At 43.9% G+C, this 72,089-nt stretch overlaps 1 protein-coding gene across 5 annotated transcripts; it reads left to right on the top strand.

Annotated features, from left to right (window-relative positions):
• Positions 1-27,248: 27,248 nt before the first annotated feature.
• On the top strand, positions 27,249-49,508 carry LOC103654547 (disease resistance protein RPM1). 5 transcript variants are annotated; one of them, XM_020552825.2, is made up of 6 exons: positions 27,250-27,619; positions 27,707-27,810; positions 27,905-28,076; positions 28,689-29,889; positions 30,340-30,987; positions 47,077-49,508. In XM_020552825.2, exons 4-6 carry the CDS (start codon positions 28,828-28,830, stop codon positions 48,916-48,918), a joined length of 3,552 nt encoding a protein of 1,183 aa, XP_020408414.1. In that variant the 5' UTR covers positions 27,250-27,619; positions 27,707-27,810; positions 27,905-28,076; positions 28,689-28,827; the 3' UTR covers positions 48,919-49,508. The 5 variants fall into 5 exon arrangements, with proteins under 5 accessions (XP_008679614.1, XP_020408414.1, XP_035823003.1 ...); XM_035967109.1 differs by having other exon boundaries at positions 27,254-27,619; positions 27,715-27,810; XM_008681392.3 differs by lacking the exon at positions 27,707-27,810 and having other exon boundaries at positions 27,249-27,619.
• Positions 49,509-72,089: the final 22,581 nt, after the last annotated feature.

Below are 72,089 nucleotides of genomic sequence, written 5' to 3'. Positions count from 1 at the left end.
CTTGCTTCTCTAAGATTCTATCCTTTTCATTTAAGGCATCAATCAACTCATTAATCTTTGCTATCTTAGTTCTATCCAATCCCTTGAATAAACTAGAGTAATCAATTTCATCCTCACTAGATTCATCATCACTAGAAGAATTATAAGTATTAGCATTACGAGTGATTACCTTCTTTTCCTTTGCCATGAGGCAAGTGTGATGCTCGTTGGGGAAGAGAGCCGATTTGTTGAAGGCAGTGGCGGCGAGTCCTTCGTCGGAGTCGGACGAAGAGCAATCCGAATCCCACTCCTTTCCAAGGTGTGCTTCGCCTTTGGCCTTCTTGTACACCTTCTTGTTCTCTCTCTTCCCATTTTTCCCTTGCTCCTGGTCACTATCATTTTCGGGACAGTTAGCAATAAAATGACCAAGCTTACCGCATTTGAAGCATGATCGCTTTCCCTTGGTCTTGGCCTTGCTTGGCTGTCCCTTTCGACCTTTTAGCGCCGTCTTGAATCTCTTGATGATGAGAGTCATCTCTTCATCATTGAGCCCGGCAGCCTCAACTTGCGCCACCTTGCTAGGTAGCGACTCCTTGCTCCTTGTTGCCTTTAGAGCAATGGGTTGAGGCTCGTGGAGTGGACCGTTCAACGCGTCGTCGACGTATCTTGCCTCCTTGATCATCATCCGCCCGCTCACGAATTTTCCAAGTACTTCCTCGGGCGTCATCATCGTGTACCTGGGATTCTCACGAATATTGTTCACGAGATGAGGATCAAGAACGGTAAATGACCTGAGCATTAGGCGGACGACGTCGTGATCCGTCCAACGCATGCTTCCGTAGCTCCTTATTTTGTTGATAAGGGTCTTGAGCCGGTTGTAAGTTTGAGTTGGCTCCTCTCCCCTTATCATGGCGAATCGTCCAAGCTCGCCTTCCACCAACTCCATCTTGGTGAGCATGGTGATGTTGTTCCCCTCGTGAGAGATCTTGAGGGTGTCCCATATCTGCTTGGCATTGTCCAAGCCGCTCACCTTATTGTATTCTTCCCTGCACAAAGATGCTAAGAGAACAGTAGTAGCTTGTGCATTTCTATGAATTTGTTCATTTATAAGCATAGGGCTATCCGAGCTATCAAATTTCATTCCATTCTCCACAATCTCCCATATGCTTGGATGGAGAGAGAATAAGTGACTACGCATTTTGTGACTCCAAAATCCGTAGTCCTCCCCATCAAAGTGTGGGGGTTTGCCAAGAGGAATGGAAAGCAAATGCGAATTCGAACTATGTTGAATACGAGAATAATCAAATGAAAAGTTCGAATTGACCGTCTTTTTGTAGTCGTTGTCATCGTCCTTTTGGGAAGAAGTAGATTCATCACTATCGTCGTAGTAGATGATCTCCTTGATGCGCCTTGTTTTCTTCTTCTTCCCTTCCTTCCGCCTTTGCCCCGAGCCGGAGTCGGTAGGCTTGTCGTCCTTCGGCTCGTTGACGAAGGATTCCTTCTCTTTGTCGTTGATCACGATTCCCTTCCCCTTAGGATCCATCTCTTCGGGCGGTAAGTCCCTTTGTGAAGAGAACGGCTCCGATACCAATTGAGAGCACCTAGAGGGGAGGGGTGAATAGGTGATCCTGTAAAAACTTAACTTATAGCCACAAAAACTTGTTAGAGGTTAGCACAGTAATTGCCAAGTGGCTAAAGAGAAGATCTTGCACAATATGACAATCACAGAGAATTCAACACAGAGGAGACACGGTGATTTATCCCGTGGTTCGGCCAAGTACAAAACTTGCCTACTCCACGTTGTGGCGTCCCAACGGACGAGGGTTGCAATCAACCCCTCTCAAGCGGTCCAAAGACCCACTTGAATACCACAGTATTTTGCCTTGCTTATCTTTATCCCACTTGCGAGGAATCTCCACAAATTGGAGTCTCTCGCCCTTACACTTAAGATTCACAAAGAAGCACGGAGTAAGGGAGGGAAGCAACACACACAAATCCACAGCGAAACGCGCACACACACGGCCAAGATTCGAGCTCAAAGACTATCTCACAGTTTCTCACAAGAACAGAGCTCGAATCACTTAGAATCACAAACGGATGCGCAAAGACTGAGTGTGGATGATCAAGAATGCTCAAGAGTTGCTTGGTTTCCTCCTCCATGCGCCTAGGGGTCCCTTTTATAGCCCCAAGGCAGCTAGGAGCCGTTGAGAGCAATTCTGGAAGGCCATCTTTGCCTTCTGTCGTCGGGCGCACCGGACAGTCCGGTGCACACCGGACACTGTCCGGTGCCCGATTTATTTCCATAAACAGCGCAGCCGACCGTTGCCAACAGTTGCAGATCTGGCGCACCGGACAGTCCGGTGCCTCCTTCCGACCGTTGGCCAGCCCACGTGTCGCGCTGATCGCGCGGCCGACCGTTGGCCCTGACCGACCGTTGGCTCACCGGACAGTCCGGTGCACACCGGACAGTCCGGTGAATTTTAGCCGAAGTCGCCGGAGAAAAACCCGAGAGCGGCTGGTTTGCTCCGCGCTGGTCTGGCGCACCGGACACTGTCCGGTGCACACCGGACAGTCCGGTGCCCCAGCCCGAAGCAGCCCTCCACTCCTCTTCTTCTTCCTGTTTCTAACACTTAGACAAGAATATTAGTACACAAACCAATGTACTAAGGCTTAGAAACATACCTTAACTTGTGATTTGCACTTTGTTCATCCATGGGCATATTTTCACATTTAAGCACTTGTGTTTGCACTCAATCACCAAAATACTTAGAAATGGCCCAAAGGCACATTTCCCTTTCAACTGTCCGGTGTGCACCGGACATGTCCGGTGCTCCAAGGAAGGGCGGCCCCAGGAACTCGCCAGCCTCGGGTTTTCATTCCAGCCGCTCCGCTATAATTCACCGGACTGTCCGGTGTGCACCGGACTGTCCGGTGCATCTGCGGAGCAACGGCTACCTGCAGCGCATTTATTACGCGCCAGCGCGCGCAGAGGTCAGGCACGCCCATGCTGGCGCACCAGACACTCTACAGTACATGTCCAGTGCGCCACCGGACATCAAGGCGGGCCCAGAAGTCAGAACTCCAACGGTCGATTTCCAACGGCACTGGTGACGTGGCGAGGGCACCGGACATGTCCGGTGTGCACCGGACTGTCCGGTGCGCCATCGAACAGACAGCCCAGCCAACGGTCAAGTTTGGTGGTTGGGGCTATAAATACCCCAACCACCCCACCATTCATTGTATCCAAGTTCTCTACTTCCCAACTACTACAAGAGCTCTAGCATTCAATTCTAGACACACCAAAGAGATCAAATCCTCTCCATATTCCACACAACGCCCTAGTGACTAGAGAGAGACATTTGCTTGTGTTCTTTCGAGCTCTTGCGCTTGGATTGCTTCCTTCTTTCTTGATTCTTTCTTGTGATCAAACACTCACTTGTAATTGAGGCAAGAGGCACCAATTGTGTGGTGGCCCTTGCGGGAAGTTTGATTCCCAAGTGATTTGAGAAGAGAAGCTCACTCGGTCCGAGGGACCGATTGAGAGAGGGAAGGGTTGAAAGAGACCCGGCCTTTGTGGCCTCCTCAACGGGGAGTAGGTTTGCAAGAACCGAACCTCGGTAAAACAAATCCGCGTGTCACACTCTTCATTTGCTTGCGATTTGTTTTGCTCCCTCTCTCGCGGACTCGTTTATATTTCTAACGCTAACCCGACTTGTAGTTGTGATTATTTTTGAGAATTTCAGTTTCGCCCTATTCACCCCCCCCCCATCTAGGCAACTTTCAATTGGTATCAGAGCCCGGTGCTTCATTAGAGCCTAACCGCTCGAAGTGATGTCGGGAGATCACGCCAAGAAGGAGATGGAGACCGGCGAAAAGCCCACTACAAGCCACGGGAGCACTTCATCGGAAGAGTCCCGCACCAAGAGGAAGGAGAAGAAGAAGATCTCCTCCAACAAAGGGAAGGAGAAGAAATCTTCTTCTCACCACAAAGAGAAGAAGGAAAAATCTTCTTCCCACAAGCCGCGTCGGAGTGGGGACAAGCAAAAGAGGATGAGGAAGGTGGTCTACTACGAGACCGACACTTCATCAACATCAACCTCCGACTCCGATGCACCCTCCGTAACTTCTAAACGCCAAGAGCGTAAGAAGTTTAGTAAGATCCCCCTACACTATCCTCGCATTTCTAAACATGCACCTTTACTTTCCGTCCCATTAGGCAAACCACCAACTTTTGATGGTGAAGATTATGCTAGGTGGAGTGATTTAATGCGATTTCATCTAACCTCACTCCACAAAAGTATATGGGATGTTGTTGAGTTTGGTGCACAGGTACCATCCGTAGGGGACAAGAATTATGATGAGGATGAGGTGGCCCAAATCGAGCACTTCAACTCTCAAGCGACAACAATACTCCTCGCCTCTTTAAGTAGAGAGGAGTATAACAAAGTTCAAGGGTTGAAGAGCGCCAAGGAGGTTTGGGATGTGCTCAAAACCGCGCACGAAGGAGATGAGCTCACCAAGATCACCAAGCGGGAAACGATCGAGGGGGAGCTCGGTCGGTTCCGGCTTCGCAAAGGGGAGGAGCCACAACACATGTACAACCGGCTCAAGACTTTGGTGAACCAAGTGCGCAACCTCGGGAGCGTCAAGTGGGACGACCACGAAATGGTTAAGGTTATTCTAAGATCTCTCATTTTCCTTAACCCCACTCAAGTTCAATTAATTCGTGGTAATCCTAGATATACTAAAATGACCCCCGAGGAAGTTATCGGGCATTTTGTAAGTTTTGAGTGCATGATCGAAGGCTCGAGGAAGATCAACGAGCTTGATGATCCATCTACATCCGAAGCTCAACCCGTCGCATTCAAGGCGACGGAAGAAAAGAAGGAGGAGTCTACACCAAGTAGACAACCAATCGACGCCTACAAGCTTGACAATGAGGAGATGGCGCTCGTCATCAAGAGCTTCCGCCAAATCCTCAAACAAAGGAGGGGGAAAGACTACAAGTCCCGCTCCAAGAAGGTTTGCTACAAATGTGGTAAGCCCGGTCATTTTATTGCTAAATGTCCTATATCAAGTGACAGTGACCGAGGCGACGACAAGAAGGGGAGAAGAAAGGAGAAAAAGAAGTACTACAAGAAGAAGGGCGGCGATGCCCATGTTTGTCGGGAGTGGGATTCCGACGAAAGCTCAAGCGACTCCTCCGACGACGAGGACGCCGCCAACATCGCCGTCACCAAGGGACTTCTCTTCCCCAACGTCGGCCACAAGTGCCTCATGGCAAAGGACGGCAAACGGAAGAAGGTTAAATCTAACTCCTCCACTAAATATGAGTCTTCTAGTGATGATAATAATAGTGATGAGGAGGATAATCTGCGTGTCCTCTTTGCCAATCTTAACATGGAGCAAAAAGAAAAATTAAATGAGTTGATTAGTGCTATTCATGAAAAGGATGACCTTTTGGACTCCCAAGAGGATTGTCTAATTAAAGAAAACAAGAAACATGTTAAGGTTAAAAAGGCTTATGCTCTAGAAGTAGAAAAATGTGAAAAATTATCTAGTGAGCTAAGCACTTGCCGTGAAATGATTGACAACCTTAGGAATGAAAATGCTAGTTTAAATGCTAAGGTTGATTCTCATGTTTGCATTGTTTCAACTTCCAATCCTAAAGATAATAATGATGATTTGCTTGCTAGGATTGAAGAATTGAATATTTCTCTTGCTAGCCTTAGAGTAGAAAATAAAAATTTAATTGCTAAGGCTAAAGATTATGATGTTTGCAAAGTTACAATTTCCGATCTTAGAGATAAAAATGATATTCTTCATGCTAAGATTGTTGAACTTAATTCTTGCAAACCCTCTACATCTATTGTTGAGCATGTATCTATTTGTACTAGATGTAGAGATGTTGATGTTAATGCTATTCATGATCATATGGCTTTAATTAAACAACAAAATGATCATATAGCAAAACTAGATGCTAAAATTGCCGAGCACAACTTAGAAAATGAGAAATTTAAATTTGCTCGTAGCATGCTTTATAATGGGAGACGCCCGGGCATCAAGGATGGCATTGGCTTCCAAAGGGGAGACAATGTCAAAATTAGTGCCCCTCCTAAAAGATTGTCTAATTTTGTTAAGGGCAAGGCTCCCATGCCTCAGGATAACGAGGGTTACATTTTATACCCTGCCGGTTATCCCGAGAGCAAAATTAGGAGAATTCATTCTAGGAAGTCTCACTCTGGCCCTAATCATGCTTTTATGCATAAGGGTGAGACATCTAGCTCTAGGCAACCAACCCATGCTAAGTTGCCTAGAAAGAAAACTCCTAGTGCATCAAATGATCATAATATTTCATTTAAAACTTTTGATGCATCTTATGTTTTGACTAACAAATCCGGCAAGATAGTTGCCAAATATGTTGGGGGCAAGCACAAGGGCTCCAAGACTTGTGTTTGGGTACCCAAAGTTCTTGTGTCTAATGCCAAAGGACCCAAAACCATTTGGGTACCTAAAGTCAAGAACTAAACTTGTTTTGTAGGTTTATGCATCCGGGGGCTCAAGTTGGATACTCGACAGCGGGTGCACAAACCACATGACAGGGGAGAAGAAGATGTTCTCCTCCTTCGAGAAAAACCAAGATCCCCAACGAGCTATCACATTCGGGGATGGTGAAAGGGAAATAGGCTTGAAACCTTTTCCTAAATGATTTTGGTGGTTGAATGTCCAACACAAATAATTGGACTAACTAGTTTGCTCTAGATTGCATGTTCTACAGGTGTCAAAGATTCAACAAAAACCAATAGAAAGAACAAGACAGGGTTCAAAACAAAGGAGCAAAAAGAAACCGAAGTGCTCCCTGGTCTGGCACACCGGACTGTCCGGTGTGGCACCGGACAGTGTCCGGTGCACCACCGGACAATGTCCGGTGCACCAGGGAGGATTGCCTTCGAACTCTTCACCTTCGGGTTTCTCAGGCGCAGCCCACTATAATTCACCGGACTGTCCGGTGCACCACCGGACAGTGTCCGGTGCTCCAGAGTGAAGCGGCTCTGAACTGGCCAGCTTCGGGAAAATGGAAGGCCGCTCCGCTAAAATTCACCAGACTGTCCGGTGTACACCGGACTGTCCGGTGCGCCAGCAGAGCAACGGCTACTTCGCGCCAACGGTCGACTCTGACAGTGTACAGTACACGCAGCAGGAGTCAGAGCAGAGGATCAGAGGGGCACCGGACTGTCCGGTGCCGCACCGGACTGTCCGGTGCCACATGAGGACAAAGCCTCCAACGGTCGACCAGCTCCAACCCCAACGGATAGGATGACGTGGCTGGCGCACCGGACACTGTCCGGTGTGCACCGGACTGTCCGGTGCGCCCATCGCCAGCAGCTTCTCCAACGGCTACAAAATTGGATGGTGGCTATAAATACCACCCCAACCGGCCACTTCAAGGTGTGGGAGCCCAAGCAACATTCCAAGTCATCTAGTTGACATACTCAAGCCCTCCCAACCACATATATTCATTGATCCATCCTATACACAAGATTTAGACCACTACAACCAACACAAGTGCCACAAAAGAGAGAGCAAGCAAAAGAGAGCTACTCATTTGAGTTTAGCACTAGTGCCTTGTGAGATTCATCGAGAGACAGTGTGTGCTTCTTCTTTGTGTTCATTTGCACGTGGAGTTTTGACTCCCATTGAACTTCCTCCAAAGTTTTGGAGGCTTGTAAAAGCTAGCAAGAGACACCAAAGATTGTGGTGGTCCTTGTGGGATCGAGAGTGATCCTTAAGAAGAAGAAGAGCTCACCGATCCTTGTGAGATCGGGGGAGAGAGGGAAAGGGTTGAAAAAGACCCGTCCTTAAGTGGACTCCTCAACGGGGACTAGGCCTTCGAAGGCCGAACCTCGGTAAAACAAATCACCCGTGTCCATTGTGTTTATTGCTTGTGATTTGTTTGTTTTCCCTTACTCTAAGTTTTCTTGCACCTTTATTTGCTAATATCATTTGGTGTTGCTTCAAGTTAAATTCCCATTTAGTGAAGCAACACATTGCAAGAAAGAACTTGTCCTAGTGGTCTTCTCATCTAAGGCTTCTTGCTTTGTTATTCTATAACTTACTAGTTGAATTAATTTATCACTCCCGCATTATTTAGCAATACCCCTTTTCAAGCAAGAACTTAGTTTCTATTCTCCGATATTTATATATCTTGTTCTAACCACTAATCAAGGGATCTAGTTGGGGGATAAAGTCTTAATTTTCAGGTTTCGCCTATTCACCCCCCTCTAGGCGACTTTCAATTGGTATCAGAGCTAGGCACTTCATCTTGAGTCTAACAACTCGAAGTGATGGCTCGTAGAAGATCCCAAAAGAACAAGAAGACTCCTCCATCGAACGTAACTCAAAAAGAGGTAACTCTTGAAATATTATTTGATGATTGTTCCAATTATGACTCATGGTCTACTAGTGTGATAAATGATTTTAGAACCATAGATCCACGATTAGAACAAATTATAGACAAGAGTATTTTTTCCTCTAATTTCAATGGAAAAATTAATTCCGAGGAGGATCAAAGATGTTATCGCTTAAACTATCTAGCTTTTGACATCTTAACTAATTCTATTAGCAAAGAAGATTATCGTGCCTTCATATCAAATTATAACGAATCAATCCATGATGCGCATGATATTTGGACTAGAATTAAAAGCAAATTTAATAAGTCCAAACATAATAGTTCATTTTGTGCTTCTACTTCCTTTAGTATTTGTGATACTAACCCTTGCAAGGAAGAAGAAGAAAATGAACGGTGGAGACCAAATGATGAATCCACCTCTCCAAAAGGTTTGTCTTCCCATTTCGATTCCCACATGTGTTGTGTGGCTAATGCAAATGATAGCGGAAGCACAAATGAGGATGAGGAGGAAGAAAGAAGCTTTGTGCAACTCTACGCTCGCCTAAGCCAAGAAGATAAGGCGGTCATGCTCAAGCTTCTAGAAAGAGCGAGAGAGCAAGGCGAAGCTCGTCAGAGGTTAGAAAGTATTCTCTCCATGAAGATGCAATGCTTTGACGAGTTGACTAAAGAACATGAGGAGCTAAAGTGCTCTCATGATGATTTGGTCCAAAGGTATGAAACTATTTCAATTGAGCAAGATAACGCTTTACATTGTATCGCTCAATTAGTAAATAAGAATACCTTGCTTAAGGACCAAGTGGAAAAGCTAAAATTTGAAAATCTAGCTTTTCAAGAAAAATATGATATGCTCCTATGCTCTCATGAAAATCTTAGAGATGATCATATCATATTAAACATTGCTCATGAGGTTGTGATAGAAAATTTAAAATCCCAACAACCTCACTCATGCACATGTATTCAAATTGATACTATATTACCATGTGCTAATGCTTGTTGTCCGTCGACAAGCAAATCTTCCTTTGAGCTAGAATTTGCAGGAACAAACGATGATTCATATCAAAAGCTCAAGGAAGAAAATGAGAGGCTGAAGATGAGCTTGACACAACTAAAAGGGGAGTGCATTGCTCAACCTTCTCAAGATAACCGTGACCACATGGTGAAGAAGCTTGAGACGGGAACAACCGTGGCATGCACTAAAACCCTTGAGGAAAATGACAAGGATTTAAGGATTGCCAAGAGGAAGAAGCAAAAGATGAAATTCAATACATCCTCCAAAAGCCTCAATCACGCCTCTACAAAAGGTAACATCCAAGGTAATGATCAAGCCACACTTCACATTAAGAGGTGTAGTGAATGCTTTGAAAAGGGGCACTTGATTAGGTCATGTCCCTACATTAAAAATGGCTTGATTATTAACAAGGATGATAGACTTTGTTTTAAATGCTCTAAGAAGGGACACTTGCTTAGATCTTGTCCCCATTTAAAACAAAAAGGCATAGGGTTAGAAAAGAAAGTTTTTACTAACCATGTAGCAAGCAACAAACAAGGAAAGAAGAAAACTTCAAAACTTGAAAAACGCCTATGCTACACATGCCGAAAGAAGGGACATCAATGCAAGGATTGTCCCATTGGTAACAATTCCACTCCTAGCTTGTCAATTAATTCTCATGTAACTAGGCAATCCAAAATTACAACTTGTGCTAGAAAGGTAATAAGTTTACCTAGTGCTAACACAAAGAACTTTTGGGTTACTAGATCTTTGTTGACTAACCGTGATGGACCCATCAAGCGATGGGTACCAAAATATGCTTGACAAGCTTTGCAGGAAGAAGGAGATGATATGAAGTCTTTGGGGTGCTTGAGAGAGTTCATTCAATTCTTATCAACTCAAGCCATCAATCTTCAATGATCTATATACATGATTGACCCAAGGTTATTTTTCAAATTGCTGTGTCTTAAACTCATATCATCTCGAGGAAGATATTATATGTTGTAAGAAGTGAACAGATATCATATGCGAAAAATCAAGGCCTACAGCATGGAGGAAAGCCAAAGGATGGTAACACTTATCTTTTAAGTATTTAAAATATCATTTCTTATGTGTCTTGTGTAGTCACATAGAAAAATTGAAGCACTTCAAATGTCTTTAAATTGATATTACCATTCTTTGAAGAATTTCCTCTCATATGGTAGTTTGCACATTCATCATTTCCATACTATGGCAATCTACATGCTTTAATTTATTGCTAATATGTCACGGCATATCCTTCCTCTAATTATCTTGTTATTGCCATGATTCTAGATATAGAGAGATATTTCATGTTCTTAAAAGAATAAGGTGTCATGTAAGGAATTCAAATCCTTAGGACACTTGTAAAAGGAAAACTCTCTCTATAACTAGAATAGTGAGACTAATGATTTCTATCTAAGTAACCCAAGTAGTCTCACTTGTAGAGAATAAGTTTCTCTTTGGAAGCATGTAATCTAACATGAAAAGAAAAATCAATCCAATGTTTTATGATGTATTTCTACTTGCTCAAATTGGATATGATTCTTTCACATTTATCGCTTTCCAAATCATGAATTAAATTTATTCCTATAATCTCAAAGGATTATTTATGCTTGTTTTATGAGTTAAAATTGAGCATAACATCATCTAAGGATAATCTGAGTTCATGCTATGGAGTCTCCATGTTTGGTAATCTAGCTTCTCATTCCTTATCAAAATGATTACAAAAAAAAGGAAACTAGTGCTTGTGTTGCTACTAACATTTCTCTTGAGTTCAATTATGAAAATCTACAAGAGAGAAAGTGCACAAGCCTCATGGGTTGAGCTTCACCCAAAGGAAGAAAGGTAAAAGCAAAGGTATGGGAACTCATCTTCTTAAGTTTGGTTCCCATCTCAATGGGTATTTAATCTAAATTATCATATTCTACCCTTGTGAGGAATAGATTCTTTATTGGACCGAAATTAACTAAGTATGCATTCAATATCATTTTCATAAATGCGCTTGTCCATTAGAATCTAATTCATGCCTTTGCTATATCCATTTTCATATTGATGCGCTTCTAAGTCATGATAATAAATTCCTTTGATTGATCAAAAATGATTAAAAGGGTGCTCATTCCTCTTTTCTGTTAATATGCTCTAACGTTAAGAAATTTACTTCATGTCTATGTGACTCATGGATGATGAATTATGCTTATTTCCTATCTAAAAGAAATCATCCATCACTATATACTCCCTTGTATTACTAACATTCTTCTTGAGTATTTTCAATAAAGTTTGAAAGGAAAAAGAAGCCACTGCAAAGGGAGTACTCTCAAATGAAAAAGGAGAACATCAAGAACAACACCACCTACTTCCATGAAACAATCAATGGTGTGGTTGTGAGTATTCTAAATCTTTCATAATGAAAATACTAGGCTCAAGTTGTTTATTACAAATTTAATGAGCCTTGACCAAGATGTATAATGGTTCTCCCTATTTGTCGTCCTAGTAAATACATCCATTCAATTCATTCAAATTCTTGATGCATATCTTTAGAGGGAGCCTCCTTCTATATCTTGATTATGTTGAGACTATTACTTTATCTTAGTAATTTCATATAGTCTCTTTCATGAGAATAAGTTTCTCATATAGTATGCTACTCCACATCAATCCAACTTGTTAAAATAATGTCGCCTTTATCAAGGATTGTTGCTTTCATTGCTAAAGTAGCATGCTTATTGGATTCTCCCATTTTAAGCTTAATTCATATTCCAATATGTTACTCTCTTGATCACATCCATTGTTTGTTTGATCATAGAATAACATCAAATGACACTTAGTGCCTCATACTCTTTCAAATCGATATCTCTCTTGATATGCACTAGGTTAAAAGGAGAATTCATGATTCATTTATGCAATTTGTGATCCACTTGATATATGTTAACCATGTCTTAGAAAAAGGATCACTAGTTGTAAGAACTCTCTCTTGTGCAAAATATTTTCACACACTGTCATTAAGCATAGGTCTTAAGCAAACAAGACCAAGGACATAAGCACAATGGAGAGAGCGTCTACAAGTAAAGGTACAAAAAGGGTAAAACTAATTCCTATCATTTACATATGTACCTAAATCTTCCTCTTATATACACTCTTTGCATATCTTGTATAAAAGGAAGAGAAAGCATGTCCGTTGCATTTATCCCTGCTTCATACCTAGTTTAACCTCTTAAAATTTCTCTCATGCATTATTGCATCTTTGCTAAAACTAGATGAAGTGGTTCTATTGTCAAAGAGCTTAAAGCTTAACCTTGTAACGAGGATAAGCTACCTTTGTTCCAAAGGTGGATGGTCCTTAAGTCTCTTTGAAATCTTTAAAGGAAAATGCTTAAAATGTTTGCAACATGCTTTCATAAGTGCATAAACTGTCTTGAGCATCACACATATACTATGACACAATGCACTTCACTTTCTCTATGATATAGACTTGTTCTCATTAACCTAATTATGTGCACTTGGCATTTAAGGCCAAAATATGTATTCCTCTCAAGGCACATATTTAGGGGGAGCAATCTATGTTATATAGAATTATGATCATGCTTAATTTGACATATCCATTTGATCATATCTCTTTTATGTCTATGACTAATGTGTTTTCAAGTATATTCTCATGCTTAGTCATAGGATTGAAAGGGAAATGGAGTATTCGGCAAAGACGACGCTTCCACTCGACTCCTTCGGTATTATCCACTCTTTGTCGGTATTCCGCATAGTTCTCCTCTATGGTACAATCTTCACTCATATATTATTTGCCAAAGGGGAAGTGAAAGTAACAAGGGCTTATATCTCATTCTCAGTATCCGTTTTTGGCGATTCATGCCAAAGGGGGAGAAAGTATTAGCCCAAAGCAAAAGGACCGCACGACCGCACCACCCTCCTAATTTCAAAACTAATGATTTTCAATTGAAAAATTTCAAATTGGTATCTTATTGTGTTCAAAAGGGGGAAAAAGTAGTATTTTCAAAATTGATATCTTAAAACTCTCTTGAACACTAAGAGGAGGATTTCATTGAGGGGGAGTTTTGTTTAGTCAAAGGAAAAGCATTTGAAACAGGGGGAGAAAATTTCAAAATCTTGTAAAAGCTTCTCAAAAATCTTATTCATCTGCCTTTAACTATCTGCAAAATGTCTTTGAAAAGAATTTCCAAAAGAATTGCAAAAACAAATCTCATGGTGCAAGCGTGGTCCAAAATGTTATATTTGAAGAAAGCATCCATGCCTATCTTATGAAATGCATACTGGTTTAATTCCAAGCAATCTTTGCACTTACCTTAGGCAAACTAGTTCAATTATGCTCTTATATATTTGCTTTGGTTTGTGTTGGCATCAATCACCAAAAAGGGGGAGATTGAAAGGGAAATAGGCTTGAAACCTTTTCCTAAATGATTTTGGTGGTTGAATGTCCAACACAAATAATTGGACTAACTAGTTTGCTCTAGATTGCATGTTCTACAGGTGTCAAAGATTCAACAAAAACCAATAGAAAGAACAAGACAGGGTTCAAAACAAAGGAGCAAAAAGAAACCGAAGTGCTCCCTGGTCTGGCACACCGGACTGTCCGGTGTGGCACCGGACAGTGTCCGGTGCACCACCGGACAATGTCCGGTGCACCAGGGAGGATTGCCTTCGAACTCTTCACCTTCGGGTTTCTCAGGCGCAGCCCACTATAATTCACCGGACTGTCCGGTGCACCACCGGACAGTGTCCGGTGCTCCAGAGTGAAGCGGCTCTGAACTGGCCAGCTTCGGGAAAATGGAAGGCCGCTCCGCTAAAATTCACCAGACTGTCCGGTGTACACCGGACTGTCCGGTGCGCCAGCAGAGCAACGGCTACTTCGCGCCAACGGTCGACTCTGACAGTGTACAGTACACGCAGCAGGAGTCAGAGCAGAGGATCAGAGGGGCACCGGACTGTCCGGTGCCGCACCGGACTGTCCGGTGCCACATGAGGACAAAGCCTCCAACGGTCGACCAGCTCCAACCCCAACGGATAGGATGACGTGGCTGGCGCACCGGACACTGTCCGGTGTGCACCGGACTGTCCGGTGCGCCCATCGCCAGCAGCTTCTCCAACGGCTACAAAATTGGATGGTGGCTATAAATACCACCCCAACCGGCCACTTCAAGGTGTGGGAGCCCAAGCAACATTCCAAGTCATCTAGTTGACATACTCAAGCCCTCCCAACCACATATATTCATTTATCCATCCTATACACAAGATTTAGACCACTACAACCAACACAAGTGCCACAAAAGAGAGAGCAAGCAAAAGAGAGCTACTCATTTGAGTTTAGCACTAGTGCCTTGTGAGATTCATCGAGAGACAGTGTGTGCTTCTTCTTTGTGTTCATTTGCACGTGGAGTTTTGACTCCCATTGAACTTCCTCCAAAGTTTTGGAGGCTTGTAAAAGCTAGCAAGAGACACCAAAGATTGTGGTGGTCCTTGTGGGATCGAGAGTGATCCTTAAGAAGAAGAAGAGCTCACCGATCCTTGTGAGATCGGGGGAGAGAGGGAAAGGGTTGAAAAAGACCCGTCCTTAAGTGGACTCCTCAACGGGGACTAGGCCTTCGAAGGCCGAACCTCGGTAAAACAAATCACCCGTGTCCATTGTGTTTATTGCTTGTGATTTGTTTGTTTTCCCTTACTCTAAGTTTTCTTGCACCTTTATTTGCTAATATCATTTGGTGTTGCTTCAAGTTAAATTCCCATTTAGTGAAGCAACACATTGCAAGAAAGAACTTGTCCTAGTGGTCTTCTCATCTAAGGCTTCTTGCTTTGTTATTCTATAACTTACTAGTTGAATTAATTTATCACTCCCGCATTATTTAGCAATACCCCTTTTCAAGCAAGAACTTAGTTTCTATTCTCCGATATTTATATATCTTGTTCTAACCACTAATCAAGGGATCTAGTTGGGGGATAAAGTCTTAATTTTCAGGTTTCGCCTATTCACCCCCCTCTAGGCGACTTTCAGATGGAAAACAAGGTTTGGTCAAAGGTCTTGGTAAAATTGCTATATCTCCTGACCATTCCATTTCAAATGTTTTTCTTGTAGATTCTTTAGATTACAATTTGCTTTCCGTATCCCAATTATGTCAAATGGGCTACAACTGTCTCTTTACTGATGTAGGTGTCACTGTCTTTAGAAGAAGTGATGATTCAATAGCATTTAAGGGTGTGTTAGAGGGTCAGCTATACTTGGTAGATTTTGATAGAGCTGAACTCGACACTTGCTTAATTGCTAAGACTAACATGGGTTGGCTCTGGCACCACCGACTAGCCCATGTTGGGATGAAGAATCTTCATAAGCTTCTAAAGGGAGAGCACATTTTAGGATTAACAAATGTTCATTTTGAGAAAGACAGGATTTGTAGCGCATGCCAAGCAGGGAAGCAAGTTGGTACCCATCATCCACACAAAAACATCATGACGACCGACAGGCCACTGGAGCTCCTACACATGGACCTATTCGGCCCGATTGCTTACATAAGCATCGGCGGGAGTAAGTACTGTCTAGTTATTGTGGATGATTATTCTCGCTTCACTTGGGTATTCTTTTTGCAGGACAAATCTCATACCCAAGAGACCTTAAAGGGATTCTTGAGACGGGCTCAAAATGAGTTCGGCTTAAGGATCAAGAAAATTAGAAGCGACAATGGGACGGAGTTCAAGAACTCACAAATAGAAGGTTTCCTTGAGGAGGAGGGCATCAAGCATGAGTTCTCTTCTCCCTACACGCCACAACAAAATGGTGTAGTGGAGAGGAAGAATCGAACTCTTTTGGACATGGCTAGAACCATGCTTGATGAGTACAAGACACCGGATCGGTTTTGGGCCGAGGCGGTCAACACCGCTTGCTACGCCATCAACCGGTTATATCTACACCGAATCCTCAAGAAGACATCCTATGAACTCCTAACCGGTAAAAAGCCCAACATTTCCTATTTTAGAGTTTTTGGTAGCAAATGCTTTATTCTTGTTAAAAGAGGTAGAAAATCTAAATTTGCTCCTAAAACTGTAGAAGGCTTTTTACTAGGATATGACTCAAACACAAGGGCATATAGAGTCTTTAACAAGTCTTCAGGACTTGTTGAAGTTTCTTGTGACGTTGTGTTTGATGAAACTAACGGCTCTCAAGTAGAGCAAGTTGATCTTGATGAGATAGGTGAAGAACAGGCTCCGTGCATCGCGCTAAGGAACATGTCCATTGGGGATGTGTGCCCTAAGGAATTCGAAGAGCCTCCAAATACACAAGATCAACCATCCTCCTCCACGCAAGCATCTCCACCAACCCATGATGAGGACGAGGCTCAAGTTGATGAAGGAGAGGATCAAAAGGATGAGCCACCTCAAGATGACGGCAACGATCAAGGGGGAGATGCAAATGATGAAGACAAGGAGGACGAACAACCAAGGCCGCCACACCCAAGAGTCCACCAAGCAATCCAACGAGATCACCCCGTCGACACCATTCTCGGCGACATTCATAAGGGGGTAACCACTCGATCTCGTGTTGCACATTTTTGTGAGCATTACTCTTTTGTTTCCTCTATTGAGCCACAAAGGGTAGAGGAAGCACTCCAAGATGCGGATTGGGTGATGGCGATGCAAGAGGAGCTCAACAATTTCACAAGGAACGAGGTATGGCGCTTAGTTCCACGTCCTAACCAAAATGTTGTAGGAACCAAATGGGTCTTCCGCAACAAGCAAAATGAGCATGGTGTGGTGACAAGGAACAAAGCTCGACTTGTGGCCAAAGGATACTCCCAAGTCGAAGGTTTGGATTTCGGTGAAACCTATGCACCCGTAGCTAGGCTTGAATCAATTCGCATATTATTAGCTTATGCTACTTACCATGGCTTCAAGCTTTATCAAATGGACGTGAAGAGTGCCTTCCTCAACGGACCAATCAAGGAAGAGGTCTATGTTGAGCAACCTCCCGGCTTTGAAGACAGTGAGTATCCTAACCATGTCTATAAGCTCTCTAAGGCGCTTTACGGGCTAAAGCAAGCCCCAAGAGCATGGTATGAATGCCTTAGAGATTTCCTTATTGCAAATGGCTTCAAAGTCGGCAAGGCCGATCCTACTCTATTCACTAAAACTCTTGACAATGATTTGTTTGTATGCCAAATTTATGTTGATGATATCATATTTGGGTCTACTAACGAATCTACTTGTGAGGAATTTAGTAGGATCATGACACAGAAATTCGAGATGTCTATGATGGGGGAATTGAAGTACTTCTTAGGATTTCAAGTGAAGCAACTCCAAGAGGGCACCTTCCTTAGCCAAACGAAGTATACTCAAGATATTCTAAGCAAGTTTGGGATGAAGGATGCCAAGCCCATCAAGACATCCATGGGAACCAATGGGCATCTCGACCTCGACACGGGAGGTAAGTCCGTGGATCAAAAGGTATACCGGTCGATGATAGGTTCCTTACTCTATTTATGTGCTTCTCGACCGGACATTATGCTTTCCGTTTGCATGTGTGCAAGATTCCAATCCGACCCTAAGGAATCCCACCTTACGGCCGTAAAACGAATCTTGAGATATTTGGCTTATACTCCTAAGTTTGGGCTTTGGTACCCTCGGGGATCCACATTTGATTTGATTGGTTATTCGGATGCCGATTGGGCGGGGTGTAAGATTAACAGGAAGAGCACATCAGGGACTTGCCAGTTCTTGGGGAGATCCTTGGTGTCTTGGGCTTCAAAGAAGCAAAATTCGGTCGCTCTTTCAACCGCCGAAGCCGAGTACATTGCCGCAGGTCATTGTTGCGCGCAATTACTTTGGATGAGGCAAACCCTGCGGGACTACGGTTACAAATTAACCAAAGTTCCTTTGCTATGTGATAATGAGAGTGCAATCAAAATGGCCAACAATCCCGTCGAGCATAGCCGCACTAAGCACATAGCCATTCGGTATCATTTTCTTAGGGATCACCAACAAAAGGGGGATATCGAGATTTCTTACAATAACACTAAAGATCAATTAGCCGATATCTTTACCAAGCCTCTTGATGAACAAACTTTTACCAAACTTAGGCATGAGCTCAATATTCTTGATTCCCGCAACTTCTTTTGTTAGATTGCACACATAGCTCATTTATATACTTTTGATCATATCTCTTTTGTATGCTATGACTAATGTGTTTCCAAGTCTATTTCAAATCAAGTCATAGGTATATTGAAAGGGAATTGGAGTTTTAGGCGAAGACAAAGGCTTCCACTCCGCAACCCATCCTTCGCCGTCGCTCCAAGCCACTCTCCATCTTTGGGGGAGAGAACAAAAGGACTTCATCTTTGGTATAATCTTAACTCATTTGTTTATGACCAAAGAGGAAGACATTACTTCGAGGGCTCTAATAATTCCGTTTTTGGCGATTCATGCCAAAGGGGGAGAGAGTATGAGCCCAAAGCAAAAGGACCGCACCACCACCAATTTCAAAAACTTAGTGTTTTCCAAGAGTATTTATCAATTGGTATCCTATTGTGTTCAAAAGAGGGAGAAAGTAGTATTTCAAAAATGATATATCAAAACCCTCTTGAACACTAAGAGGAGGATCTCCTTTAGGGGGAGTTTTGTTTAGTCAAAGAAAAAGCATTTGAAACAGGGAGAGATAATTTCAAATCTTGAAAATGCTGTGCAAAATCCTATTCATTTACCTTTGACCATTTGCAAAAGAACTTTGAAAAGGATTTACAAAAGAGTTTGCAAAAACAAAACATATGGTGCAAGCGTGGTCCAAAATGTTAAATAAGAAAGAAACAATCCATGCATATCTTGTAAGTAGTTATATTGGCTCAATTCCAAGCAACCTTTACACTTATATTATGCAAACTAGTTCAATTATGCACTTCTATATTTGCTTTGGTTTGTGTTGGCATCAATCACCAAAAAGGGGGAGATTGAAAGGGAATTAGGCTTACACCTAGTTCCTAAATATTTTTGGTGGTTGAATTGCCCAACACAAATCTTTGGACTAACTAGTTTGCTCTAGTGTATAAGTTATACAGGTGTCAAAGGTTCACACTTAGCCAATAAAAAGACCAAGTGTTGGGTTCAACAAAAATGCAAAGGAGCAACCGAAGGCTCCTCTGGTCTGGCGCACCGGACTGTCCGGTGTGCCACCGGACATGTCCGGTGCACCAGAGGACTCAGGTTTCAAACTCGTCACCTTCGGGAATTTCCAGAGGCCACTCCGCTATAATTCACCGGACTGTCCGGTGTGCACCGGACATGTCCGGTGCTCCAAGGAAGGGCGGCCCCAGGAACTCGCAAGCCTCGGGTTTTCATTCCAGCCGCTCCGCTATAATTCACCGGACTGTCCGGTGTGCACCGGACTGTCAGGTGCATCTGCGGAGCAACGACTACTTCAGGCGCCAACGGCTACCTGCAGCGCATTTATTACGCGCCAGCGCGCGCAGAGGTCAGGCACGCCCATGCTGGCGCACCGGACACTCTACAGTACATGTCCGGTGCGCCACCGGACATCAAGGCGGACCCAGAAGTCAGAACTCCAACGATCGATTTCCAACGGCACTGGTGACGTGGCGGGGGCACCGGACATGTCCGGTGTGCACCGGACTGTCCGGTGCGCCATCGAACAGACAACCCAGCCAACGGTCAAGTTTGGTGGTTGGGGCTATAAATACCCCAACCACCCCACCATTCATTGTATCCAAGTTCTCTACTTCCCAACTACTACAAGAGCTCTAGCATTCAATTCTAGACACACCAAAGAGATCAAATCCTCTCCATATTCCACACAACGCCCTAGTGACTAGAGAGAGACATTTGCTTGTGTTCTTTCGAGCTCTTGCGCTTGGATTGCTTCCTTCTTTCTTGATTCTTTCTTGTGATCAAACACTCACTTGTAATTGAGGCAAGAGGCACCAATTGTGTGGTGGCCCTTGCGGGAAGTTTGATTCCCAAGTGATTTGAGAAGAGAAGCTCACTCGGTCTGAGGGACCGATTGAGAGAGGGAAGGGTTGAAAGAGACCCGGCCTTTGTGGCCTCCTCAACGGGGAGTAGGTTTGCAAGAACCGAACCTCGGTAAAACAAATTCGCGTGTCACACTCTTCATTTGCTTGCGATTTGTTTTGCTCCCTCTCTCGCGGACTCGTTTATATTTCTAACGCTAACCCGGCTTGTAGTTGTGATTATTTTTGAGAATTTCAGTTTCGCCCTATTCACCCCCCCTCTAGGCAACTTTCAATATGCAAGATCAGAACACTAATTTAGTAACATACCGGAGTATAAAATTCTGATAAGTCGCCATCATCAAAATCATAGTAGCGGAGGAAGTTTGCGACAAAAAAACCACAATCATTTGACCCTGGTGTCATGGTTGGACAATTGGGAAGAAGCCCAATCTTGTAGTTGCCAAACTTTGGTACAGTTGACTCAGGTCGAGCTTCATGTAAGGCAATGCTAAGTCTTCTCATTATTAATCTGGACCAAGGTATCTTCGTTCCATTTATCATCATTTGATCATTATGGATTTGTTTCCAGGTAGTGCCTCCAAGCAATGTACCATAAGGATTTGAATCTAAGATGTCTATTCGACGACGTTCAAAGTTGATTGCATAAAGGGTCTAGTGGCTACGGCGTAGCATAGGAACCAGGATCTGTTAAATATATATGTAAGTTTATGAATGATTAATACTATGCATATGAAAAATTAAAGCTAATACAACATAAAACTAATGACCAAAAGAACATTATAACATTATTACAAATGAAACTGATTGGGGCTCACCAATTTAATTTGGTTCAGAACTTCATCTGAAGGAAGCGTCGGTTCAAGTTGTTCTTTAAGAAGTGATGTTGAGAAGGGCTGTGGATTTGAACTGTGCTGTTCGAACTCCTCGATATTCAAAACGGTCTGGACAAAAAAAATAAATTGATTAGTATTATATATTTATACAGTAAGTGTTGCAATAAGATACAAAGTTGTGGAGAAAAATTACCCCAACATTGTCATTCAGTATTAGAGTGTTGATTACAGAATCTGGATTGTATAATACATCATCCTCACGAATACAGTCGATAAATCCCTGCATGAAAGTATTCTCAAGACATTTATTAGGACCAAACGACTGGACAACATCGAGGACAGAACCTCCAAATCCTCCAAAATTAATGATAGACCTGGGAAAAAAATAAAACTTTATTTACAATTCATCTAATTATACTTAATTAGAATTTGAATAACTAATACATACATGCTCGGATCTAGTTTTCCTGACAAAATGAACTTAAGTAGGTTGCGAGCACAGTCTTCACGTGACACGTGGGGAGGTTCAGCGACTGCAGCTTTAGAGGAACTATCCTTTGCAACAAGGTCAGTAGTTGCCTAATATATGAATATATGTTAGTAAACAATTGCATAAATATGTATGTCTTAGTGTATATATAGGAAAAATATGAGAATATAAAACAACATGTCTTACATCTATTAGTGGGGTTTTATCGAACTGAGGTGCACCAGATACAGGAGTATCATGTGTAACAGATTTTTGTCCTTCCTGTAACCAATAAAATTATTAATATAAACGTAATGAAACATAGGTTATAATTAATATTAGCATAATATGATGAAGGTGTAAATACTTACACTATTTATATCTGGTGTTAACTTAGGAGCAGCAGGCTTGTCTGTTGTGGGAGCCTGGTGAATTAAAAAAATAAAGCATGCATATATATTAATGTTACTTGCATACATTGTAAATGAAATAATAATAATTGTGATATAAGGAAGTCAAACATTTGATTTTGGAGTCTTGTCAAATATAGGGGCATCCATAACTTCATCTTTTTTGCAGACGTTCCCACTGACAATCTGTAATGGAAACAACTGAGATTTGAGTAAACAGTAACTTGTATGCAAAATATAATATATGCATTGTATATATAGTTTGTATGAGAAAACTTACATCATCTGATACTTTGATATGATCAGTAGGAACATGGATTTCCTGATCATGTTGCTGTTTATCAGGTGTTGGAACAGGTGGTGAGGATACTGGAGCATTTGTTGGAGGCATTGAGGTAGTGGGGGGTTATCTACATTTGGAACATATAATAATATAGTAGTTGTTACTGAAATATAACTTCAATATAAATGTATCGTTATAAAAAAATAGTTAAACATACACATTTGCAAACTACATCAATATACTATCAGGATGCATAAATAAAATACAGTTTTCAAAAATGAAATCAACTGAAAAATATGTTGCTGCTTGTATGAGTATAAATTAATGCATAAGTTGTATATACAAAACTGCATATAATAAATTATTTGAGATCGTATAACTATATATAATTTTCCAGGCAATAATTCGTGAACTTGATCAGTTTAAAAAAATAAACATAAATACTAAAACCTTCTTGCTGTGAACCGCGCTGCGTTGCAGCTCTCAGTACTTCATCGATCATTTCACCAAATGTTTCAGAGAGTTCAATCTGCTTCGAAACAATCATCTGATGGCTCAGCTGAAGGGAATCACAGTACTTATCCACCTCTTTGTCATGAGCATCAAACATTGATTGAAACATTGGCCGATGCTGGGAGGGCAAACATTGCAACTTGTTGCCAATCAAATGCTTGATACGTGGCACATATATGTTGAAAACAGCAGAAACAGGCCGTTCTGGAGCAATGACGTAACACGTTTCTGAACGGCTACGAAACTGTATAAAGTCAGATAGAACAGTTAGTAGTAATAATATTTTAACATCTGCATAACAGGACAAAAATTGTTTATGTCTAACCTCTGCATATCCGAATGGTTCACCAGTTTTTAGGGGGGGGGCGTCTGTCACCCCTAGCCAACTCTCTTATGGTCTCATTATCAAAAAACTTAATGCGTGGAGTACCATATTTGTTATCAGGAGATGCAGGGTGATGTAGGTGATCAAGATAGTAAATCTGAAAAAAAGGAATGCACAAATATATAAAATTAGTACATAACAAATATTTGCATATCATATATATGCACAGTAAACAAAAAAATTTCTTACTAGAACAATGAGTGAGCATCCATATATTGTTGCTGTGATGTTTGTTTTGTTCCTTTGATGCCAACGTGCGGCAGCATCACACAAATCCGTGTAAACTAGTTGACACCAGTCAATATCAGCCATTCGGGTCATGTTTGAAGTCATGAGTACCTCATTATTTGTAATGCCCCAAGAAGCAGAAGGAAAAAGAAGTCGATTGAATAGAATCAGAAAAAAGCATCTAATTGATAACTCATCATCATTGCCAAGCACTATCTTGTCTTAAAGCTTGACAACATCAAATTCTTCTTTACCAACATTGAGATCACGTCTCAGTTTTGCAGCAGCATCCACTTCACCGTACCAATCAGTAAACTCCCTGCCTCCTCCAGCACATGGCAAACCCAAAATCAGATGAACCATATCTTTTGTTATCTTCAGTTCCTTGCCAGCCCCTGGGCGTATGGTCATGTCATGTGGATCCAATTTATCCACCAACCACCTGATGAGTGATCTGCTCTCTAAGGCATCAGTTCGCAAATCAAATATACTAGAAAATCCCAACCTAGCGACAGCATCGCGCTGCCGATCGCTCATTATCCAAGATGATACAATAACATCATAGGGAATGCAGCGGATATTCAATTTCTGGAAGCATAAATGAATATGCATTAATACACAAAGTATATATATAGTTAGAACTAATGATACTATATTTACATACAAGGGATATTTATTACAGGCTTGTAAATAACTAGTCTACAACACTAAAAAAAGTAAACACCATATTTTTTGATAATAATATACATAAATTTAAAGTGGGGGTAAAATACAAAATTGATTGGGCACCAAAATTAACACATGAATAAACATAAATATATACATATTACCTGTGATTTTCTAGGAGTCTTCTGTTTAGGAGAGTTTTTTTTGTAATGATATTAGAGTTTGGACTTCTTTTCACGCTCGGAACTTGAGGAGAAGGTACTTTTAACTTCTTTGCACTGATTTGTTCTGAAGGAGAAGGTGAGGCAGATCTGAATTGGCGCTTCAACGATGGAGCATCCATGAAATCGTCGTCGGACAGTGTAGATGGAGCAGGAGGTTTTCTTTTTAAACGACAAGCTAAAGCCTTTTTGCGAAAACGATGGATTGGGGCTGGCTGTGGCTCATTCTGCTCCTGATTTTGTGGAATATCATCTTGGTGAGCTGAGCTGCTGGATCTTGTACGTCTGGAAATGTCAATTGAAAAAACCTCCTGACTGGTTCAATGGTTAATCTTTTTGGATTACTGGGCGGGTGATCAACAGACTTCATGATTAAATACTGAATAAATCTGTAGAAAAAGAAGTTGTTTTTAATTACATTGATTTATGCATGAATATATGCCAAAAAAGAACTAACTTTTACTATAACTATCTGAAATGCATACTATATAATGCTAAATGGAATTACATAACTTAAACTACCTTTTACATTTATGCGAGAGCATTTAATGAACAATGATTATATATAAACATAAAGATTGATTTAATATTTCATATAATTGTAAATGGATCATGATAAAATAAGAGCCTTTTGCATCAACTAACTATACAACATATTTTAATAACTGGTTCATAGTAATAAAAACATTTAGCTCATATTCAAACATGAATATTTAAATAACTTTTGCTTAAATAACAGTATTTGTATGTATTTATATATAATGAACAGGAGTGTAAACTAATTATTCAAGTAAATAGAACAATGCAACTACTGCTTATTATATTGCGAAATGTTCATAAACTTGTGTATGAATGAGCATACACATTACTGCCAATATGCATATATATCAAACCCAATGAGTATATTTTATATATAATAAAACAGATGTGTACACAAATGATTTAAGTGAATGGGCATAAAAAGTACTGAGGATATGCATATATATGAAATACAATAAGCATATTAGATAATAAAATAGATGTGAAAACAAATCATTAGAGTAAATGTGCATAAAGAATACTGACTATATGCATATATAATAAAACAAATGTGTAAACAAATGACTCAAGTGAATGTGCATAAACAGTACTGAAGATATGCATATATATTAAATACAAAAAACATATATGTGTTACTTGGGTTGTGTAAGAGTACTCTCTGCTAACTCATTAGTAAATACCTAATTCACAACCTTTGTCTAGATCTATGAATGTCGGGCGATAGTGGGGATCTAGAATAAATACATATGCTCTAATATCGGGGCTCCTGAACAAAAAAGAGATGCAATGCACGATGCAATGACCCGATTAGAGAGATGTCTAAACGGATACAAATCACACATTTAGCTGGAGAATAAGGATTACAATCAAATCCACTTCAATCGACCGAAATGCTTAAAAAACGACGACAAACTCGGTGTATTTCAATGTTGGATTACCTGGAACTTCTTGAATCGGGCTCCAATGCTGGGAGATTGAAGGATGTAAGCTGGAATGGAACGGCGCTGGATTGGAGCGGCGGTGGATTGGCGCTGCGCTGGATTGGAGGCGCGGAAATCGCTTGGCGAGTCGCCTCCGACGAAAGGAAAGTCTGCGCGGCTGGGGTTTTCTTCCTATCAGCGCTGGTTTGCCTCCGTTGATTGCGCGAATACGTTTTAGAAACAGGAAACGTGGGAGAGGTGGCTGGCTGACGGAGGAAACGGTGTAACGGCGCCGTGACTGGGACCTGTTGACCCGGTGTGGTTCAACTAAAATGCCCATATTGACTAGCCTGAGCTTCCTCTATTATTGGAAGCCCAGGGCTCTTAATATATAAACTATATATATATATATATATATATATATATATATATATGAAAGTGCCTCTAGTTGAGTTGGTTAGGTGGTCTGAGTAGCACTCCTCAAGTCTTGGGTTCGACTCCTCGTGGGAGCGAATTTTAGGCTGTGGTTAAAATTCTCTCGTCTGTCTCATGCCAAAGCACAGGTCTAAGGTAATTTTATATGGATTTTTGAATGTTAAACTTAAACAACTGTATGTGTCTTCTATTTTGTGTTCTACTCTTGGAGGATCTAAGACTGTCTCCAACAAGGAACGCTAAAGCGTTCTGAACTCTATATTTAGCATTTCTCCACTAACTTTATCGCTCCAACAACGAACGCTATATGGTCCTCTATAATAGCGGAGGTTCTCAACACCCGCTAAGTGTAGCGAACTTTTTTGGTCCGCTATCGTTGACGCGAATGCTAGCAGCGGACGGCCACTAGTGGACAGCAGCAGACGACCACTAGCATGGCGTCGGCGGCCAGCAAGCAGCCACCAGCAAACTACCGTTGTACGACTAGAAAAGGAGCAAACCATTCGTCGGCCAGTAATTGAAAAAGCAAAACAAAGGAAGAAACAAAATGAGATCTTCTATATGGCATGGAGAAGAGAATGATTTGTGAATTTGTTTGGTATTTATAGTTATTAAAAATATTCATTAATGTATAATTAAAAATCAATTTGCAATATGTAAACAACACAATATTTTGTTAAACATCACAGTTGTAATAACTTATATTAATATTAATATAATCGTGGAAATGTAGAAGATGTGATATAGAGGATGAAAATGAAATTTAGAGAACATTGCTGGAAGCTCAGAAGATATAGATGATAGAATCTTTTAGAGTGTGCTGTAAAGGACAGAGAATATTTTTAGGGGATGAAATTTAGGGGACGTTGCTGGAGACAGCCTAAGGGCTAATTTAAGAGTGCGACAATTTTATGGCTCCCAAACCAGCCCTATATATATTCTGCTGTCTTTTCTGTTTTCACGCGCTGTCCGCTGGCCCGCTGCGGTTTGTTGCTCCACCTACCACCGCCGGCCCCAAAATCCCAAATCCGTGGCACCGCCGGCGGCCGCACCCCCGGTTGCCCGCCCTTGACACCCATCACTCGACCCCACCCGACCGCCCTCGCCGCCGCTCCACTCCACAAGGTGCTCCGCCCCAGCACCGGATCCAACAAGCCAGCCTAGGCACTGCTGCTCGAGCCGACTGGCCCCGAGACCCGTGGAGGAGAAGAAAGCTGTGGTAGCAGCCAGTGTGATGAATGATGTGGCGGCATGATCCGAACGGCTTCTTGTTCTTGTCCTTCCCGGGCGCTGCCACTGCCGCTCCTTGTTTGCATCCTTCCTGCGCAAGGTACGGGAGTATGGAAATGCACTATGTTTCTCTTGTTTGGCTGACTGTTGGAGCAGTTGATTCCATATCCTGATTAGCGGCTCGCAGTTTATCAGTGTGGAGCTCTGGTCCAAGCTGTCCCAGATTATTTGCTGTAGATGCAGACCTGTACATGCAGATAGGAGATTGCTTGATTGTTCCCCATCCGTTAAGTTTAGTTCCGAAATTACTATAGTATAGTGTACGCATTTGAATTGTTTTGAAATTGAACATTGGTAGCCCTAATAATCACTATTAAACTAACAGAGCAATGGATACATGGGTGAGGGGAGCTGTGCTTGACCAAAGGGTGTAAAATCTGGATCATGTTTTGGACAAATGCATCGCTTAGATCAACAAATTATACTGTGTTGAGAGTTTTTGTCCGAAGAAAATACCCTTGCTGGAGAGCAAATACAGCTGAACATATCTGTAACAGGTAATTTTCGAAATCTTACCTGTGTAAAGTAGTGGACAAACTGTTTCGGTAACCATGTGTTGTACCAATTAGTCATTTGGGTGAGTACGTTACCTCAGAAGAAAAGTTAGTTTAGCAAAAGATACACAAAACAAAGTCATCATCAATGGTGCAAGCAGGCTGTTTGCTACCTCCTTGACTCCTTCCCAGCTAGCTGATTGCAACTAATTCATAGTAAAAATGATTTCTGACTTAGTATGATGCACTTTTCACTTTGTTTAAGAAAAATTGTGTCTAATCAGTTATTCTAGATTAGGTTTCTCTTGCAGAAAAAATATTGTTGTGTTTTTTTCTTCTGGAGGCATACCAACTGTATTGTTCCTAAGAATCATTTTAGCCCCATGTGACAACATGTGCAATCAGCTGGTCCACATTTGGATTTGAACAAATTATTCTTTCTCCAATAGGACTTCTTTTTTAAGACATTGGGTTACGTGCAGATCCCTTGACCAAAAGGCTCACTTGACGAGACAAAGTGTTGTGTGTACAGCTAGATTTTTTAATTGACCTGACTCATCCCACAGTTCCAACCAACCTTGATTAACAATAATGTCCAAACTATCTGTTTCCCAGCTGGAGCTGTCCTTATCTTCATTAGTCACATCTCTGGGTACTCAAAATATGCAATTCTACTGCATTAGTAGCATCACTTGGTAGCTGCTACGGCATCGGCATAGAAGCACAAGGAGAGAGGGAGGGGAGAGTAAGAGCGATGGGGGATCTTGTCGTCGGATTGGCAAAGTCGGTGGTGGAGGGGGTTCTAACAAAGGCCCAGTCAGCTATTGAGGAAGAGTCAAAGCTGCGTCAGAGTGCACAGAGGGACCTTGTGTTCATCACAGGTGAATTTGAGATGATGCACTCCTTTCTCAATGTCGCCAATGAAGAGCGTGCCAAGAACAACGTGGTTAGGACATGGGTGAGGCAGGTCCGTGACCTAGCCTACGATGTAGAGGATTGCATTGAATTTGTTGTTCACTTGGATAACCGGCCCCACTGGTGGCGCCGCTTCATACCATCATGTATGCCAGCATCGGCACTACCCGTAGATGCAGTGGTCGCCGAGATAGAGAAGATCAAGGTCAGGGTTGAGGATGTGAGCAAGAGGAACTCACGTTACAGCCTCATCAGTGACTCTGGATCCAAGCCAGTAATGCAGCAACAACCAGCTACCGGCCCTGCTATTGGCACAACAACGCTTGACATGTTTGTTGAGTCAAGGGACGCCACGAAAAAGCAGCAAGGCTTAGGGGATATCACACAGTTGATCACTAAAGAAAACATTGACCTTGGAGTGATCTCGTTGTGGGGTACAGGTGGAGATCTTGGTAAGACATCCATCATAAGGAAAGCATACCAGGATCAAGAAATCTGCGAAAACTTTGGATGTCGAGGCTGGATCAAGCTAACATATCCTTTCAATCCACATAAGTTCCTCCAGAGCTTGGTTACTCAGTTCTATACGAATTCCTGTCTGCAACAAGGAACTACTTTAGATGTAGCTCAACTGAAGAGGATGGTAGCAAAGCGAGGAATAATTGAAGAATTCACGAAGCAAGTGGATGGGAAGAGGTACCTACTCGTCCTGGAAAACATGTGCACGATGGGAGAGTGGGACGCTATCAGGGCATGCCTGCCTCACAGGAATAAGGGCAACTGGATTATCGTGTCCACCGAGCACCATGAAATCGCAAGTTTGTGTGTTGGACATTCATACCAAGTGTTGGAGCTTAAACAGTATTCAGCTGAGTACCCTGTATGCGTCTTCTTCAAGGAGGTTAGCCTGGAACAGAGTCAAATTACTTTTAAGAACAAAATGTTACTGTTTATCTGTAATGGTATCTAACTTTTTACTGTGAAATACATTCTCTGATACATGCTGTCATTATATTTTCTGATATGTTAGATAAAACCATGAAATTGGGGTTTTAATAGGTCTCACATATATTTATACCACAAGTACAACATTAAAATGGTTGCCAGTAAAGAAAATGTACTTACAAGTGACTAGTGGTGCATGGATACTTCATATTAATATGTTTTTCAGTCTGTTACATGATATTCAAGGAACACTTTGATATACTGAAGATTGATGAAATCTCTAGGCAATATGAGAACTAGGCTCAGAATCAGATTATAATAACTTTGATGGGTTTGGGAGCACCCACATATAGTAAACATCAGTTTTTTCCTTTCTCTTCTAACTGTATATTATCAATATTCTCAGAGCAAGAAGACTGGAAGAGTAATATCTAGCAGTGGTGAAATATTAGAAGATGAAATGAGCCACAGGGGAGGCCTTACTTATGGTAGGATTCCCACCTCTAGAAAGGCTTTAGCCAGCAGTTGGATGGATCAGTCTACCCTTGTTGGACGTGAGTCACAAATGAATGAACTTCGTAAGTATCAGACCACGGCCCGTTTCAAAGATTGGCAAGTGATGTCTGTGTGGGGAATTGCTGGTGTTGGAAAATCTGATCTTGTCAAAAATTTGTACTATGAAAGGATGCTTAAAGAGGACCCAATGTTTGACAAGTATGGTTGGGTCCACGTGTCCCATCCATTCAATTTGAGGGACTTCTCTCGGAACTTACTTTTGGATTTTCACTCAGATGCCGTGGGAATCAGAGACCCTATTCAGGAGTGTCATAAGCTTCTAAAAGAACATCAGTGTCTTGTTGTTATTGATGATCTACAGTCTGTGGAAGAATGGGACTTAATACGACCTGCACTTGTATCTAGACATTCCAAGAGTGTTATCATCGTCATTACAACAGATGAAAAAATTGCCACGTATTGTGCAGACGATGAAGAGGTCGTGTTTAATGTGAAATGTCTAGAAGCTGAAGCATCCTTTGATCTCTTTAAAAAAGAGGTATGTTTAACCACAAGAATGTTCATCTGCATTGCTTCCTCGAATCTATTTTCCTGCATGGGTCTGCAGTAAATATAACATCTCATTGACAAACACCTTTTTTTCCTCCATCACCCACGTTCCAAAATGATAGTGAAATTATCAATTCACCCAGTGGTTCCAAGAAAGGCAAAGTTGGAATATGAAAGTGTACTTTACAAAGAATTGTAGCAGATAGGAGAGTAAACCAGAACAGATGTGTGTCTATTTTTTATTTTATTTCTCTGCTCATGAATGATTTGCTTTTGAACTATGAATGTAATAAGTGCCATTTAAATGCCCACTAGTGAGGTGCTCATGCGTTGCTACGGTTTCTATATATACCACATAGTTAGACCTTGTTTAAATTTGATAGTTGTTCAAATACATTCCAGTTTTTATTTTTCCTTTATTTTTTACAAAATATCTACATTATGATTGTGTGTAGAGTATAAAACACAAAAATATGTATGTTTAGTTAGCTAGATTGATGTGAATGTATAACCAAAAACCAACAACCATTGTTCAAACCCCTATTTTTTTGCATACTTTTAGCTTATTTTTTACCATTTAAATAGAAATAGAGATTGCTAAAATAAATGAAATCAGCAGTTCAAAAAGCTCACTCTAGCTAATTGTTGTGGACCACAGGGAAGCTTTGACCACGAATCATTCTAAACTCTATAAAGTTATATATAGGAATCATGGGACAAAGGGGCTTAAATAAATCATTTTTTTTTCTTGAATACGCAGGAGATCTGCGTATTTTTGTATTAAGAAGAGAAAAGGGGTGAAACCCCAAAAAACACGAACAACAGACTAACAGACACACACCACCAAATACACCACTCTTAAAGCAACTCCTCTAGATGGAAAGAAGAGAGAGCTTTAGCGCCAGCCAAACGCCAGCACAACATCTCTTCCCTTGCAGCCGAGAGGGCGATCACAACACTCGGGCTACAGCCATCAAACACACACCTATTTCTATGCTTCCAAATGGACCACGCACCCAGAATGACCAGCGAGTTGAACCCCTTCGACAAAGGCTTGCCCACCATCTCAGCACTCTTCTCCCACCAAGAGTCAAAACAGCTATCCCCTGTAGAAGGACAGAGCACCTGGAAGTCCCCCGACCGAAGGAGAAGAAACCAAAACTGCTTTGCAAAACTGCACTCGACCAGCAAATGATTAATTGTCTCATCGGCCTGGTCACAGAGCGGACAGCAGATGGGGTGATCCAGCCCCCTCAAAGCCAACCTGTCAGCTGTCCAGCATCTATTATGTTCCACGAGCCACAGAAAAAATTTGCATTTACCCGGAGCCCAAGACTTCCAAATCCGCTCAGCCGGGCCAAAATCAACCGCTCCAAGGAGAAGAGCTTTGTAGGCAGAACTAGAAGAGTAGTCCCCAGAAGCATTGAATTTCCAAATATGCCTATCTGGAATACCAGGCTGAAGAACAAGACCCTCCAGCAGGTCACAGCTTAAATAAATCATTATCAACTATTAGTATATAATATAACAATGCGGTTCAGACCAGATTCCCAAATCTGAAAATGATCAACGATAAGCTTAATCCAAGGCAAAAAAATCAGCCTTTTTAGGACGAGCTTGTAAGGCCCCACATTCACCAATCCTCTCTGCATGAGGGGGATGCTGACAGTGTATGCGCTGCTGATGAACTTGGCTACCGACCATCTAGAGGAAGCCCACCTCTCAATCGAAGCAAAGATAAGCTGAGCGTATACCTGCGTTGAGATACTAGCTTTAGCTTAAGCTACAGAGTTCAGCTCTGAATGTGGCAGCTGAAATTCTTCTAGTGAGGTGTGTTGTACACCAACTGAGATGTGCTGGCCTGGTATGCACCAATCAGGTGGAGGTTGAGGCACATGTTGGCAATGTCGACGAGCCAGAAGGGACCAAACCTGCTTGCCGTCAAGATGTTACCTAGAGCATTTGAACCAAATGCAGCATACTCAACGCAGCCAACAGAGATGTAGAAGATGGTAGTGGCTCCAATCCCATACATTGCTGTCTTTTTCATCGTCCTGTTCTCTGGTGGCAGTGACTTGAGTGTGTCCTAGAACCAGAACAGATCAAAAAAGGCACTTTATTGATGAGAATGTTGTTTGTAACCTGGCCTAACATTTGAACACATTTTGCACTTGGAGTCAGAACCACTGAACAGGAGTAGTTTGCACGCTTGAGCTAAGTATGTACTTTGAATCATCCGTGCATACCTGGATCCCAATCAGCACTTCAGCAAAAGTATAGGCAAAGGCAATGTTCCCTAGGGCAAGAAGCATGTTCCAGAGCTTTTTGGTGGAAGATGCTGCGTCAGCACCTGCGATCCTACCCCTGAGGCCGCCATCGTGAGACACCCATTGCCCCATCGAGAGCCCGAGACCGAACGACCTGACCACCGCGACGACAGGCGTCCAGTGGGTAGTTGAACTTCTAGTTCGACCGCTCGTATGAGTGCACCTGATCACAGACCACCTAGTTCAGATCATTAGTGTTCAGGCAAACCATAGCAACAGGTAGCTAGCAAGCAACGACCAAGGACAACAACGGTTACATGGCCGATGAAGATGACGTCCACGCCGTAGGCGTAGAGGAGCTCCTCCATCTCCACCACCATGCACTCGGCTTCCCTGTAGTGAGCCTTGTATGTGGTGTACCATGGAGCATGCCATCCGGTGACCAGCCACGGCGTCACCAACCTGTCCACCTTCACCAGGTCCCCCTCCAGCCATCTGTACTACACGTCTGATCTGATGTAGTCAGTGTATGCCGCGAGCGACGAAGTGGATGCCACCGACATCGAACGAGTAGTAGAACACGGACAAGGACCCCTCTCCTCCGACAGGTACGCTAACTGCGAGCTGTAGGACACAAACATCTCGTTGTCAGGCTGTTCGGCTGCTTCAGAAGCAGTTCGGTTGGCTGCAGTTCTATACCTACTAAGTACTGTAGCATGAACTAAATAAGCTACATCTGCAGCCAGAAAAAATCCAGCCAAACGAAGCCGTGGATCTGCTGCTCGATCTCATGATTGCCCTCCACCACCATCATCGGAATGGCCGACGTCACGAGCTCCATGTACGTGCACACGTGAGGATCGCTCATAGCCTTGAATCCATCCAGCATTATTCTGATCGATATCTGAACAGATCAAACAGACTCTGAACTGAACGTACAATTGGTGTTCTGATGAACACATGTAGGCCTGGGAAAAAAAGCTCGGGCGCCCGAGCCAGCTCAGGCTCGGTGAGAAATGAAAAAACAATGGCCAAAAGTAGAAATTGAGATGACTCACCTGACAGCTACATATGTCAAAAGGAGCATCCTCATATAAATACTCATAAAAACGAGCCTACTGAAGAAAGAAACAAAAATAAATTAGTCTGTTTGTATTTCAGTTTGTTTCAAATCCATAAGCATAAGAAGAAAGTCACATACAATGGAACTATGAGGTATACTATCTCAGATATCTGACCATCCTCTGTGTGCTCCACCTTTTTCTTCACCGGGCAATTGGGATGAGTACATTTGTAGTAGCTCCTTGGACAATCACTGGGACACATCAGCATACTTTTTTCTCGAACATGCAGGAGAACTGCGTATCATTATATTAAGAAGATAGAAAGGGTCTAGAAAAGACCAAGTACAAGGTGCCCAGAAGGCACCTGAGAATGAAAAAAACAGGGGGAGGGGGGAGAGAAGGAAAAAAGTAAAAGAAGATACACACCCAAAGCTAAAAAAACAATATGCCAAACTACTGCCACACACTCCTAAGGGCAGAAGCCCACAACGAGGCCCATAATAAGGCCTCATCATGGATGGACTGCAAGAAGCAAGATTGTGTTGATGTTTGGGAAAGCATCATCAAACACACAAGCATTTCTGTGCTTCCAAATTTGCCAAGCCACCAAACTCACAATGGAGTTAAAACCTTGTTTCTTTGGCTTAGGCACATTCCTTTCTGCTTCTCCCCACCATTCCCGCTGCTATATCAGACCTGGGAGTTAGATGCTGCAGCCCCAACCTGCTTAGTGTTCTAAACCACACATCCCTCGCAAAGACACAAGCCACCAAAATGTGTTGCACTGTCTCGTCCTGCTGGTCACGAAGGGGACATCTTTCTGGGTGATCCATTCCACGACAAGCTAGCCGATCAGCCGTCCAACATCGGTTGAGAGAGGCCAACCAAATGAAGTATTTACAGCGTGGAGGAGCCCAAGTCTTCCATATTCTATTGGTCGGCTCAAAAGCTGTTGCACCAACATGGAAAAGCTTATATGCAGATTTTGCCGAATACAACCCCGAGGAAGAAGGCAACCACTGGTGTTGATCATCAACATTTGGCTGCAGCTGCACTTCCTGGATTAGATCCCAGACCAAAAGGAACTCAATCAGCACCTGTGCCGGCAACCTTCCAGAGAGATCATGCACCCATCCGTTTGCTGCTAAGGCTCCTTGAACTGTTCTGCTCTTCATGGTTCTCTTGGAGACACAACTTGTCAAAGCAAGAGCAATCTGGAGCAAAGACTGACCATGCAGCCATCTATCTGTCCAAAAGAGCGTGTTGGCCCCATTTCCAACAATAGAACAAATAGAGGCTGTGAAGAGGGCTGTATCAAACCTATGCGCCTTTATTTTTTAAAATCATCCCAGGGCCTATCTGGTTCAGTTTCCTTAAGCCAAAGCCATCTCAAGTTAAAGGACCAGCCCAGCACCTCCAAGTTATGAATACGCAGCCCTCCATGGGAGATGGGTTGGCAGACCTTTGACCAACCAACAACACAATGCCCCCCCAACAACACAATCCCTATAACAGTCCTTCCTTTCCAAAGGAAGCCCCTTCGAATCTTATCTATTGCCTTGATCACCCATTTTGGACATTGCAATGCTATGAGGTGATAAATGGGGATAGCAGTGAGTACAGCCTTAACCAAAGTTGCCCTCCCTCCCAGCTGGGTGAAGACAAGCAGCCTTCCAGCCGGCAGCTTTGCAACGACCTTATCAATAAGCTCTAGGAAGGAACTTCTAGGGAGCTTCTTTACTGAGAGAGGAAGTCCTAAGTATTTGCACGGGAATGGAACAACATTGCAAGGTAAAACCTCCTGAGCAGCACCAATGACATGACCTTCACATTGAATGGGTGTCATACTGCACTTACTTATATTTGTGACCAGGCCCGATGCCTCACCAAACACCCTCAGAAGCTCCTTAACCATTCCAAGCTCATTTCTGGTGGGCGGAACAAATGACGCAACATCATCCGCATAAAGAGAGACACACTGTCTCTTACCCCTTCTTATCAAAGGTTGTAGCAGCCCCAAATCATTTGCTTTCTGAAATAGAGAGTTCCGCACATCCATTACTAAGATAAAAAGCATTGGGGAGAGAGGATCCCCCCGCAAGCCTCGCTGGTGACAAATGAGGTCTCCAGGTTCACCATTCACTATCACCTGAGTAGAGGAGGAATACAACAGCTTAGCAATTAAATTACGCGATACCAGCCCAAACCCCAGATGGCTAATAACTTCAAAAAGGAATGGCCATGAAACTGAGTCAAAGGCCTTACCTATGTCCAACTTTAGGAGGATTCTAGGAGTTTTCTGCCTATGAATAGCTTTAGCAGTTTCTCGAACCATCATAAAATTGTCATTAATACTTCTTCCTTTAACAAAAGCACTTTGGTTGGGGGAAACCAACTTTAGGGAGTTTTGCTGTAAGCCTATTAGCCAAGATCTTGGTGACAATTTTGGCAAAACTGTGGATTAAACTAATCGGTCTAAAATCCTTCACCTCTACAACCTTAGCCTTTTTTGGCAAAAGGGTCACGTAGGCTGAGTTAAGGAGGTATAGCTTGGAGGAATCCCCTTTAATAACAGACCAGGCACACTTGTAGAAATGCCCAGTAAATCCATCTGGACCCGGGGCTTTGTTAGAAGGGCAGACTTAATTGTATTCCAGACCTCCTCTTCACTAAACCCTTAATCAAGATCTTCAAGGTTGATGGCTGGTCTGTGAAAGGCTCGGGAAAAATCCCTAGATGCTGCTGCCCCAAGAAGGTTATTGTAAAAATTCCATATAGCCCTTTTCTTCTCCTCTTGGTCCACCACAATCTTATCCTTCACTTTGAGCTTGCCAATAAATTTTTCTCTTTATATACCTTGAATGGTGATGAAAATAAGAAGTGTTGGCATCTCCCTCCGTCAACCAGTTCAGACCACTCCTATGCCTGGTCATGGTCCTTTCTAAGGATGCCAGCCCCAAGGAGTGGTGTTTCAGCTGACGACGAAGCCATTCTTCATGAGAGGAAAGATCTCTTGAGTCTCTAGCTACCTCCAGCCTATGCAGAATCTCAATAGACATCAAGAGCTGCCGCTTGACATGGCCCCAGTTTTTTGTCACTTCATGACTGGAGGGGTTTAGATAGCATTTTCAACTTGTCAGCCAAACGTTGCAGGGGACAACAGCGCCAACTGGTTGACACCAGGAATTTTCCACTTCCCCCAAGAAGCCACTGATCTTGAGCGCTGTTGAAGACTCCGACTACGAGGCCACCCTCATCGCCAACCTTCACGCGCAGGCGGCGAGTATCCAGAACCTTCGTGCCCTTGTGCTCGTGGTTCTGGACTCACTTTCTCCCCACTATAGTCGTTGGCGCGACCTCGTTTTGCTCGCCCTCGAGCGGTACACCCTCATCGACCATGCCCTCTGCCCCGCCGCGCCATCCTGGCCGCGCATGAATGCCGTCGTTCTGTCCTGGGTGCTGGGCACACACTCCCGTGCTTCGTCTCGACGTCGAGTTTCATGTCTTCATGTAGGGCGATCACTCCGTCAGCGACTATTGTCGCAAGATGAAGGGGATGGTCGAGGCCCTCGGTGATCTCGGCGAGGTCATCCACGACCGCACCCTCGTCCTCAACGTGGTGCGTGGCCTGGACGAGAAGTTCGCCCACATGAAGGTCCACTTCAAGCTCTCGAAGCCGTTTCCCTCCTTCGACGACGTCCGCAATTATCTCATCCTTGAGGAGATCGACTCCAGTGCGCCACCCCCCGCCTCCAGCCACTGCCCTCGTCGCCGCCTGCATCGGTCCGACATCTCTGCTTCCTCCGTCGCCCCTTCCCCTGGAGGCTCCACGGTTCCCACTAGTGGTAACAACCGACCCCCAACAACACCCATGGCGGGGGTTCCTCTGGTGGTGGTCGTTGGCGGTGTCACACCAACAACAATGGCAGAGGCAAGGGTCAGGCACCCTGGCCTTCGCTGTACAATCCGTGGACCGGACAAATCACAATGTGGCCCGGCTCCACTAGACATCAGCGCGGTGGACGTCCGCCCACACACCAGGGCGCATCGTCTCAGGCACCCTAGCTGGCGCTCTTCACTGCTCCGACCTCGTACACCCCTCTACCAGGCAACTTTCCCCAGCCTGTCCACAACCCGCCCATATCTGGACCGGTTCAGATCAGTTCAGGCCACCACACCATCAGCTTGGGCCTCCGCAACAGCCCCCCGCAGTTCCTGCTTCCCCGACTGCACCATGGACTCTGTGGACTGGATCCTGGGATCAGCAGTCCCTCGCCAGCAACTTTAGCACCATGATCCTCAATCCTCCTGGCGTAACAGATTGGGTCATGGATTCCAGCGCTTCTAGTCATATGACTCCTGTCAGTGGTAACATCTCCTTATTTCGCCCACCACGCTCCACTTCCATTATTGTTGGAAACGGGTCCACTTTACCTGTCACAGCTTCTGCCCACTCCATCATACCGGGTCCCTTCTATCTTAGTAACATCCTTGTTGCTCCCGATATTGTTCAAAACCTTATTTTCGTTCGTTAGTTTACTTCTGATAACAATTGTTCTATAGAATTTGACCCTCTTGGCCTTTCTGTGACGGATCTTCGTTCCAGGAGCTTGATCGCCAGGTACAATAGCTTCGGGCCCCTCTACACCCTCGCTACTCCAATATGTCCCACAATGTCCTGCGCCCTTGTTGCCACTGTCTCCTCCACTACTTGGCATCGTCGTCTTGGCCATCCTGGACATGAGGCTCTGTCCAGACTTACTAGTACTTCTGCTGTCGGTTGTAATAAAATTACTAGTGATTCCATCGGTCATGCTTGTCAAGTTGGGCGTCACACTTGCCTACCTTTTGCAAACTCTACTTCGCGAGCTCTCAAGAACTTTGATTTAATCCATTGTGATCTGTGGACCTATTGTATTTACAATGTGTCCGGTTACAAATATTATCTTACTATTCTTGATGATTGCTCGCATTTTCTTTGGATGTTCCCTCTTCACCTCAAATCTGAAACGTTCACTACCTTGGCTAATTTTTTCTCTTATGTCAAGACAGTTCGGCTGCACTATCCGAAGTATTCAATGTGACAACGGTCGTGAGTTTGACAACTCTTCCACCCGCACCTTCTTTCTCACTCATGGTGTTTTGCTCTAGATGTCATGCCCCTACATGTCTTCCCAAAACGGTAAAGCCGAGCGTATGATTTGTTCCATTAACAACATCATCCATTCCCTTTTATTTTAGGACTTCCTCGCCCCATCCTATTGGGTCGAAGATCTTCACACCTAAGGATGTAAATGATCGGTAAAATTCGGTAAATTCCCGGTACCGTTTACCAGATTTTTCCGACCGTTTTCATATTTTTCGGGATATACGGAAAACAGGACGGAAACGAGATGTGTTATTACGAAAACGGTACGGTAAACGGTGAGACATATTTACCGTCCGTTTTCGGAATTCTCGGGAAAATCCGGTATTTTCCCGTATTTTAACCGTATTTTTCCGGTCCACAAAAAAAAAACAAAGGAGGTAAGAACTATACTCGTTAGGGTTTAGAGATTAGGGTTTTAGATGTCATAGAAGATATATCAAGTGATCCAGACGACATGCCACATGATTTCTAGTTTATGTATCGTGTGTTTAAGACTTATATACTATGTGGTTAAAACTTTAGTGAACATGTATGATCATTTATGTGTGGTCATGACTATGTATTGTATATTTGTGTGGTTGAGACTTGTATGTGAATGTGAATGAACAATCGTGTTTTAAGACTTATGTGTTGTGTGTTATAATTTAAGAGTGGACATGGATGAGTGTATGACCAATTATATGTGGACAAGATTGTGTTTTGTGTACTTTTGTGAATGAGACTTGTATGTGGATGTGAATGAACATCTGTGTGGTTAGGATTTGTGTATTGTGAGCTTTTCCGATTACAGTTACCGTTTCCCGATCAATTTCGAGCTATTTTGCTCGGATTTATCCGTTTTCGATATACCGGAATTTACCGGCCGTTATCCGTTTCCGACTTTCCCGTTTACCGATTCCGACCGAACAAAAATTTATGCGGGTGAAAACGGTGAGAGGTTTTTTCCGACCGTTACCGGCCGTTTTCATCCTTATTCACACCGCTACATACCTCCTTAATCGGCTACCCACCAAAACCCTTGCTTATGGCACCCCCCATTTTGCCCTCTTCGGCTCTCACCCTACCTATGACCACCTCCGCGTCTTCGGTTGTGCGTGTTACCCCAACATGTCCGCCACCGCTCCTCACAAGCTTGCCCCCCGATCTAGCCTTTTCGTCTTTCTTAGCTATTCTAGCAATCACAAAAGCTATCGCTGTTTGGACCTTTCCACCAACAAAATTCTCACCTCGCGCCATGTGGTTTTTGATGAGGCCTCGTTTCCCCTTGCCGGCTCTCGAGCCTCGACCACTAACCTTGATTTTTTGTCTGAGCTTGAGGAGTCGATCTTGCCGATTGGGCCCTCCCTACAGGTACTCGCCTCGCCGGAGACCTCGCTCTTCACGGTTGTTGCGCCCATTGTGCCTGTAGCTGACCTGGGCCCCGTGTTGTTGCCCCTGACTTCAATCGTAGCTGCACCATGTCTGGCTCCAGCTCGGCACCCGACTTCTGCGCCTCCGCCTTCATGCGAGGACATGACCGACGCATCGCCGCCTGCGCCTGGCGCAGCCCCGGCAGCCTTGAAGGTGTACCATCGACGACCACCCGCTGTATCGGAGATGCCTTTGGCTCCTGCGACGCTGGGTTACCCACCGGTGTTGTTCCCATCACACCGGTGGTCAACCAGCACGGGATGGCCACCCGCGGCAAGGCCGATTTTCGGGTGCCTGCTACGTTCAGTGCCACGACTCCCTCGCCTGTCCCGAAGACCTATCATAGCGCCCTTGCCGATCCCGATTGGCGCCACGCAATGCAAGAAGAGTATGACACTCTACTCTCCAACAACACCTGGGATCTCGTTCCTTGCCCCCCTAACACCAACATCGTCACCGGCAAGTGGATTTTCGGTCATAAATTCAATGCTGATGGTTCTCTCGACAGATACGAGGCTTGTTGGGTCCTCCGTGGTTTTACCTAGCGCCCGGGCGTGGATTATGATGAGACCTTCAGCCCAGTGGTTAAACCGGCAACAATCCACACTATTTTGTCCTTCGCACTCTCTCAGCACTGGTCAGTTCATCAACTTGACGTCAAGAATGCCTTCTTACATGGCACTCTCACTGAGACGGTCTACTGCTCTCAACCCACAGGTTTTGTTGATCCCACTCAGCCTCGTGCTGTCTGTTGTCTCAATAAGTCTCTCTATGGTTTGAAGCAGACGCCTCGTGCTTGGTATAGCTGCTTTGCTACTCACTCACTCTAGGTTTGTCGAAGCCAAGTCGGATGCTTCGCTGTTTATCTATCACCACTGGACTGACATGGCTTACTTGCTGCTTTATGTGGATGACATTGTTCTCAATGCTTCTAACCAGGACCTTCTATGTCGCATTTTCACTGCACTTCAAAAGGCATTTTCTATGAAGGATCTTGGTACCCTCCATCATTTCTTGGGTGTGGCTGTTCAGCAGCATTCAGTGGGACTCTTCCTTTCACAACAACAATATGCTCTCGATATTTTTGAGTGTGTTGGTATGTCTGATTGCAAGCCGTGCAGTACTCCTGTCGACACTCATGCTATGGTCTCTGCCATGACCGGTACCACTATCAGCGACCCCGCTTGTATCGTTGCTTGGTTAGTGCTCTGCAGTATTTGACTTTCACCTGGCCTGACATCTCCTATGCTGTTTAGCAAGTGTGTCTTCGTATGCATGATCCTCAAGATGTTCACCTCTCGGCAGTCAAGCGTATCCTGCGCTACCTCCGTGGGACACTTAGTCATGGTCTCCTGCTTCACCCATTCACGACCTCTGCTCTGCTCGTCTACACAGATGCTGATTGGGCCGGATGCTCGGATACTCGCAGGTCTACTTCAGGTACGCTGTTTTCCTTGGAGACAACCTCGTCTCCTGGTCCTCCAAGCGGGCAGCCTATAGTGTCTCGCTCCAGTGCAGATGCCAAATACAGGACAATTACTAACGGTGTCGTCGAAGCTTCCTGGCCGCGTCAGTTACTACAGGAGCTTCATAGTCCCTTGACAAAGAGCTCCTTAGTTTACCATGACAATGTAAGTGTTGTCTACTTGTCCACTAACCCGGTTCAGCATCAGCGCACGAAGCATATCGAGATTGATCTTCACATCTCCGCGAGCGTGTTGCCGTTGGCGATGTTTGTGTTCTTCAGTCCCAGCGACGTCTCAGTTTGCGGACATCTTTACCAGGGGGGGCTGCCCACTTTTGTCTTCTCCGAGTTCCGCTCCAGCCTTAACGTCTGTGCCATCGGTGTTTCGACTGCAGGGGGGTGTTAGGCAGCTTATTTCCTTCCATGTTTAGGAGGTTTTCTTCCCTATTAGGTGTTGGCTGATTGCCCCTAATTAGGTGATCCCCTTCCCTATCAGGTGTTGTCTGATTGCCCCTGATTAGGTGCTAATGGGTGATTCTTTCCTATATGGTTGTTTTCCTATTTAGTGTGAGATCTCCCAGATCGTCTCCCTGATCCTTGTTTCTATAAATCAGGTGGAACACAATCTGGTAGAGGTCTATATATTATGTAATCCTGTTACCTAGTGATATACAACAGAAACATTCCACGCTAGCATTCAGGACTAGAGCAGAAGCTCCAGAAATGGACACTTCTTAGGTAGGAAATACTGAACCAGAATTTACAATGGAATGTTTAAAGACTCACAATTTATACTGTCATGGGCCATCCCGATTCTCCAGTTTCATAACCTCGACAAACAAATCAACTCCAACTTGGCATGTCGATTCATTCAAAATTCTAGGAAAAAGCCTAAAACGAGCATGCAAGTATGCAATACAACAAAACGTTTAGCCAGAGAAGAAGTTGCACTACGATTCGGTCTAACCTTTCCAACCATGCGCTAGAAGGTGAAGTCCTCATTGTAGATCTTTTCTTTCACAATCTTTCTATCTGCACATGCAGTTGTAACAAGCATAGAACACGTTCTACTAAAGGTGGTGCAACAAACTATGAGAAAAATATCATGGCTAAAATATTCTGAACAAGTAGGAGACAATCGTGAGCTAGCACCTTCCATTAGTACCCTCTAATGCTCTAGTAGCATCCTGCCGTGCCTAGACCGATGGGTGCACGATGGAGACGACGACACAACCCTTGTAGGAGTCGGAGTGCGGTGGCCGGTGGCGTGGGCATTGTGGGCGCAGCGGCCGGCGCCAGCGGGGAAGAGCCCGAGCTAGCGGGGATGGCCTTGCCGTGGCGGCGACGGCGCCAGGCTCCTACGACGGGGACAACTTCTTGCTCTGCGGCAGGGGAGGGGCCTCGCATGTTGGTTGCTAATGGCGGGGTGAGGCGGGCGGCAGCGGGGCGAGCACGAGAACAACAGCGAGAGGTCGAGGAGGTCGAGCAGCAGCGCGAAGTGGTGGAGGCGGCACTCCATGGGTGGTGGTGGGGATGAGACCTCTCGTTGGTTTGCTCGCTAGAGTTTGAAGGCTATGGACGTGAAGACCAGGGGAATCGCATGGGGGATTAGTGGCGTGAGATACAGAGGTCAGCGGTTTCCAACTGCGTCGCGTGGCGTGAGATGTGGAGATCAGGATGCAGAGGTCGCGAGCGAAAGGCTATGGACGTGGAGAAGACTAGTGGATCACGTAGGGGATTGACGACATGAGATGCGGAGGTCGGGGACGCGGTGGTTGAGGTTGTGACAATGTGGTTGGGGTTGCCGCGTCGAATCGGGGAGGCAACGCACGAAACACACGACCGTCGACTGTTGAAACTGGTTCGTTATATTAGTAGAGATAGAGACTTACATTTTAGTTTTTTCTCAATAGCTTCATTTCAAATTAGTAACTGTTAGAGTACCCGCCTAGGGTTTTGGGGTTAGCCCTTGTAATTACTGTCACACCCTTGTGTAATGGGCCAGGTCCAACATATAACAATATATATACTAGTCCCTACCCTAGTTAGGGTTAAGGTTTCCCATTCCAACTGGGTACCAGAGCCAGTTTCTCCTCCCCCACCCTCCCAACCCACTGCCTGGCCGCCGGCTACCTCTCCCCAGCCGCCGGCCCCTTCCCCTTCGTCGGGCCTCGCCGCGCCGCGCCGCCGGCCCCTGGTGGTGCTGTGCGCCGCCGCAGGTCGTTCCCTCGCCGCGGCCTCCTTCGCGCCCGTCCGCGCCCCACAGGCCGCGCCCTCGTGGCCTCCGCCCCTGGCCGCACCCCACAGGCCGTGCCCTCGCGGCCGCCGCCCCTGGTCGCCCCCCAGGCGTGCCTCCCCCCAGTCAGCACCGCCAGGTCATGGGCGCCGCCCCACCGGGCGCCTGCGCACGCTCGCTGGTACTCGCCGACCCTCTTCAACACTGCCAGGTCTCGGGAGCTGCCCCTGCGCCGCTTGCTGGACGCCTATACCGTCCCACCATCTCCTTGCACGCAGTTGGCCAAGCTCTATCGACCCTGCCCAGCCTTGTCCCCGTCGTGGCCCGCCCGTGCGGCCCTCCTCGGACATCTTCCCTACACTACTCTCTCTATGGCGGCCCCCATCGCCTCACCCGCCGTTTCTGTGGCTACCGATCTGTCGGGTCTCTGTACTAGCCCGCACGCAACTTGGACTTCTCCCGTCGCCAGGGGCCCTGCCTCCCCTGCGTTCGCGATGCCTCCCCTCACCAGTTCCATGGCGTCACCCCGCCACACATGAGCTTTGCATCGCCCGCTACTCCTGTGGCACCTTGCTCCCCCATCCCCCTCCTGGCCAGCTTTCCCTCGGCGGCCCCATTGTCGGAGGCCTCTGCTACTAGCCTCCCAGCACCGTTTTCACTGGGATCGTTGTGCGCGTCCTCCTCCACAATAGCCAGCTTGTCCGGGGCACAACGAACGTAAGGGAAACACTGGTTGCGTTAGCTTTTCCACGAGCTGGTGGCGAACATAGTTGAGACGGCGTGGTAGAGGCCTCCTGGTTGCGTCAGCTTCTCCACAAGCTCCACAACCCCCTCCAGCGCGCTAGCCTTGTCTACTGCGACAACGTCAGCGCGGTCTACCTCTCCACCAATCCTGTGTAGCATCAGTGCACGAAGCACGTGAAGATCGACCTGCACTTTGTTCGCGAGCGGGTCACCACCGGTGACATTCGAGTTCTTAACGTCCCCATCACGCTGCAGTTCGCCGACATCTTCACCAAGAGGCTGCCGTCGAGTGTCTTCGCTGACTTTCGATCCAGTCTCAACATCTTTACATGATAGAGTTGAGACTGCGGGGGGTGTTAGAGTACTCGCCTAGGGTTTTGGGGTTAGCCCCTTGTAATTACTGTCACACCCTTGTGTAATGGGCCGGACTCAACATCTATCAATATATATATATCAGTCCCTACCTAGTTAGGGTTAGGGTTTCCCATTCCAACTGTAACATGTGAGAAAAATCATTATTGGGAGCTACTTGCTGTCTCTAGCCTACCCCAAATAGGCCTGCATGACTTTGTTCCAACCCCATAAGCTTTGAAAAATCACAAGAAGTTTCCCCAGCTGTTTCTGATAAAAAAAGCTTTGAACAATCTTTCTGTCCACCATAGCATTGTAATCTGAACCCCCAATGCAGAAACTTTCTGTTTCTTTTTTTACTGGATCTTCAATTTTGGGTGGATTATTTAAAGAACTTTGCAATAAAAAGGGAAAAGTAATGGAAGTGTGATCATCAATAGGTTGATTTTTTATTATTTTTTTTACTACACAGGCTATCAATAGGTTGAATTGTCATGTATCTGAAATGAGTGAGGTATTCAGGAAGAAACTGAGCAAACTGAGAGGATGGGTGATGGCGTTGGTGGGGCCAAGAGATTGGTGCCTTGGGCTACAGAGCAAGGGTGCAGTGTTTTTTTTTTGAGAAAGTGGCAGGAGTTCTGTCTTACATTGTAGTAAGGGAAATAACAGTGTTAGAGTACTGTTAGGTTTCGGGGCTAGCCCCTATGTATTTACTTGCATACCCTCAGTGTAATGGGCTTGGCCTAATTACTCAGTATATATATGCACTCCCAACCCAGTTAGGGTTAGGGTTTCCCGCAAACAGAACACAAAGTTTTTGCCTTAACGGCAGACTGCCTCAACAGGCTACATGATAACCCCTGGTCCTTGATATAGACAAACCGGAAAGAAAAAGAAACAATCACCTCATTGTGCTGAGGAGATTATACTTGACTCAAGCAACTTAAGAAAAGATTGGTCCTAATAGATGGAATCCAGTTTGTTTACAATATTGTCTCGAGTCTTGTAGAAAGTAAAGGAACTACATAGTGAATGTTATTACGGGCCCACGCGTACATCCTTGCTCTACACCTAACTAGCCATGACTTTGGGCTGGGCCTCTCTGGCATATTGAGTTATTGACAGCTAGACACAATACACAAGTTTTCAACCATTCTAGTCCACTCGTGTTCAAACAATTTGAAAAACATAAAGGCATATCATCATTCTGTATATGCCACTTGTAAAAAAAAATGTGCATACAATCTGTTCGTGAATGATGAAAAGTTTCTGTTACTTTCCAATCATTCTCTGCTCATGACTGATCTTTTTTATGTAAACAATCATTATGTTCACACAGCAATTAGTGTTTACAATATTGATTAAGATCATCTTAAATTGCTGCAACAATAGGTACAAAAGAAAAGCCAAACATCCCCTCTGATGAATTCAAACAACAAGGAGCTAGAACAACTTATTCTAAAATGTGGGAGACTTCCTAAAGTGATAGTTGCTGTAGCCAAATTTTTGGCACCAAAGACAGTTACATGTATGGACAGCACAAAAACACTGAATCACAGATTTATGCAGGAGCTTGAGAGCAACCCTGAGTTCAGTGTTCTGCAAGATCTGTTTGCTTGGATGCATTCTTACTTCCGTGCTTGCCCGGATTTTCTAAGGCCGTGTATCTTCTATATGTCAATCTTCCCTGGGTCCCAAATCATTCGTCGGAGGCGTTTAGTGATGCGATGGGTTGCAGAGGGCTACTCCAGGGATACAAAAGACATCACTGCAGAGGAGAAAGGAGAGATGTTCTTCTCAATGCTCGTCAATCTAAGCATGATTCAGCCGCCAACATGCAGGGTCATCACCGACATGAAAATGGTCCTATGTCAAGTTAGTGCTTTCTTCCATGAATACATCATTTCACGTCCAGTGGAAGAAAATATAATATTTGCACTCGAGGTCTTTGCACTGAAGGGGCGTTGCCTTCCAACTACCGGACGCACAGGACGGCACCTTGTAATAGAGAGGTGCTGGGACAGGGATAGGATTGTGTTCGAGAGCATTGACTTCTCGCGCCTGCGGTCTTTAACAGTGTTTGGGCAGTGGGAATCATTCTTCATCTCTAAAAGTATGAAGGTGCTTCGGGTTCTTGATCTGGAGAATGCCACAGGTGTGACAGATAAAGACCTCGAGCAGATGGTGAAGCTTCTTCCTCGCCTCAAGTTCCTATCTTTGCGAGGAAGTACTGGTATCTGCCACCTTCCGAGTTCATTGGGTGAGCTGCGGCAGCTTGAGACTCTGGATATTAGGGGTACCTTCATAGCAAAATTGCCAGCATCGATTACCAAGCTAAAGAAGCTGCAGTACATGCGTGCTGGTACAATATCCCTGGCAAAGGAATCATCAACATCTTACTCTTCAGCGTCTAGGTTGCCAAACCTATGCAAATCTTGTAAACTAGTTGGTGTTGAGATGCCATCAGGGATTGATGAACTGACACCATTGCACACGCTTGGTGTTGTCAATGCTGGTATTGGAGGGGGCAAGGCCACTCTAAAAGAGCTGAAGAAGATTACCCAATTGCGCAAGCTTGGAGTGTCCGGTGTCAACAAGAAAAATAACAAGGAATTCTGTGCTGCCATCTCATGTCATGTCCGCCTGGAATCCTTGTCAGTGTGGCTTAGCAAGGGAAATCAAGGTTTGAATGAAATATCGTCTCAGGATAAGCCTCTGCAAAACCTTCAGAGCCTTAAGTTATATGGTCTTGGAAGTGAGGTGCCAGCTTGGATGAAAGATCTTCCCAAACTCACAAAGTTGGATTTGCATATGACCATATCAGCAGAAGTTGACATAATTAAAGTCCTTGGGGAAATAAAAGAACTATGCACTCTACGTCTTTGTGTCAAGCCCCTTCAAGATGGTGATGGTAAGCTTGATTTTTGTGTTTGGGTGAATGGAATACAGCAGCGCTGTTATTTAAATCTCAAGATCCTCGAGATTACTTGCAGTTCAAAGTTAAATATATCCTTTGGATCAGAAGCTATGCAAAATCTTGAGCTGCTGAGAGCTCGCTGCTGTAGTGGATCGACATTGAAGTTTATGGAGATAAAGAATCTCTCTAAACAAAAACTCAAGGAAGTTCAGCTTATTGGTTCCCATGACACTGCACTCAAGGATGACATGGAGAAGCAACTGAAGGAACATCCAAGGAAACCTCCTTTGAAGCTGGAGGAACCGGAAGGATGCTGATCTCAGTATTTAGCAATAGTATTATTGGCGCTAATCCTATGTGAAACATCTTACTCTGCTTCATTTCTTATCACTAGGAGAAGCAACTGAAGGAACATCTTACTCTGCTTCATTCAAGATGTCATGATAATTGGCGCTATCCTATGTGAAACATCCCTAGGAGAAGACATTCAGTTCATTTACTCCGTACATCAAACGCCGAGCTTCAGCTTATGTAACTCCATAAAGGATGTTCACTTGTGTGCATGTTTATGGATTTGACTTATGCGTTGATGTAGTAATCGTTTTGTAATTTTGTGTTAGAGTAATGTTAGGGTTTTGAGGTTAGCCCCTTGTAATTACTGTCACACCCTTAGAGCTGATTTGGTGACCGGGGATCCCGAGGGAAAGAAATCCTCTTGCTATTCAAAATTGAATTGCAAGGGAATTCCTCCCCCATGGATCCCCTAGGGATCCCTAATCACCAAATCAGTCCTTATGTAATGGATTAGGCCCAATATATATATATATATATATATATATCAGTCTCAATCCTAATTAGGATTAGGGTTTTATTCTACAACTTGGTACTAGAGCCGTTACTTGCGAGATATCCGGGTGATTGCATGTAGAAATATTCCAGGGGTGGTTTCTGTAATATAGCAGATCGAATCAAGGAGTTGCGGCGGCCCGTCTATAAAGGGCAAACGTCCTTCCATCGGAGGTCACAAGTGAATAGCAACCGACTCATCCTTTTCTTCTCAATTCTCTGCGTCGTCGCTTCTTTGCCCTGCCGTCCCTTTGTCTGCCGTGCAGCAGATCAAGGGAGAGCGGTGTCTCCGAACTTGATTTGGAATTCAAGGAAATATTTTAACTCCCCCATCATAGACATCTTGATTTTTTTGTATCATAATCCTACTAAACTCTTCGCAAGAGAACTTGTTAGTAGACCTAAATATAATATCGTCAACATAAATTTGGCATATAAACAAGTCTTTAGCAATAGTTTTATTGAAGAGAGTAGGGTCAGCTTTACTAACTTTGAAGCCATTAGTGATAAGAAAGTCTCTCAGGCATTCATACCATGCCCTTGGGGTTTGCTTGAGCCTATAAAGCGCCTTTGAGAGCTTATAAACATGTGTAGGATACTCACTATCTTCAAAGACGGGAGGTTGCTCAACATACACTTCTTCCTTGATAGGGTCATTGAGGAAGACACTCTTCACATCCATTTGATATAACTTAGAGCCATGGTAAGTAGCATAGGCAAGTAATATACGAATTGACTCAAGCGTAGCTATGGGTGCATAGGTTTCATCAAAATCCAAACCTTCAACGTGTGAATATCCCTTGGCAACAAGTCGGGCTTTGTTCCTAGTGACCACACCATGCTCATCTTGTTTGTTGTGGAATACCCACTTGGTATCTACAACATTTTGGTTAGAACATGGAACTAAATGTCATACCTCATTTCTCGTGAAGTTGTTGATCTCCACTTGCATTGCCACCATCCAGTCCGGATCTCTTAGTGCATCATCTATCCTATATGGCTCAATAGAAGTCAAAAAAGAGTAATGTTCACAAAAAATGTGCAACTCGAGATCTAGTGGTTACCCCCTTGTGGATGTCACCAAGAATGGAGTTAACAGGGTGATCCCTTTGAATTGTTTGGTGGACTCTTGGGTGCGGTGGTCTTTGATCCCGAATCTCTTGATCATCTTCCTTGTCTTGATCATTTTCATCTCCTCCTTAATCAATGTTCTCCTCTTGAGGTGGCTCATCGTCTTGATCTTCATCCTCTTCTTCTTGAGTCATTTCCTCATCTTGAGTTGGTGGAGATGCTTGTATGGAAGTTGATGTTGATCTTGTGCTTGTGGAGGCTCTTCGGATTCTTTTGGACACACATCCCCAATGGACATGTTCCTTAGTGCGACGTATGGAGCCTCTTCATCATCTAGTTCATCAAGATCAACTTGCTCCACTTGGGAGCCATTAGTCTCATCAAACACAATGTCACAAGAAACTTCAACTAATCCAGTGGACTTGTTGAAGACTCTATATGCCCTTGTGTTTGAGTCATAACCAATTAAAAAGCCTTCTACTGCTTTAGGAGCAAATTTAGAATTTATACATCTCTTAATAAGAATAAAGCATTTGCTCCCAAAAACTCTAAAATAAGAAACATTAGGCTTTTTACCAGTAAGGAGTTCACACGATGTTTTCTTGAGGATTCGATGAAGGTAGAGTCAGTTGGAGTAGCAGGCGGTGTTAATCGCCTCCGCCCAAAACCGATCCAGTGTCTTGTACTCATCAAGCATGGTCCTTGCCATGTCCAATAGAGTTCTATTCTTCCTCTCCACTACACCATTTTGTTGAGGTGTGTAGGGAGAAGAGAACTCATGCTTGATGCCCCGCTCCTCAAGAAATCCTTCAATTTGAGAGTTCTTGAACTCCGTTCCATTGTCGCTTCTAATCTTTTTATTCTCATTCCGAACTCATTTTGAGCCCGTCTCAAGAATCTCTTTAAGATCTCTTGGGTTTGAGATTTTTCCTACAAAAAGAATACCCAAGTGAAGCGAGAATAATCATCCATAATAACAAGACAATACTTACTCTCGCCGATGCTTATGTAAGCGATCGGGCCGAATAGATCCATGTGGAGTAGCTCAAACGGCCTGTCGGTCGTCATGATGTTCTTATGTGGATGATGAGCTCCAACCTGCTTCCATGCTTGACATGCACTATAAATCTTGTCTTTCTCAAAATAAACATTTGTTAGTCCTAAAATGTGCTCTCCCTTTAGAAGCTTGTGAAGATTCTTCATCCCAACATGGGCAAGTTGGCGATGCTAGAGCCAGTCCATATTAGTCTTAGCAATTAAGCAAGTGTCTAGCTCAGTATTGTTATCATTAAAATTAACTAAATATAGCTAACCATCTAACACTCCCTTAAAAGCTATTGAATCATCACTTCTTCTAAAGACAGTAACACCATCATCAGTAAAAAGATATTTGTAGCCCATTTTACATAATTGAGAAACTGAAAGCAAGTTATAATCTAAAGAATCTACAAGAAAAACATTAGAAATGGAATGGTTAGGAGATATAGTAATTTTACCAAAACCTTTGACCAACCTTGATTTCCATCCCCAAATGTAATCGCTCTTTGGGGATCTTTATTTTTCTCATATGAGGAGAACATCCTTTTCTCCCCTGTCATGTGGTTTGTGCACCCGCTATCGATTATCCAACTTGTCCCACCGGATGCATAAACCTTCAAAACAAATTTAGGCCTTGTTCTCAGGTACCCTAACGATCTTGGGTCCCTCTCACATTAGAAACAAGCACCTTGGGTACCCAAACACAAGTCTTTGGGCTATTGTGTTAGCCTCCAACATATTTGGCAACTACTTTGCCTGATTTGTTAGTTAGCACAAAAGATGCATCGAAAGTCTTAAATGAAATGCTATGTTCATTTGATGCATTTGCAATTTCCTTTTTAGGCATTTTGATATGAGTTGAATGCCTAGAACTAGAAGCCTCATTACTATACATGTAAGCATGATGAGAAACAGAATGAGGTTTTCTAGCATGAATCCTTCTAATCTTGTGCTTAGGATAGTTTTCAGGATATAAAATGTAACCCTCTCTATCCTGAACCATGAGAGCCTTACCCTTAACAAAATTAGATAGTCTGTTCTTGGGGGCATTAAGTTTGATGTTGCTTTGGCTCCCTTGTTGGAAGCCAATGCCATCCTTAATGCTAGGGCGTCTCCCATTATAGAGCATACTACGAGCAAATTTAAATTTTTCATTCTCTAACTCATGCTCGGCAATTTTATCATTTAATTTAGCTATGTAATCATTTTGTTCTTTAATCATGGCAAGGTGATCATTCATAGCTTCAATATTAACATCTCTACATCTAATACAAATAGTGACATGCTCAACGGTAGATGTAGAAACATTGCAAGCATTCAATTCTTCTATCTTAGCATTTAAACTAGCATTTTCAATTCTAAGACAGGAAATTGAATCATTACAAATATTCAGCTCTTTAGACAAATTTTCATATTTTTCTACTTCAAGAGCATAATCATTTTTTAGTTTAACAAACTTCTCGTTTTCCTTAACAAGCAAGTCCTCTTGGCATTTAAAGAGATCATCCTTCTCGTTAATGATTTCTATCAATTCATTTATATTTTTCTTTTGATCTTTGGTAAGGCTCGCAAAAAGAGAAGTTAAGTCATCTTCATTATCACTAGAGCTACCCTCATCATCGGAAGTAGTATATTTGGGAGTATCTCTAGAATGTACCTTCTTCTTTTTGCCGTCCTTAGCCATGAGACATTTATGGCTGATGTTGGGGAAGAGAAGGCCCTTGTTGATGACCATGTTAGAGGCGTCCTCGTCGGAGGAGGAGTCGGTGGAGCTCTCGTCGGAGTCCCATTCCCGCCCCACATGCGCCTCGCCACCCTTCTTCTAGTATCTCTTCTTCTTCTTCTTCCCTTTCTTGTCGTCGTCCCTGTCCCTGTCACTTGTATATGGATATTTAGCACTAAATGACCAGACTTACCACACCTATAGCAAACCATTTTGGAGCGGGGTTTGTAGTCCTTCCCCTTCCTTTACTTGAGGATTTGCCGAAAGCTCTTGGTGATAAGAGCCATCTCCTCATTATCGAGTTTAGAGGCGTCGATTGGTAGTCTACTTGGTGTAGACTCTTCTTTCTTTTCCTCCGTTGCTTTGAATGCAACGGGTTGCATCTCGGGTGTAGAGTGACGCCTTGCTCCAAGTTGACAATGTATTTAGAGTCTTTGATCATAAGTTTAAAGCTCACAAACTTGTCAATTACCTCCTTAGGGGACATCTCTTTGTATCTAGGATCTCCACGAATTAATTGAACTTGATTAGAATTACAAAAAACAAGAGATCTTAGAATAACCTTGACCATTTCATGGTCATCCCATTTGGTGCTCCCGAGGTTGCGCCCTTGGTTGACCATTGTCTTGAGCTGGTTGTACATTGCTTGTGGCTCCTCTCCTTTGTTGAGGACGAATCGACCGAGTTCTCCCTCGATCGTTTCGTGCTTGGTGATCTTGGTCACCTCGTCCCTTTCATGTGTCGTCTTGAGGACATCCCAAATTTCTTTGTCATTTTTCAACCCTTGGACCTTATTATGCTCCTCTCGACACAAGGAGGCGAGGAGTATAGAGGTTGCTTAGGAATTAAAATGCCATATTTGGATAGCCTCATCGGAGTCGTAGTGTGCGGTGCATGCTCCAAACTCAACAATGTCCCATATGCTTTTCATGGAGTGAGGTTAGATGGTGCCTCATTTTATCACTCCACATACAATAATCCTCACCATCAAAATATGGTGGTTTGCCTAGGGGTACGGAAAGTAAAGGAGCGCGTTTAGGGATGCGAGGATAGTGAAGAGGCATCTTACTATACTTCTTACGCTCTCGGCGTTTCAAAGTGGTAGACTCGACGCCGGATGTGGAAGGTGACGAAGAGTCGGTCTCGTAGTAGACCACCTTCTTCATTTTCTTTTTCTTCTTGTCACCCTTCCTATGTGACTTGATGGAGGAAGCAGATTCCTCCTTGTGCTTATCGCTGGCCTCCTTTGACGGAGTCCGTTCATCGTTCTTCCTTCCTGAGCCTTCGGGCTTTTTGCCGGTGACCATCTCTCTCTTGGCGTGTTCTCCCGAAATCACTTCGAGTTGTTAGACTCTAATGAACCACCGGGCTCTGATACCAATTGAAAGCCATGTAGAGGGGGTGAATATGCGAAAACTGAAAATTATAAACTTTGAACACACACTATATCCGGGATTAGTGTTAGAAATAATTCAGAGTGCGAAAGATAGTTTCTCTTGCAATGAGTTGCTCAATCAATGTGGATAACTTTGGGAGAAAACTCAAATCAATATGAGCAAGAGAACTTTTAGAGAGAGAGGGGAGGGGAGAAACAAATTGAACGGTGAAGATTAATACAAGTGGACACGATGATTTGTTTTCCGAGGTTTGGTTCCAAAGAACCTACTCGCCGTTGAGGAGGCCACAAAGGTCGGGTCTATTTCAACCCTTTCCCTCTCTCAATCGGTCACTTAGATCAGTCCAATGCTTTTTCTCAATCTCACGGGTAACTAAGACCCCGCAAGGATCACCACACAATTAGGTGTCTCTTGCAAACTTTACAAAACACTTAGAGAGTTAGAGAGAGATGAAGAAAACATGATTAAGAAAACCAAGCAACAAAAGCAACAAATGAAACACGAATCACACTCTCTCAAGTCACTAATCACTAATGATCACTTGTCTCAATTGTGGAACTTAGAGAGATTGAAAGCTTTGAATGTGTCATGGAATGGATTGCTAGCTCTTGTATTGAATGTGTATGAGTGGAGTGCTTGGATGAAGTGAATGGAGGTGGTTGGGGTTTTATTTATAGCCTCCGACCGCTTCCTAGCTGTTGCTCCTTTTCTGCCGACCGCGGACGGTCCGCGCCCCCTGTACGGATGGTCCGCCCCTGCACATCAACGGCTGGAATCATAGCGGTCAGCAGTAACGGCTATATCAACGGCTATAGTGTATTTAATGCGTCGTCAGATGTCAGATAAAGTAGTCACAGACGATCCAGCCGTACACCCCGGACGGTCCGTGAGGATGCTAAAAATGCATTTAACCTAACCCGTCACCTTCGAGTTTTTCTGGTTTTTCAACGACCGGACGGTCCGCGCTTGGTCTCGAACGATGCTCGCTTCTCCTTCGGACGATCCGTAATGTTAACTTGTGTTTTTGCAGTGTTCCTGTTCGAGGCTCACCCTGGTGTCGCGAACGGTCCATCGCAAGGGCCCGGATGGTCCACGCACAGGTGTTTTTCCAAAAAGCTTCTCCTGTCCGGAATAATCTATGATATTCCGAACAGTCGACTTAGAGTAGTTGTAGATGAACTTATCCACCTGACAAATGATCAACTGGGTAAACTAGTTAGTCCATAAGGTTTGTGATGGTCGTCAAACACCAAAATCGATTATAGGAAATGTTGAGGCCATTTCCCTTTCAAGAGGAAACCGTGATTCGGTTGTAGCTATCCAAAACCAAGTCGGTTCCATAGATCCAATAAACATGCACCAGATTAGGATGTGGATGATCCGCACCACATAAGGATCTCACAATAAGAGGCAAAAATTATAAAAGGAAGCTACGGACACGCAAAGCTTGGTCCCTGATTTCAGTGGACCATTCACGTGCATGTTGTGCGCCCTCACCCTCCGCCCCGCCCCGTCTTGCTCCACCCGACAAGATGAGAAACGCGCACGCGTGTTCTTACTTCTACCTCTCAACCAACATATACAAGACCATAGAGATCACTCAACTTGAAAGGGAAATGTGCTAGATAGCCATTTCTACCAGTTTTGGTGATTAAGTGTCCAACACACCACCTTGGACTAACTATCTTGATGTGAGTATGAGCACAGGTTTAGATGAAGGCAAATTGATGTCACTAAGTCCAAATGAGCTAAACTGGATGCTAAAAGTGTAACTTATCGTAAAACATTAATAACATGAGGTTTAAATGGTTGAATAAGTTGCATATGCCTAGTACTATATTTCTAGCACTTTGCTTTGAGCTCTAACTCTATTTTGTGAGAAAAGTGCAATTTGGAGTTAGGTTTAGCTAAATAAGAGGCCAGCAATGCAACTTAGAATGAAATGGTAAATCTATGAGGTTTGCACCCTTATACATGTTGCATAGATCCATTACAACATTTCAAGCACTTGCTTTTGAGATCTAACTCTTTCTGTAGCAAAAAAGTGCATTTTGGACTTGGTTTTGGCCATATTACAAACCCTAGAGAAACTATGTTAAAGAGGCATGGTTCCCACACTTAGCCAATTGGATTAGGTACTAATAATGTTTATCTAAGTTGTAGGGAAACCCCTAAAGACAACCAAAAAGGTTTGGAGGAGATAGGTTCAAAAGAGCCAAAGTTGGTATGGTCTAGGCCTCACTAGACCAGTCCGGTGGCACACCGGACCGGGTTCGTGTGTCCTGGCCACAATACTTAGTCTCAGGATTTTTATTATAAAAATCATCGGACCTCTTATGTACATGGTCTAGTGTGTTGTCGGACCGTCTCCAACGGCTACTTCTCAACGGGCGTCAGCACGCCAACGGCTTGCTAGCGTGGCCCACGGTCTGGAGACGCACTGGACTGGCCCGGTGCCACGTAGCAAAACAAAGTTCCCAATCAAATCTGTGACATGAACTCGGTTCTGTGGTGCATCGGACAAATCCGGTGCCTTGTAGTGAGCAGCATTTTGGCAGTTTTTCACAAGGAAGGAGCAATGACTCTTGGCCCTTTTGCCCTATGGCGCCTCCATTCAGTACACAAGCATATCAAGAGATTCTCAACACTCCGACACTTTGCCACAACTCAATCGTGCGATTCTAGCGAGATCCGAGCGTCGTCTTAGTGTTGTTCTTCATACTTGGTGTATTGTGCGCTTGTGTTTCTCTCTTTTGTGTTGAGTTGTTGTTTTTGATCTCTTGTGCTTGTACTCAGCCCTCCCTTACTCTAATTTGTGACTTTGATCTTTTGTAAGGCTGCAAGAGACTCCAACTTATAGAGATTCCTTGCTGATAAAAGTGATAAGGAAGAATGTGGTACTCAAGTTTGATCTTTGGATCACTTAAAAGGGGTTGAGTGCAACCCTTGTCCATTGGGACACCACAACATGGAGTAGGCATTTCATTTAATTTCTTACGATTTTCTCTCTTCCTAAGTTCTCATGATTTACTTGTGATATTGCTCTTAGTTTAATTTACATCTTAGAAGAGCAATCAATTGAAGGAAACTTTTCTCCTTCTCTATCAAACTTTGTAACACTATAAAAACCATCAACTAAAACTAATGCATTTAGTTTATTAATGGTAATTATGGTAATAAATTTTTCTTTCAAGTGTTTAATTTTTATTTGCATTTAGAGTAATTTTGTTTGCTCATATTTGATTTTTGTATGTTTAGTAGAATTTCTTTCACATTGAAAATCTAATTAATTAATATAGAAATATTGGTCCAAAAATAAATATTTTAGTTATAAATAATTTTGGTATAATTATTATGATTTTTGAATTATTTAAAAATATATTTATTTATATTTTTAAATAGAATAGAAAAGAAAAGGAAAAAAGAAAAAAGGGAAAAAAACCGGAAACCCTAACCCTAACCGAAATCGGCCAATAGGCCCAATCGGCCCAAGCCGCGCCCCCATCCCCCTCCTCTCTCTCACCGCCATGTGGGGCCCACCCAGACCTCCCTCCTCTCCTCTCCTCTCCTCTCCTCTCCTCTCCCTCCCTCCTCCCAGCCACCGCCGCCAGGCACCCGCGCCCGACCCCACCCGGCTGCCCACGCCCGACCTCATCCGCGCCGCGCCCGTTCGGATCCCGCACTGGAAACCATCGTGACTCTCTCTCTCCCTCCCCCACGTTCTCTCTCCCTAATGGAACCACTGATGACCACGATTGATGGTCGGTCGTTCTCCCCCCGACGACTCTCCCTCTCCTCCCCTCTCTCTATAAAAGGCCGAGCCCCTTCCCTCTCTCCCTCCCCGAGCTCTCTCTCACACACGCTCTCCTCACTCCCGAGCTCGCCGTCGACCATGCCCCGCGCCGCCGTTCGTCATCGCCGGAGCTTCGCCCTCGCCCCGCCGTTTGAGCTTGCTGTCCGTGCCCGTCCCCGGCCACTCGACCGAGCCCCTGCTCCTCGCCCTCTCGGCCGAGCCTCTCCCCCGTCGAGCTCCATTCCCACACGTGAGCTCTAGCTCAAGGTAGAAGAAGCACATTTTTCATTTTAGCCCCTGGTTTTGTAAATTAAATTAATTCCGAGGTTTTCATTTTAGAAATTATTGAAAAGAGATTCCAATGTATACATGTAATCGTAAACAAGCCCTGCAATAATATTTTGGACAAATGTATTATTTTACATTCCAAAAATAAATAATATCACTATTCACAAACTTGGTGATTTACATACTAGAAACGTTTATGATTAACTTCGCTTTAGCACATGGAACGATATTTGTTAGTATTGGTATAAGTATAATTTTATTGATATAAGAAATACTAGGCCACGTATTTTCGTTCAGATGAAAATATAGATTTTACTAGTCATGATTGAAAGGGAATTAGACTTACACCTAGTTCCTAAATAATTTTGGTGGTTGAATTGCCCAACACAAATAATTGGACTAACTAGTTTGCTCTAGTATATAAGTTATACAGGTGCCAAAGGTTCACAACAAGCCAATTAAAAAGACCAATGTTGGGTTCAAAATAGAGAGCTAAAGGCATCCCGAAAGGCTCCCTGGTCTGGCGCACCGGACTGTCCGGTGTGCCACCGGACAGTGTCTGGTGCACCAGGGGACTTCGCGCTGAACTCCTCAGCCTCGGGAATTTTCAGAGCCGGCGCGCTATAATTCACCGGACTGTCCGGTGCTCCAAGAGGACGCGGCTCTGGAACTTGGCAGCCTCGGGAATTCGCAACGGGTGTTCCGCTATAATTCACCGGAAATGTCCGATGTAACTGCGGGGCAACGACTATTTCGGCGCCAACGGCTACCTGCAGCGCATTTATTGCGCGCCAGCGCGCGCAGAAGTCAGGCACGCCCATACTGGCGCACCAGACACTCAACAGTACATGTCCGGTGTGCCACCGGACATCCAGGCGGGCCCAGAAGACAGTGCTCCAACGGTCGAATCCCAACGGCTTTGGTGACGTGGCTGGCGCACCGGACATGTCCGGTGTGCACCGAACTGTCCGGTGCACCATACGACAGTCAGCCCCACCAAACGGCTAGTTTGGTGGTTGGGGCTATAAATACCCCAACCACCCACCATTCATTGCATCCAAGTTTTCCACTTCTCAACCACTTACAAGAGCTAGGCATTCAATTCTAGACACACCCAAGTGATCAAATCCTCTCCAATTCCACACAAGGCTTTAGTGATTAGCGAGAGAGATTTGCCGTGTTCTTTTGAGCTCTTGCGTTTGGATTGCTTCTTTTCTTTCTCACTTGTTCTTGTGATCAAAACTGAATTGTAACCAAGGCAAGAGGCACCAATTGTGTGGTGGCCCTTGCGGGGAAGTTTTGTTCTCGTTTGATTGAGAAGAAGCTCACTCGGTCCGAGGGATCGTTTGAGAGAGGGAAAGGGTTGAAAGAGACCCGGTCTTTGTGACCACCTCAACGGGGGGTAGGTTTGCAAGAACCGAACCTCGGTAAAACAAATCCACGTGTCACACCGCTTATTTGCTTGCAATTTGTTTTGCACCCTCTCTCACAGACTTAATTATATTTCTAACGCTAACTCGGCTTGTAGTTGTGATTATTTTTGAGAATTTCAGTTTCGCCCTATTCACCCCCCCTCTAGGCAACTATCAATTGGTATCAGAGCCCGGTGCTTTATTAGAGCCTAACCGCTCGAAGTGATGTCGGGAGATCACGCCAAGAAGGAGATGGAGACCGGCGAAAAGCCCACTACAAGCCACGGGAACACTTCATCGGAAGAGTCCCGCACCAAGAGGAAGGAGGAGAAGAAGGACTCCTCCAAAGGGAAGGAGAAGAGATCTTCTTCACACCACAAAGAGAAGAAGGAGAAATCCTCTTCTCACAAGCCGCATCGGAGTGGGGACAAGAAAAAGAGGATGAGGAAGGTGGTCTACTACGAGACCGACTCTTCATCGGCATCCACCTCCGGCTCCGACGCGACATCCGTCACTTCTAAGCGCCAAGAGCGTAAGAAGTATAGTAAGATTCCCCTACGCTACCCTCGCATTTCTAAACATGCACCTTTACTTTCCGTCCCATTAGGCAAACCACCAACTTTTGATGGTGAAGATTACACTAGGTGGAGTTATTTAATGCGATTTCATCTAACCTCGCTCCACAAAAGTATATGGGATGTTGTTGAGTTTGGTGCACAGGTACCATCCGTAGGGGATGAAAACTATGATGAGGATGAAGTAGCCCAAATCGAGCACTTCAACTCCCAAGCCACAACCATACTCCCCGCCTCTCTAAGTAGAGAGGAATATAACAAGGTGCAAGGGTTGAAGAATGCGAAGGAGATTTGGGATCTACTCAAGACCGCGCACGAGGGTGATGAACTCACCAAGATCACCAAGCAGGAAACGATCGAGGGGGAGCTCGGTCGCTTCGTCTTCGCCAAGGGGAGGAGCCACAAGATATGTACAACCGGCTCAAAACCTTGGTAAACCAAGTGCGCAACCTCGGGAGCAAGAAATGGGACGACCACGAGGTAGTTAAGGTTATTCTTAGATCACTCATCTTCCTTAACCCCACTCAAGTTCAATTAATTCATGGTAATCCTAGATACACACTAATGACTCCCGAGGAAGTTATCGGGAATTTTGTGAGCTTTGAATGTATGATCAAGGGCTCAAAGAAGATCAACGAGCTTGATGATCCCTCCACATCCGAAGCACAACCGGTGGCATTCAAGGCGACGGAGGAGAAGAAGGAGGAGTCTACACCAAGTAGACAACCAATCGACGCTTCAAAGCTCGACAACGAGGAGATGGCTTTAATCATCAAAAGCTTTCGCCAAATCCTCAAGCAACGGAAGGGGAAGGATTACAAATCCCGTTCCAAGAAGGTTTGCTACAAGTGTGGTAAGCCCGACCACTTTATTGCTAAATGTCCATTATCAAGTGACAGTGACAGGGATAACGACAAGAAGGGCAAGAGGAGAGAAAAGAAGAGGTACCACAAGAAGAGGGGCGGCGATGCCCACGTGTGCCGCGAGTGGGACTCCGACGAGAGCTCCACCGACTCCTCCGACGACGAGGACGCCGCCAACATCGCCGTCACCAAGGGACTCCTCTTCCCTAACGTCGGCCACAAGTGCCTCATGGCAAAGGACGACAAGAGGAAGAAGGTTAAATCCAAATCATCCACTAAATATGAGTCTTCTAGTGATGATAATGCTAGTGATGAGGAGGATAACTTGCGTACCCTTTTTGCCAACCTTAACATGGAACAAAAGGAAAAATTAAATGAATTAATTAGTGTTATTCATGAAAAGGATGACCTTTTGGATTCCCAAGAGGACTTCCTAATTAAGGAAAATAAGAAACATGTTAAGGTTAAAAATGCTTATGCTCTAGAAATAGAAAAATGTGAGAAATTATCTAGTGAGCTAAGCACATGCCATGACACTATTACCAACCTTAGAAATGAAAATGCCAAATTAATTGCTAAGGTTGATTCTCATATTTGTAATGTTTCAACTTCCAATCCTAGAGATGACAATATTGATTTACTTGCTAGGATTGATGAGTTGAATGTTTCTCTTGCTAGCCTTAGAATTGAGAATGAAAAATTGCTTACTAAGGCTAAAGATTTTGATGTTTGCAATGCTACTATTTCCGACCTTAGAACTAAGAATGATATATTGCATGCTGAGGTTGTAGAATTAAAATCTTGCAAAACCTCTACATCTACCGTTGAGCACACTCCCATTTGTACTAGATGTAGAGATGTTGATGTTAATGCTATTCATGATCACATGGCTTTAATTAAACAACAAAATGATCATATAGCAAAATTAGATGCTAAAATTGCCGAGCATAACTTAGAGAATGAAAAATTTAAATTTGCTCGTAGTATGCTTTATAATGGGAGACGCCCTGGCATCAAGGATGGCATTGGCTTCCAAAGGGGAGACAATGTCAAACTTAATGCCCCTCCTAAAAGATTGTCTAATTTTGTTAAGGGCAAGGCTCCCATGCCTCAGGATAACGAGGGTTACATTTTGTACCCTGCCGGTTATCCTGAGAGCAAGATTAGGAGAATTCACTCTAGGAAGTCTCACTCTGGCCCAAATCATGCTTTTATGTATAAGAGTGAGACATCTAGTTCTAGGCAACCAACCCGTGCTAAGTTGCCTAAAAAGAGAACTCCTAATGCATCAAATGATCATGACATTTCATTCAAAACTTTTGATGCATCATATGTTTTAACTAACAAATCCGGCAAGGTAGTTGCCAAGTTTGTTGGGGGCAAACACAAGGGCTCCAAGACTTGTGTTTGGGTACCCAAAGTTCTTGTTTCTAATGCCAAAGGACCCAAAACCGTTTGGGTACCTAAAGTCAAGAACTAAACCTGTTTTGTAGGTTTATGCATCCGGGGGCTCAAGTTGGATCATCGATAGCGGGTGCACAAACCACATGACTGGGGAGAAGAAAATGTTCTCCTCCTACGAGAAAAACCAAGATCCCCAACGAGCTATCACATTCGGGGATGGAAATCAAGGTTTGGTCAAAGGTTTGGGTAAAATAGCTATATCCCCTGACCATTCCATTTCCAATGTTTTTCTTGTTTATTCATTAGATTACAATTTGCTTTCCGTATCTCAATTATGCAAAATGGGCTACAACTCTCTCTTTACTGATGTAGGTGTCACTGTCTTTAGAAGAAGTGATGATTCAATAGCATTTAAGGGTGTGCTAGAGGGTCAGCTATACTTAGTAGATTTTGATAGAGCTGAACTCGACACATGCTTAATTGCTAAGACTAACATGGGCTGGCTCTGGCATCGCCGACTAGCACATGTTGGGATGAAGAATCTTCATAAGCTTCTAAAGGGAGAGCACATTTTAGGATTAACCAATGTTCATTTTGAGAAAGACAGGGTTTGTAGCGCATGCCAGGCAGGAAAGCAAGTTGGAGCCCACCATCCATACAAGAACATCATGACGACTGACAGGCCGCTTGAGCTACTCCACATGGATCTATTCGGCCCGATTGCTTACATAAGCATCGGCGGGAGTAAGTATTGTCTTGTAATAGTGGATGATTATTCTCGCTTCACTTGGGTATTCTTTTTGCAAGAAAAATCTCAAACCCAAGAGACCTTAAAGGGATTCTTGAGACGGGCTCAAAATGAGTTCGACTTAAGGATCAAGAAAATAAGAAGCGACAACGGGACGGAGTTCAAGAACTCTCAAATCGAAGGCTTCCTTGAGGAGGAGGGCATCAAGCATGAGTTCTATTCTCCCTACATGCCACAACAAAATGGTGTAGTAGAGAGAAAGAATCGAACTCTATTGGACATGGCAAGGACCATGCTTGACGAGTACAAGACTTCGGATCGGTTTTGGGCCGAGGCGGTCAACACCGACTGCTACGCCATCAACCGGTTATATCTACACCGAATCCTCAAGAAGACATCTTATGAACTCCTAACCGGTAAAAAGCCCAATATTTCATATTTTAGAGTCTTTGGTAGCAAATGTTTTATTCTCGTTAAAAGAGGTAGAAAATCTAAATTTGCTCCTAAGACTGTAGAAGGCTTTTTACTAGGATATGATTCAAACACAAGGGCATATAGAGTCTTTAACAAGTCCACTGGACAAGTTGAAGTTTCTTGTGACGTTGTGTTTGATGAGATTAACGGCTCTCAAGTAGAGCAAGTTGATCTTGATGAGATAGGTAATGAAGAGGCTCCATGCATCGCGCTAAGGAACATGTCCATTGGGGATGTGTGTCCTAAGGAATCCGAAGAGCATCCAAATGCACAAGATCAACCGTCCTCCTCCACGCAAGCATCTCCACCAACTCAAAATGAGGATGAAGCTCAAGTTGATGAAGTAGAAGATCAAGCAAAAGAGCCACCTCAAGATGATGCCAATGATCAAGGGGGAGATACAAATGATCAAGACAAGGAGGATGAAGAGCAAAGGTCGCCACACCCAAGAGTCCACCAAGCAATCCAACGAGATCACCCCGTCGACACCATCCTCGGCGACATTCATAAGGGGGTAACTACTAGATCTCGTGTTGCACATTTTTGTGAGCATTACTCTTTTGTTTCTTCTATTGAGCCACACAGGGTAGAGGAAGCACTCCAAGATTCGGATTGGGTGATGGCGATGCAATAGGAGCTCAACAACTTCACTAGGAATGAGGTATGACATTTAGTTCCACGTCCTAATCAAAATGTTGTAGGAACCAAATGGGTCTTCTGCAACAAACAAGATGAGCATGGTGTGGTGACAAGGAACAAAGCTCGGCTTGTGGCCAAGGGATACTCCCAAGTCGAAGGTTTGGATTTCGGTGAAACCTATGCACCCGTAGCTAGGCTTGAGTCAATTCGCATATTATTAGCCTATGCTACTTACCATGGCTTCAAGCTTTATCAAATGGACGTGAAGAGTGCCTTCCTCAATGGACCAATTAAGGAAGAGGTCTATGTTGAGCAACCTCCCGGCTTTGAAGATAGTGAGTACCCTAACCATGTCTATAGGCTCTCTAAGGCGCTTTATGGGCTCAAGCAAGCCCCAAGAGCATGGTATGAATGCCTAAGAGATTTCCTTATCGCTAATGGCTTCAAAGTCGGCAAGGCTGATCCTACTTTATTCACTAAAACTCTTGACAATGATTTGTTTGTATGCCAAATTTATGTTGATGATATTATATTTGGGTCTACTAACGAATCTGCATGTGAAGAATTTAGTAGGATCATGACACAAAAATTCGAGATGTCGATGATGGGGGAGTTGCAGTATTTTCTAGGATTCCAAGTCAAGCAACTCCAAGAAGGCACCTTCATTAGCCAAACGAAGTATACTCAAGACATTCTAACCAAGTTTGGAATGAAGGATGCTAAGCCCATCAAGACACCCATGGGAACCAATGGGCATCTCGACCTCGACACGGGAGGTAAATCCATCGATCAAAAGGTATACCGGTCGATGATAGGTTCATTACTCTATTTATGTGCATCTCGACCGGACATTATGCTTTTCGTTTGCATGTGTGCAAGATTCCAATCCGACCCTAAGGAATCTCACCTTACGGCCGTAAAATGAATCTTGAGATATTTGGCTTATACTCCTAAGTTTGGGCTTTGGTACCCTCGGGGATCCACATTTGATTTGATTGGTTATTCGGATGCCGACTGGGCGGGGTGTAAGATTAATAGAAAGAGCACATCGGGGACTTGCCAGTTCTTGGGAAGATCCTTGGTGTCTTGGGCTTCAAAGAAGCAAAATTCCGTAGCTCTTTCTACCGCCGAAGCCGAGTACATTGCCGCAGGCCATTGTTGCGCGCAATTGCTTTGGATGAGGCAAACCCTGCGGGACTACGGTTACAAATTAACCAAAGTCCCTTTGCTATGTGATAATGAGAGTGCAATCAAGATGGCGGATAATCCCGTCGAACATAGCCGCACTAAACACATAGCCATTCGGTATCATTTTCTGAGGGATCACCAACAAAAGGGAGATATCGAGATTTCTTACATTAACACTAAAGATCAATTAGCCGATATCTTTACCAAGCCTATTGATGAACAAACTTTTAACAAACTTAGGCATGAGCTCAATATTCTTGATTCGCGCAATTTCTTTTGCTAAATTGCACACATAGCTCATTTGTATACCTTTGATCTTGTCTCTTTCATATGCTATGACTAATGTGTTTTTCAAGTCTATTTCAAACCAAGTCATAGGTGTATTGAAAGGGAATTGGAGTCTTCGGCGAAGACAAAGGCTTCCACTCCGTAACTCATCCTTCGCCGTCGCTCCGCGCATCTCTACATCTTTTTGGGGAGAGTTCAAAGCAAAAGGACTCCATCTTTGGTATAATCTTCACTCATTTATTTATGTCCAAAGAGGGAGAAAGTTCTAATAAGGGCTCTAATGACTCCGTTTTTGGCGATTTATGCCAAAGGGGGAGAAAATATTTGCCCAAAGCAAAAGGACCGCACCACCACCTAATTTTAAAACTAATGATTTTCAAATTGGTATCTCTTTGTGTTCAAAAGGGGGAGAAAGTAGTATTTTCAAAATTGATATCTTAAAACCCTCTTGAACACTAAGAGGAGGATTTCATTAAGGGGGAGTTTTGTTTAGTCAAAGGAAAAGCATTTGAAACAGGGGGAGAAAATTTCAAATCTTGAAAATGCTTTGCAAAATCTTATTCATTTACCTTTGACTATTTGCAAAAGAACCTTGAAAAGGATTTACAAAAGAATTTGCAAAAACAAAATCTGTGGTGCAAGCGTGGTCCAAAATGTTAAAAATGAAGAAACAATCCATGCACATCTTGTAAGTATTTATATTGGCTCAATTACAAGCAACCTTTGCACTTACATTATGCACACTAGTTCAATTATGCACTTCTATATTTTCTTTGGTTTGTGTTGGCATCAATCACCAAAAAGGGGGAGATTGAAAGGGAATTAGGCTTACACCTAGTTCCTAAATAATTTTGGTGGTTGAATTGCCCAACACAAATAATTGGACTAACTAGTTTGCTCTAGTATATAAGTTATACAGGTGCCAAAGGTTCACAACAAGCCAATTAAAAAGACCAATGTTGGGTTCAAAATAGAGAGCTAAAGGCATCCCGAAAGGCTCCCTGGTCTGGCGCACCGGACTGTCCGGTGTGCCACCGGACAGTGTCCGGTGCACCAGGGGACTTCGCGCTGAACTCCTCAGCCTCGGGAATTTTCAGAGCCGGCGCGCTATAATTCACCGGACTGTCCGGTGTACACCGGACAGTGTCCGGTGCTCCAAGAGGACGCGGCTCTGGAACTTGGCAGCCTCGGGAATTCGCAACGGGTGTTCCGCTATAATTCACCGGACATGTCCGGTGTACACCGGACTGTCCGGTGTAACTGCGGGGCAACGACTATTTCGGCGCCAACGGCTACCTGCAGTGCATTTATTGCGCGCCAGCGCGCGCAGAAGTCAGGCACGAGACAGTGCTCCAACGGTCGAATCCCAACGGCTTTGGTGACGTGGCTGGCGCACCGGACATGTCCGGTGTGCACCGGATTGTCCGGTGCATCATACGACAGTCAGCCCCACCAAACGGCTAGTTTGGTGGTTGGGGCTATAAATACCCCCAACCACCCACCATTCATTGCATCCAAGTTTTCCACTTCTCAACCACTTACAAGAGCTAGGCATTCAATTCTAGACACACCCAAGTGATCAAATCCTCTCCAATTCCACACAAGGCTTTAGTGATTAGCGAGAGAGATTTGCCGTGTTCTTTTGAGCTCTTGCGTTTGGATTGCTTCTTTTCTTTCTCACTTGTTCTTGTGATCAAAACTGAATTGTAACCAAGGCAAGAGGCACCAATTGTGTGGTGGCCCTTGCGGGGAAGTTTTGTTCCCGTTTGATTGAGAAGAAGAAGCTCACTCGGTCCGAGGGATCATTTGAGAGAGGGAAAGGGTTGAAAGAGACCCGGTCTTTGTGACCACCTCAACGGGGAGTAGGTTTGCAAGAACCGAACCTCGGTAAAACAAATCCATGTGTCACACCGCTTATTTGCTTGCCATTTGTTTTGCACCCTCTCTCGCGGACTTGATTATATTTCTAACGCTAACCCGGCTTGTAGTTGTGATTATTTTTGAGAATTTCAGTTTCGCCCTATTCACCCCCCCCCCTCTAGGCGACTATCAATGATAAATGTATTCATAAGTATAACTGAAAGTCGCCTAGAGGGGGGGTGGATAGGCAGAACCTGAAATTTACAAACTTAAGCACACACTACAAGCCGGGGTTAGTGTTAGAATTAAATCTGAGTCCGAAAGAGAGGGAAAATAAATCAACCAAGAAATGAAGCGGATGAACACGGTGATTTGTTTTACCGAGGTTCGGTTCCAAAGAACCTAATCCCCGTTGAGGTGGTCACAAAGACCGGGTCTCTTTCAACCCTTTCCCTCTCTCAAACGGTCACTTAGACCGAGTGAGCTTTCTCCTTAATCAAACGGGTCACTTAGACCCTGCTAGGACCACCACACACTTAGTGTCTCTTGCTTTGATTACAAGTCACTTGAGAATAAGAATGGGAAAAGAAGAAAGCACGATTGCAAAAGCCAAGCGACAAGAACGACAAATAATACATAGACCACTCTCTCTCTCAAGTCACTAATCACTAATGATCACTTGTCTCAATTGTAGAACTTGGAGAGATTGGAAGCTTTGATTGTGTCTTTGAATGGATTGCTAGCTCTTGTATTGAATGTGAAGGATTGGAGTGCTTGGGTGAAGTGAATGGAGGTGGTTGGGGTTGTATTTATGGCCCCCAACCACTTCCTAGCCGTTGCTCCCTTTCTGCCGACCGTGGACGATCCGCGCCCTTGGTCCGGACGGTCCGCCCCTGCACACCAACGGCTGAAATTGCAACGGTTAGCAGTAACGGCTATATCAACGACTACTATGCATTAAATGTGTAGTCAGATGTCAGATAAAGCAGTCGCGGACGGTCCGGTCGTGCACCCCGGACGGTCCGCGAGGACGCTAAAATTACATTTTACCGAACCCGTCACCCTCGGGTTTTTCTGGTTTTCACCGACCGGACGGTCCACGCTTGGTCTCGGACGGTGCTCGCTTCTTCGTCGGACGGTCCGTAGTGTAGACTTCTGTTTTTGCAGTGTTCTTGTTCGAGGGTCACCTTGGTGCCGCGGACGATCCGCCGCAAGGGCCCGGACGGTCCGCGCGTAGGTGTTTTTCCAAAAAGCTTCTCCTGTCCGGAATAATCTACGATATTCCGGACAGTCGACTTAGAATGGTTGTAGATGAACTTATGCACCTTGTAAAATGATCAACTAGGCAAACTGGTTAGTCCACAAGGTTTGTGATGGTCGTCAAACACCAAAATCGATTATAGGAAATATTGAGACTATTTCCCTTTCAATCTCCCCCTTTTTGGTGATTGATGCCAACACAAACCAAAGCAAATATAAAGTGTAGAAATGTAACTAGCTTGCATTTTGATAGATGTGCATAAGTCATTTTGAAATGAAAGTATTTCTAAGTATATAAGTTTGATTTGATATTTAACATTTTGGACCACATTTGCACCACTTGTTTTGTTTTTGCAAATTCTTTTGGAAAAATCTTTTCAAAGTCTTTTGCAAATAGTCAAAGGTATATGAATAAGATTGCAAGAAGCATTTTTAAGATTTGAAATTTCTCCCCCTGTTTCAAATGTTTTTGCTTTGACTTTAAACAAAACTCCCCCTGAATTGAAATTCTCCTCTTAGTTTTCAAGAGGATTTTGATAGATACTAATTGAAAATAACACATACCAATTTGAAATATACCAATAAAAATTTTCGAAACTCAATTTCAAAATTAGGTGGTGGTGCGGTCCTTTTGCTTTAGGCTTAAAACTTTCTCCCCCTTTGGCATTAATCGCCAAAAACAAAGACTTGGAGAGCCCTTTTTACTTTCTCCCCATTGGTACAAAATAAGAGTGAAGGATTATACCAATTTGGAGTGATGTGGAGTGACGGCGAAGGGTAAATAATACCGATAGAGTGGAGTGGAAGTCTTGTCTTCACCGAAGACTCCATTTCCCTTTCAATCTATGACTTAGCATAGAAATGCACTTGAAACACATTAGTCGTAGTCATGAAAGAGATGTGATCAAAGGTATATTAATGAGCTATGTGTGCAAAGTTTTAATCAAAATTCCGAGAATCAAGAATGTTTAGCTCATTCCTAAGTTTGGTAAAGGTTTTCTCATCTAATGGTTTGGTAAAGATATCGACTAATTGTTCTTTGGTACTAACATAAGCAATCTCGATATCCCCCATTTGTTGGTGATCCCTCAAAAAGTGATACCGAATGTCTATGTGCTTAGTGCGGCTGTGTTCAACGGGATTATTCGCCATGCGGATTGCACTCTCATTATCACATAGGAGAGAGACTTTGCTTAATTTGTAGCCATAGTCCCTGAGGGTTTACCTCATCCAAATTAATTGCGCACAGCAATGTCCTGCGGCAATATACTCGGCTTCGATGGTAGAAAGAGTTACTGAATTTTGTTTCTTTGAAGCCCAAGACACCAGGGATCTCCCCAGAAACTGACAAGTCCCTGATGTGCTCTTCCTATCAATTTTACACCCTGCCCAATCAGCATCTGAATATCCTATTAAATCAAGGGTGGATCCCTTGGGGTACCAAAGACCAAACTTAGGTGTATAAACTAAATATCTCATGATCTTTTCACGGTCCTAAGGTGAACTTCCTTAGGATCATCTTGGAACCTTGCACACATGCATACGGAAAGCATAATATCCGGTCGAGATGCACATAAATAGAGTAAAGATCCTATCATCGACCGGTATACCTTTTGATCTATGGATTTACCTCCCGTGTCGAGGTCGAGATGCCCATTTGTTCCCATGGGTGTCTTGATGGGCTTGGCATCATTCATTCCAAACTTGTTGAGTATGTCTTGAATATACTTGGTTTGGCTGATGAAGGTGCCCTCTTGGAGTTGCTTGACTTGAAATCCTAGAAAATACTTCAACTCCCCCATCATAGACATCTCGAATTTTTGAATCATAATCCTACTAAACTCTTCACAAGTAGATTTGTTAGTAGACCCAAATATGATATCATCAACATAAATTTGGCATACAAACAAATCTTTTGCAATAGTTTTAGTAAAGAGTGTAGGATTGGCTTTACCGACTTTGAAGCCATTAGTGATAAGGAAATCTCGCAGGCGTTCATACCATGCTCTTGGGGCTTGCTTGAGCCCATAAAGCGCCTTTGAGAGTTTATAAACATGGTTAGGGTACTCACTATCTTCAAAGCCGGGAGGTTGCTCAACATAGACCTCTTCCTTGATTGGTCCATTGAGGAAGGCACTTTTCACGTCCATTTGATAAAGCTTAAAGTCATGGTAAGTAGCATAGGCAAGTAATATGTGAATTGACTCAAGCCTAGCAAAGGGTGAATGGAGGTGGTTGTGGTTGTATTTATAGCCCCCAACCACTTCCTAGCCGTTGCTCCCTTTCTGCCGACCGCAGATGGTCCGCGCCCCTGGTCCGGACGATCCGCCCCTGCACATTAACGGCTGAAATCGCAACGGTCAGCAGTAACGGCTATATCAACGGCTACTGTGCATTAAATGTGTCGTCAGATATCAGATAAAGCAGTCGCGGACGGTTCGGTCGTGCACCCCGGACGGTCCGCGAGGACGCTAAAATTACATTTACCGAACCCGTCACCCTCGGGTTTTTCTGGTTTTCACCGACCGGACGGTCCGCGCCTGAGGCCGGACGGTCCGCGCTTGGTCTCGGACGGTGCTCGCTTCTCCATCGGATGATCCGTAGTGTAGACTTGTGTTTTT

The sequence above is a fragment of the Zea mays genome, chromosome 4 (genome assembly GCF_902167145.1).
Source record: "Zea mays cultivar B73 chromosome 4, Zm-B73-REFERENCE-NAM-5.0, whole genome shotgun sequence".
Taxonomy (NCBI): domain Eukaryota; kingdom Viridiplantae; phylum Streptophyta; class Magnoliopsida; order Poales; family Poaceae; genus Zea; species Zea mays.
Note: the sequence above shows the minus strand (reverse complement) of the source record. Positions and strands in the feature narration are given on the sequence as shown.

Excerpts from the sequence above, each read along its gene's own strand:
- LOC103654547 (XM_008681392.3), top strand. The coding sequence starts at position 28,828 with ATGGGGGATCTTGTCGTCGGATTGGCAAAGTCGGTGGTGGAGGGGGTT. Across the intron at positions 29,890-30,339 it reads TATGCGTCTTCTTCAAGGAG|AGCAAGAAGACTGGAAGAGT; the intron begins GTTAGCCTGGAA and ends CAATATTCTCAG. Across the intron at positions 30,988-47,076 it reads TTGATCTCTTTAAAAAAGAG|GTACAAAAGAAAAGCCAAAC; the intron begins GTATGTTTAACC and ends CTGCAACAATAG.